The following is a 72,089-nucleotide window of genomic DNA, read 5'->3' as shown; positions in this document are numbered from 1 at the left end:
TAGCCATAGAACAATGTAACTTAAAAGTCAAAGTAACTGAGATTTGTCATCCTTTTGAAAATAGACATACCTAACCCCATTGCCAATGACTGACATAGTATAAAAATTAGATAGCAAAACATTTTCATTATTAAAATTATATATGATAGGCTTTTTATGTGGTTACCTTATTAATTTATTTCCAAATAAGGGATAATCACCAGAAAAATGTATTTATAGAAACAGAGTATATGGTTTATATATAAGAAGGATGACTTTTTAGGGAGCATATGGTATGTACCATTCATAAGTAAGAATATGGTTTCAGATGGGTTTGAGAATACCCAGACATTTTTCTATAAAGAAGAATAACATCATTCTTTTGAGAGTAGTAACTGTTAGAAATATACAAAACTATTTGGAATATACTATGGGGGAGTGAATGAGAGAAGGACTCTTCCTAAGTGATTATAGCGTGTAATTGCCTGTCATAAAGAAATCAGGAAAACCTGATGACAGGTGAAGTACTTCACAGTACCCAAGCTCAAATGGAGGCTAGAATTTCTAATTAGCTTCTGTATCAGGATAGTTGTAGTGAGAGGAGCGGTGGTCTACATTCCTGCTGCCCCAGCTCCCGGCTGTCTGGCTAGCTTATGCCCCGAAATAATTACATGGAAACTGTATTCTTTTAAACACTTCCTTGCCCATTAGTTCCAGCCTCTTGCTGGCTAACTCTCACATCTCGATTAACCCATTTTTAATAATCTGTGTAGCCCCGCAAGTTGTGGCTTACCAGAAAAGATCTTAACCTGCGTCTGTGTCGGATGGGAGGATCATGGCAACTGCCTGACTTGGCTTCTTTCTCCCAGCATTCCGCCTACCTAATTTTCTGTCCTATTAAAGGGCCAAGGCAGTTTCTTTATTAACCAATGAAATCAACACAAAACAGAAGACTCTCCCACATCAGATAGTAATGCAGATTGGAAAACAAATAAAATGATGTATGGCCAGGTCACAGCGTGTATCTCTGAAGTTCCCTAATTTCTGTGAACACTTGATTTTTAGAATTCTCTTATTCTTTCTACGTGATAACTAATGTTTCTCATTCCTCCTCTGCTCTGGCCTGTAGATGATCCAACATCCACATCCATTAAAGATGGATTATTGCTTCTTCCCTTTGTCCAGAATCTTCATTGTCTGTGGTGGTTTGAATGAGACATTCCATGTGACTCTCTGGGATTTGAATCCTTGGTATCCAGTTGGTAAACCTGTTTCAGGAAGCTTAGCAGGTGTGACCTTTCATAAGGATGTGTTCACAGAATAAGAGGTTTCAAAAGCCATGCGTGTTTCCAGTGAGCTTTGTCTGCCTCCATCTTGTGATTTGAGTCTTGAGCTCTCAGCTGTTTCTTCTATGATGTTTCCTCTCTGACGTCAGAAACACTAACTCTCTGGAACCATAGACCTGTTAAACTCTTTTATAAGTTGCCTTGGTCACTATCTTTTATTATAGTAATAGAAAAGTAACTGATAACAGTGCAAGACATTCTATTTACACTGAGGATGAGTTCTGAGTGCTTGTGAGAGTAGAAATTAAATTTAGATAATGGGTATTTAATAATTTTGTGGGAATGTACAGTTTTACTTTTTGTAACACACTGAGGAAAGCAGTTCTAATATTCTGATGAGGGGTGCTTATAACATTGTTGAAAGTGATAGTCTGTGCATAGTGAAGCAATGATGCTGGGGTGGTTATGGCAGATGGCAGGAGAATGGATAAAAGCTTTAGAAGAACATCTTTTCCTAAAATAGTAAGACCATAAAATTACCATATGGCCATGCTCTTCAGGAGAATGTGGAGACTGTTGCCAAGGCAATGATGGATAGGTTGAAGAGTTCAGTAGTAGCAACATCTGAAAATTCAAACTATCCTTTCTGTTAGAAAGGAGGTTATATGCCCCTGAGGTAGTATGACATTCAACCAGAGAACCCACAACTTAAGGATCCAGAGATTTCCAAACATAGATAATCAATATATCCATCCCAAGTGCTATATTTTTTACTTGTGCTTTGCATAATGAGTCTTGTAGTAGAAAAATCATAGAAATAGCTCATTCATCTGACTATCACACCTTAACATAATATAAAAAGAGAACAAAATACAGATTTAATTGCCATGCTAGATGAATTTTTAAGGATTTAAAAGGCTCAGTTGTCAGGATTCCCATTATATCTCTAGTCTAGTTAATATATGAACCATGTGTTATCTGTATAGTCCACTACCGAGAGACTCAAATCCATTAGTGGTGATTGTCCTTTCTGCTACATCTCAACACAAGCATGTGCATATGGTTTCAAACTACGCTTTCATTATTTTCCATCCAATCAGAAAGAGAACTTGGTAAATATATATTTTATTTACTACAGAACTTTATTTTCTTTATATAGTGATGTGTTGGTGGCCTGATGTTCTCAGTGAAAAATAGAAAACCAAAATTAGTAATTTCTTAAATAGCTAAATATTAAAAACTGTACATGAATTAAAATAAAGAATAAAATTGTGGGTGTAAATTCCAACATTCTTAATGCAAATCACTAAGGAATCTACTGTGGTCAGGAGGAAAAACAACAGAACTAAAAATGGGTCTTAGTGCTTGGATGTTCCCGCACTGTCTGACCAGCAAGATGGACATGATAGCCAATTTGACACCATTGCCAGCTTTGAGAAATCCTGAAGCAGCCATTAACACCTTGCACAGGTCACAGCATGCTGTTCTCACAGATCACCTGGCTGGAATTTCTCTTCTATTGTGGGCTCTCTGCAGCTACTAATTGAATTCCATGGATCAAGGACTTTAAACAAGGTGTGAACAGCATATTAAATGTATAGAAAGGGGACAGTTCATTTAAACACAAGGTCAAAATATCAGCAAAAAGTCCAATGATCCAGTTCCCTACATCAGACATAATCCTTAAGGACAGGTTTCTTTCCAGAGGCTTATTATGGTTTCATGTGGGGAGTACAGGGTTCCAGGGCAAAATGACACTTCAGAAGCAGCTCATGGAGCAGATTGATATCTGATCACCTGCTCAGTTTATCAGTCCATAGAAAGAATTTGTCTGGATGATTGACAGCTTGAATCATCATACTCATGCTTACTAAGCTACATCTGATAAAAGTTAGGCTGTCAGACCAAGATGGATCCCCCAATACAAAATGAGTATCTGTGCTAAGGGTGACAACATCAGTTATGATCATTGTGCTGGGCCTTAGGGTTGTGATCTTTGTCTGCATTCTATTAGCAATGCCTGGATACATGGTGGTGCCACCTGACACCACCACTGTGTGGACATACATGTTCTCCTAGATGTCTACATCAAACTTCAGGAGAAAGGGGAAGATAGCTTCATGGATGCCGTAGAACTTCATTTTCTGTAAGATGGGTTGGAAAAGTGTACATGAACTCTACCAATGGTAACCACCTGCACATCGGGAAGCTCCGAGCTCATTCTTATTGAATGAGGAGTAGTACGTCCGTATCAATCTGCAAGTGGCCTGCCTGGAGGATGCACTAGTTCAATGGTGGCACAGAGCTTCTGAGAGCAACCAACCAATAACTGATTTGAATTAATGCCCACGCCAGTAGATACAAAACATACCTGAAACTGCTTACTTAGTGACAAAGAATTTGAGATTAGATTGTCAAGATAAAACTAAATAATAATGTCTTTCTAAAAGAACGTAGCAAGAAAATGACTTCGAACAACATTCTGCTTTACTCATAGATCAGTGCATTGCTCAGCTGTCATCAAAGGAGTTCCTGCTACAGCAGATGGGAATAAAAAGAGAGAAGACAGGCAGACATTATTCACAGACTGAAGAGACCTTGGAACTCTCACCTAAACAGTACGTATAGAGCAAATCCCTCTCCTCACAGCTCCAGGTACCCTGTAAAAGTGGGGAGGAAGAAACATGTAAGAGCCAGAAGGCATGGAAAACAAGAAAATGAGGCCCTGTAAACCAATGTGATAGATGAACATATGTACTCCAGAGTCTGAGGCAATATGCACAGTACATACATGCATCTATGATACACATGGTTCTACATTTGAAAGGAGAGGGCATATGTGGCTATCCCCAACCCAAAAGCAATATCAAATTAGTAGCCACTTGGAAATGAAAATTAAGTTTTCTCCAAGGAAGTCTCACTGAGTAAACAAAATACTCTTAAGGCCTGACTGCTTTGGATGGCCAACAGAAAGAGAACTCAACAACATCTTCTCTCACAATGTTGTGTCATAATGGTGGATCTCCACTACTTGTCCTCTGGGTATATATTATGGCTTCTGGTTTTGTATTTATGAAATTAATGAGTGTGCAGGGGAGTAGGTTTCTACACCTGTATCTGTTTCCTGTGCCTCTTCTGGGGCTCCTTTCCTTCGAGTTGTTTGCTTTGCCCTATTCTGGTGTCTTTGGATTTTGTCTTATCTCCAATTATTTCATTATTATAGCATCGAAGATCTTTTGTTTTATAATGTGAGACAGAAATGAAGAGGATCCAGACAAGAGTCAAGGCAGGGACAAACTAGCACAAGAAGATGGAATGGACAACTTAATCAGGGTTTATTATATAAAAATGTATTTTCCATACAAGAAAAAATATGAACCACTGAGAAAACCCCACTTCTTCCAACTGGAAACAAATCAATACTATTTATGTAATATAGAGACATCAACATCAAATAATAAAAGTTCAATGAGTGCAAACCATTTGTTGTTGTTGGTTCGTGGTTTAGGAGTTAGGACCAAACTATTAGTTTCTTAGATCATGCTATAGAGTGACTAATTTTACAAGGTGTTTATTGTTTTATATAACTGTACTGTCTTCCAAATACACAGTTATTAATTCCATTTCAAAATTTTATAGTCATGGATAATTAACCTTGTATTCCTTAAGCTACTTCTTTTAAAAGATGAAAGCATACATTAGTATGGTAATTAGTCTCATATTTCCTTTTCAAAGCAATAAAATCAATTTCTTTCCATGAAACATGGTATCTTTATATACTCATTTGATTTTCTTTTTTCCCATCTGGCAACAAATGGCTTTTAATGATGTTTATATTCTCCAATGAAAGCCTATAGCTTACCCTTGATTCCTGTTGTGGTTTGTTCATTATTGATTGACCATTGCCAGCTTTCAGGGGTGTTTGGATTATATCATTGTTGATCTCAATAGAGGACAGTATGTTAAGATATTTTTAGCATTATCATTGTGTTAGTGTGACAGGTGCTGACATCATGAATCCCTTTGTACTTTTCTCATAGAAATGTCTTCAGATCACCCAAAGTTAATTTGGTAAAAGATGATTTAACTCTATTCCCAGAGAGCTATAGCGTTTCTATTTATTAGCCTCCTCTCTCCTTAGATTCTTCGGTTTGAAGCACGTGGAGATGGGGGCTCAAATTTATTTTCTGCTTGTGTACATCTCCAAAGAGCCTAAGTGAATGCGATGGCTTCATTGACAACAGTAGCAGAAACTCCCCCTGGATTTGAAAACACAAGAAGACTCGAGATCCTGAGTTCAGAGAAAGAAGCAATTGAACATACAGTGGTTGCACTTGTCACAGGTCATTTTTCACTGAACAGCGCAGTCCCCTGGGTGTGCAGGTGAAAAGCTTCTACAGAGACTGCTGCTCAATTCTTCCTCGTCAGAGAGTAGATAATTGGCACCCTCACTCATGTACTGTGATGCTATATTTACTGGAATGGATTACTCCCATCTTCATCCCGAATTTCCACTTGGTTTTGTTTTATTCTATTTAATTTGCTAATTAATCCTGTTTCTGCTTTCAGTTTCTGCAGGATATTTGTGAATTTATCATTCTGGGTAAAAAATTATATACATATGCAGTCAAAACACATTTGAATAAAGAACATTTATTTTTTATTCAACAAATATTCTTTATAAACATCCTGATCAAATACAGAGAAACTGGAGTAAAGCACTATTTCTGTTTTGAAGGAACTCTCTGTTCACAAATTGAAGAATTAAGCAGATATTTATAGTAGAGATAAAATTCTTGAGATATATAGCACAAAGAACATATCTGGGAAGATTTGGCAAAGCTCTAGGAAGAAGTTAATTGTAGAACAACTACAAGAATTGATAAGAATAAGAGCAAAGCTAAAGAGGAATCAGTTTCAGCAGGAGGTTAGAAGAAAGAGGTGAGAGAAATTTTGACATTGAAGAAACCGAGTATCATAGCTGAATCACAGCGTTAGTGATGGCTCATATGGAGAGAACTTCAGTTTAAGACATACTCAGGGCCAGGTGACCCTGGCATTTTGGCTTCTCTTTATGCTCTGGTTTTGAACAACATTGCCTCTCACAGAACATCTAGAAATAAACCTAACCACTCATTTTCCCTCTTATAAAAATATTGGCCAAAGAACAAGTGTTGGGGAAAGTTGTTAACTTTATTTTGAATTTTAGTTTTTTTAACTTGTCAAAGATTTGACTTTGTTTGCGGTGGGATACATACAAAGAGTAAAGTACTTTGCCAAGATGTTTCATTAAAGCAAGATCTCATTGCTTATGGTTTCTTTTTTTAGTGTTAAGGTAATTTTCGTTTTTAAAAAGCCCAAACTGTCAAGGTTTAGTTAGAGGCAGAAGCACAGCCAGGCGACAGTTAACTATAAGGAAGAAATCTGGGTGAGTTGAATTTTTCTGCTATGCTTCCCATGGTCTGCATATTAGGATGAATCATGACCAACACTGTTGCTACTTCTGACATCCCTACAGATGGTAGCAGTGACTCCATCAGCCTCACAATTTTTTTTTTTTTGGATAATGTAGGAGCTGCCAATCAAGCAACTGCTACTCTAGTACCACTGTATGAGAATTCAGGTTTTCCAAATGTCTAGTAGTCTCTAAAGAAGACATGGATATAGACATGGAGGCCTTGATGAGATTTTCCTCCAGTCTCACTATCATTATTTCTCTTGCAAAAGCCACGCCTCACCACAGGAGACTCCTTTTTATTCACAGTTATGTAAGATGCTTCATAAAGCCTTTGACAGATCTTACTTCAGCTGTATGTGATTTTGCTTAACACTCAGATAAATGCCTCAAAGCCATGTCAGTGGCCTTTACTTCCTCGCAGATACCATCAGACTGCTGGTCAGGATCATCCCCACCTTCACCAATGCGGGACAGAGGTGACTATCCCAGGCATCTCTGGCAGATTGACAGGGAACTTGCATGGTATGTCCTACTGTTTGTGCTTCAGTACAGACCACAATAATATAACCTCTTTAATATGGATGGATTATCACCAAGTAGGAATGGCCATCTTTTATGGAGATGGCTAAGCTGGTGGTGTTAAGGGTAAGTAATATCAATTGAAACTAACACTGAGCATAACCAGCAAGTAAAGAGTTAAAAGTGCCCCAAAGAATGGCCAGGAGCAGCAAGCAAACAACACAAAACCAAACAACAATTAAAGGAATCAAGAAAACACTGCTGTATATGGATAGCTACTGAGAGCTGCTAGAGTAGAGCTATTGGAAGCCACACGTACCAGCAAGTAGAAGAGATTCAGACAGGTGCCTGGAGATTCTTTTTACAGCAGCTACTATGTTGATAACAGTACCCAGGAGAACTGATAAGCGTAGAAGGTTTGAGCTACAACAACAGCTGAGAACTGCTGGAACTCACACCTGGTGCTGCTACTCAGAGTTTCAATTTATCTATTGGTCATTTCTGTTCAAAAATAAAATGAACTATTATCTAGTTGGTCAAATATGTATTTACCATCACACAGACAACACCAGGGACATAAGAGTAGACAGACTCATGGTCCATCTCCCACCAAAGTAAAGAAACAGCCAGTTGTTCATCCCTCACCATCCTGGTTATGAAGGACCTCCCAACGCACACAGCAGGAATCTGGAGTATCTTCAGGATCCCAAGAGGTTATAGAATTGAAGTACATATTCTGCTGTCAATTTAAATACCATATAAATGTGACCTGGAGCTCAAAACTGTGTATACATCAACACTTGAACTTATGAGATGCACATGAAAACAACCAGAAAATAATCTTATGCAAGGTCCTAATATAAAGTATAGAATAGGAAAAAAAGAGGATCTCCAACATTTCGAATAGATGAGCAATGTTCCTAATGCCTATATATTTACAATTAATGGGGAAAAATGAACTTCTGTGCATAAAAATATAAACTATACGTAGTAGAGACATATAGTATATGATCTATCTATATGTTATATGTTTCAGGGCATTAATTATTTACTAGTTACCCAGGAAATATTTGAAGAGAAATTAACCAGTATTTGGATTATTTCTGAACAGAGACTATCACAGAATCTTAGAGCTACATGAAAATTTCAATGTCATTAAGCACATCTATCTTTCCTACTTGATCCTGAGACATGCTTGCAGCAATAGGTTTTTTTTATAAGATATTATTTTGTAACTTTTATTTTAATGGAAAAGTGCTTGTTTTGAGCAATAGGGAGAGGAATGAGCAACATTAATTCTATTCTTACACAGGTTCCAACTCTGTTTGTTGATCTATGTCTCTTTTATTTTACCCTGTAGTTTGTGAGCAATTAACTTCCTGATGGAAAATATTATTTTAAAGTATGTGACTTTTATTTATGTTGCACTTGTTTAACTATGTGAAGCTGTGATTCCTTGCCAGTCTAAAACACCTGATGATGCCAATAAAGAATTGAATGGTCAGTAGCAAAGCAGAAAGCTGTGGATCTCTGCAACTGCTTCTATCAGTTACCAGATGAAGGCTCTCTACTGACAATTAGGATAGTCACCAATCTGGTTATAGAATGCCAGTTCAGGCACCTTCTCCACAATTGCTAGGAGTCTTAGCTTGGGTCATACTTGTTTGCTGGGAGTTTCCCTAGCTTCATGTTTCACCCTGACCCCAACATGGCTCCCTCTATTAAGATATCTCTTTTATTACTCTCCCTCTCTGTCTTTCCTCCAACTCAACCAACCAAATACCTCATGGTCCCCTCCTCCATCCTCTTCCCTCCCTGTCTGCCCTTTCCCGTTTACCCTGGAGATCTCATGTATTTCCCTTCCCAAGGAAATCCATGCATCTCTCTTAGGGTCCTTTTTGTTACCTTGCTTCTTTGTGGCTGTGTTTTGTAGTCTGGTTGTCCTTTGTGTTACATCTAATAATCACTCATGAGTGAGTACAAACCATGTTCATCTTTCTGAGTCTGGGTTACCTCACTCAGTATGCCCTTTTCTAATTCCATCCATTTGCCTGCAAATTTCATGACGTCATTATTTTTTACTATAGAATAATACTTTATTGGACATATGTACCCCATTTTCTTTATCCATTCTTCATTGAGGGAGAAATTGTATAGTAAGAGCTAATTTCTGTTTATATTCAAAGAAAATAATTCAAGATAAATTGCGATTAACTCTGGACCTGTAATGTTCATGCTCTCTAACATCATGTGTGCCCCATTCAGTTAATCAATTATTTGCAGAATAATAGTGTAAGGTGTTCAAACACATTATTTTATAGAACTTCAGTTTATATCATCAAGAGTCAAAGCAACAAAATTTGCCAAAACCAAAGTCAAAGGAGGCAAGCAAATGAAACCTTTCCTCTTATATCAAGAATGTTAGATTAGACTTAGCCAGTAGACTGACTAATTCTCTGGGGTATAAGATTTTTTTACTCTGCAAAAAAGAATAAACAGAATTATTACATACATGAGCTTAATATTTAAAACTATTCAGCAATCTTATTTTTTAAGTAGAAATGGGTCATTTTTCTTCTAGAAAGAAGGTCTAGAGGCATAGGGGGAAGAGGGAGAGGGGGCCATTGAACTCTTCAGAGAAATATGAAGTTGGGTTCTAACTCTGTTACCAATTACAGCCACCATGTTTTCTCTTTTAGTTTTTTCTTCAATCAACATGTGGAATGAGAACAAATATCCACAGAGAACTAGGTAAACATACAATGAGGAGCTGGAAAGCTCCCAGCCAAGTTACAAAGATAATTGTGTGGCTATAGATAGATCAAAAGTCAGTAAGAGAATTCAAGTCCTGCTGCATCCATATCCTGAACATCTGCTTCCCACTGGGCCTGAACTCTGAAGATAATAAGCTAATTAGCATTGGATTTCTGTCACCTGTAAAAACAAATAAAAAAGAACCTTAAAATAACTATGCATTACGACGAGATGAGTCTTTCTGAAAATAGTACTTAAAATGCAAATATATTCAATCTCTTTACTGACCAAGATGGCCTTAATGTCTCCCTTGGCTTGAGAAAATATTAGAGGGGATTCTTTCTAACCTCTATTCTTGAAACATTTACTTCAGGTAACTTATAATTGTAAATTCTTTTCATGCCTCTTTGAGATGTAAATTGCTATCACCCAAGGCTGGCTCTCTTTCTGAAGAATCTGGGAAGCATTCTTTTCAAAGAACATCCCTGTTCCCCAGTCTCCATGGGGGTAAAAGAGCCCAAGTTGCTATATGTCAATTAGTCACCAGAGATGACCTACTCACTTTGACCAAACTTCTACTTCAAGCCCACAAGTATTTTTCCACCAGCTCATTTACTTTCTTATCTGTGTCCCATATAAATGCATAATTAAAATGGTTCTAAATAAAAAGTGAAACAATCTCTTTCAACTTCATACCAACTGAGCTGAATTCAAAGTCTCTTCCATCCTATAACAGTCTTGAATAAGATCTTTTGGGGCATTTAGCTGGCGAGGCATGATTTTTCTTTTAGAACAGTACTTGACCTCCATGGCCAAAAGAGTTTGCTAAGGGAAAAGAATTTAGCCAGGAGACTTGGATTACAGCCCACACACTGAGAAACTTTTGCTGAAACAACTCAATTAGCTTTACTGTGCTTTCATTTTCTCATCCATAAAACAGGATCTGTGAAGTTCTTTGAGAAGATTATAACAGAATAAAATTGTAGGAGCTTTGCAAATATTAAAGAATGGCATCCACATACAAACACCAAAGAAAGATGCTGAAGAAAGGCTTGGTGTTTAAGAATGTTTAAGGATGCCTGCTGCTCTTACAGAGGACTTCAGTTTGGTTCACACAACTGGATCACCTATAACCCCAGTTCCAAGGAATCTAATACCATTTTCTGCTATACGCAGACACTTATTCTCCCATGCTCACTCCTGCTCCCAAACACCTATTTATAATTAAAAATAAATATGTAAAAAAGATATCAGGGAAAGACTTTCACATATGGATAGCAACAAAAATATTTATTTCAAAGGCTTTGTACTAATTTATTTTCTCTTGCTTTGGTAAAGATCTATGATGAGAAACAAAGTGAGGAAGAAAGAATTTACCTCAGTTTATGATTATACAGGGATAATCCTTAATGGAAAGAGAGGCTTGGAAAAAATTACACTTAACAGAAAACAGAGTTCATATCTTCAGCCACAAACAGGAAAAAGAGAGAGGGCTCTTTAGAGGGATATGAATATGAACTCTCAAGGCCAGCCCATACTGGCATATTCCTCCAGAAGTCTCCACCTCTTAAAAGTTCCACAACTTCCACACACAGTGCCACCAAAGGAGATCAAATGTTCAAACAGGTGATCCTCTGTGAAAATCTCTTCTAACCACCGCAGGCACTTTACAACAAAATGAGATTATTTATTCTAGTGTACCTAGTCAACTACTATAAATCAATGCAAGTTGATATGGAGATTGAAATGTATAGGTATAGAAATAGTAATAAGCAGTTCACAACTGAAAAGTTCTCTGCATCATAAGGAATCAAAAACTGTCCAGTAATATAAAAATAAATTAGTGACAGTCATGGAAATTTATGCAAATTTAACATTGATAAATTTATTACTTAGAATAAAAATGACCTACTTCTTCATGTTCATCTTACAGTGCTTTTCTAAAGATCTTGAGGTCAATATGAAAATATGTGGATAATATTCATCATAAAAAAAGGAAAGTGCTGTCCTTAAAACCAATAGTACCGTCTCCCCTGCCTACCTAAGTTCTGCCTTACTATAGGTCCAAAGCAATTCCTTTATTCATTAACCAATAAAAGCAACACATAGCCAGAAGGACCTCCCAAACCATTTTCTTTTTTATGTTTAAACAAAAAGGAAGGCTTTATCTTTAACATAGTAAAATTACATATAAAACAGGTATCAAACAAGAATTACAGTTACAATATTTAACTGTAAATATTTTTATCATAATTAAGGAAAACTATAACTATAACTATAAAGTCTTCAACTCCATCAAAGACTACAGAAGAATATAATATTACTTAAGTTAACAGGAAGTACATTGTAAGCAACGTCCAAAATTCCAGGATTGACAGAGACATCTTGCTGCCTTGACAGTCACCCAAAGTTCTTCTGTACGATTGGGGCTTCCATCTTCAGCCTACTGGCCCATACTATCCAGCAAACTTGATGAAGCAGGAAATTTCAAAGACAGTTCCACCTATACTGGCAGTTTGTTCGTCACATTTTTCTGTGTCTTGCAGAATGTCTAGCAGACTCTTTCATGAAGCAGGAACCCCGATGGACTGTCTTGCCTTTAAGCAAGTTCAGCAGTCATTTCTCTGTGGGTCCTGCATGTTTAGTTAAGCAGTCCAGGCAAGAGCAGGTTTTTTTTTGTCCAAATGGCTAGCAAACTCCATAAGGAGCCTCTTTGATGCCCATCTTCCTCTTGAAGTAGCTGGTAGTGCCACGGGCAGATGTGTCTCATTGTCATGAAAATTCCTAAGTTATTAAAAGATTTAAATGCCATATTCTGTAGTCTTTGAAAGGTTTGAAGAATACCTGGGAGGAAGAAGGCAGACTCTGAGAGACGCCATGGAGCCGCCAGAATCAGACATGCTAAATCTTTGTGGGTAAGCCACTGCCATGTGGCAATATACATATTAATAGAAATGGGTTAAATTAATATAAGGGTTAGCCAATAAGAAGCTAGAACTAATGGTCCAAGCAGTGTTTTAATTAAAAAAAAAAACAATAGTACCACCGACAAAAACAAAATTTTATAATGTGAATTTTGTGAAACAAAGTTTGTATTTTATTTTGAATGTTTTGTTTTCATTTTAAATGTTATCAAAACTTAATTAATGTCAAATAAAAATATGTCGTGTGTATCAGTCTCATATTTCCTTTAACCAGCCATTGACCAAGATTTTAGATAACTAGATAATTTATTTATTCTCAATTCTCAACTTCCTTCTCTAAGAAATATTGATAATAAAAACAACCTACAAAGACTTTCTCAGAATCTTTTATTTCATTGTTATAAGTACTTATGAGGCTGGCATTTGACCTGCATTTCACATTGGATGATAGAGATATTTGACATTGACTCTTTCTAGTAATACTTCTGTGGTATCTCCTTGATAATTTGTATTCTGTCAAATCCATGCTTTGATAATTTATTTTCTATGTTCATCTTTTTAAAATCATTTGTTAAATATATTTTCCAGTAATTATATATTGGGATGCTGTTGTACATGGAATTATTTCAGATAGTGCATGGCTAATGTAAAGAAATACAGTTGAAAAGTTTTGATATGGGACAATGGTCTGTACCCGGGCACTTGGATGGTCACTATCAAGTTGCCAAAACGTACTAGGTCTGGTAACTACTTTCACACTTTAAAGTCATGATTTAAAAGATGAAATCTAATTACAGTACTCGATTCACATATAAATTTCTCACAAAATAAATTTAGGAATAAAAATATGTATTATTTGAACACACACTGCCAATCCATGACAGTTGATCTAAAATTGAAAAGGTCACTAAGTGGGAAGGAATTGGATTCATGACATAGTTATGCTGAGAAAAAGTGGGAGGAAGATATTACTCATATGGTGAGTTCATACTACACAAAATCGTTCACTAGTTAAAGTTATGATTTTTTTCTAGAATGTTTTATTAAATATCCATGAGCTATAGAGTAATTTCTCATGAGAAAACAATGGGAATTAAAGACAATGTTAAAATAATCTACTTTCTAGTGCCACACAATTAAAGTGAAGACTTTTCAATAGAAGTAAAAATAAAATCACTGCTTCAGCACAGAGGACAGTTTCCTAAATGGGATGCTGATAGTGAAGGCATTAAGATCAACAATTAATAATGGGACCTCATGAAACTGAAAAAAAAATTCTGTAAGGAAAAGATACTGTCAATAGAATGAACTGGCAGCCTAGAGATTGGGAAAAGATTTTCACCAATCCCACATCTGATAGAGAACTAATATCCGAAGTATATAAGCAACTCAAGAAACTACATATCAAAAAACAAAATAATCAAGTTAAAAAAGGGAGTGCAGATCATTCTGAAAAGAAACTAATTGGCTGAGAAATGCTGAAAGAAATGTTCAACACCCTTAGTCATCAGGGAAATGCAAATCAGAACTACTTTTAGATTTCATATTATACCTGTCAAAATGAGTCAGGCAAAAAATACAAGTGATACCTCATGATTGTGAGGATGTGAAGAAAGAGTGGGTCACTTCTCCATTGTTGGGAGTGCAACATGTATAAACCTTTGGAAATAAACATGACTGTTTCTCAGAAAATCGGGACTTGATCTACCTCAAGACCCAGCTATACCACTCTTTGGCATATCCCCAAAAGATGTTCAATCCTTCCGCAAGGAAACTTGCTCAGCTATGTTCCTAGTAGTTTTATTCATAATAGCCAGAAACTGGAAACAACTTAGATGTCCTTCAACCAAATAATGGATAAAGAAAATGTGATATATTTTTAAATGGAGTATTACTAACCTATTAGGAAAAAAAAGATATCATGAAATTTTCAGGCAAATAGATGCAACTAGAAAAAACGTCATCTTGAGTGAGACAATGCAGACAGAGAAAGACAAGCATGATATGTACTCACAAGTGGATTATTAGCTGTAAAGTAAAAGATAATCACGCTATAACACACAGACTCAGAGAAGCCAAGTAACAAGGAAGGCTTTAGGTGGGATGCATTTATCTCCCTGGGAAAGGGAAGTAGAATGGGTTTGGAGGTAGATTATGGTCATGAGTCTATGGGAACAGGGGGGATCAGATGGGGCAGAAAAGGACTGAGGGAGAGAATACAGGAAGAGACTGCTGGACTAGAGAGCATTTGGGGAGGTATGTACAAACTTACTCCAGTGAAAACTTTCTGGAATCTATGAAAGTGATTCTAGCAAGGACTCCTAGTAATGGAGGATAGAGCCTGTGCCAGCCATCATCTGTAACCAGGTAAAGCTCCCAGTGGTGGGACTGGTACACCAACCCTTCCAACCCTTCCTTAGATCCCTGCCAAGTAGGATTACATGTCCAATAGTTCCTGGATGGATGACTCAGAGACCTAGGGTAGAGCCAAACATGACTGGCAAAATATATAGATGAGAGAGAGAGAGAGAGAGAGAGAGAGAGAGAGAGAGAGAGAGAGAGAGACCAATGAAACGATTCCTGATGATATTTTGCTATACCCATAAATTGGTGTCTAATCCACTTGTCATGAGAGAGGCTTCGTCCTGCCTCTGATGGAAGCAGATGCAGATTAGGCAGAACTCCAGGAACCCCATAAAAGATGGGGCTGAAGGATTATAGGAACCAGAGGGGGAAAGGACACCAGGAGAACCCGACCCATAGAATCAAGAAAGCAGGACTCATAGAAGCTCCCAGAGACTGACCCAGAAATCAGAGATCTTGCAATGACCTGAGATAGATCCTCTGAACACATGCTGTGGTTCTTTAATTTGTGGCTTTTGTGTGACTCCTAAGAGTGGGGCTGTCTCTGACTCTGTTGCCTGCACTTATGACCCTTGTCCTTCTATTGGATTGTCTCATCCAGCCTTGATATGAGGTTGGTGCCTAGTCTTACTGTAACTTGTTTTGCCTGTTCAGTTGATATTCCTGGGAGGCTTGCTCTTTTCTTAAAGAAAACGGAGCAGTGGATCTGGGGAGGAGCAGGAGTAGAAACACCAGGAGAATTGGAGGGTGGGAAGGCTGCTGTCATGATGTATTGTTGGAGAAAAGAATAAATAAAAAGAAAGAAAAACAAAATGTTTCAATTGCTGCATGCACCTTTCTGTTCTTTTTCTAATAAGTGATAAACTAATAAAAGATCAAATTTATATTAAAATACAGAATCACTTCATCTCTATCTGCTATAGATATGTTTAATCAACATGTAATATTATATTAAAAAGCTATATCTAATATGTTCATATAGTCTCATATCATAAAGCCAAAATATACAAACAACTTAACTATATCCACGAATGGTATAATGGTGAACAACACACAGCTACACACACACAATATACATAGATGCAAAGACACAAATATATTAAATTTACTACCATTCTATAATAAAAAGCAAGAAAACACCATTTCCAACATTATTAATGAACCTGGAAATCAATATACTATAAAAATGAAAAGAACATATACCCATAGAAGATTATATGACTATATTTACATGTGGAATCTGAAAATGCTCAATCCATATAAGGAAAGACTAGAAAAGTGGTGATTGTGGACTGGGAGAGTGGGAGACATTTAAAAACAGCTATAGACCTTAATTATATGATGAGCATGTAAGACACATCATGGGAGGTGACAGATGGGTGAATTTGATATTGACAGTCATCTACAATACACATATAATCAAATCATTGAATTGTAAACATTTACTTTATGGACTATTTTTTAATTCATAAAGAAAAGATAAATAGAAAAACAAAAATGTATCGCCTTCTAATAATAAATTAGAAATCACATATTGTGTTTCTTCATATAAAGCAGAACAATCATTCTTCCAATTTTCTCCATGACTTCACATTGGTATAGTCTGTGCTAGCTTTTTGACACATTTCCTTAATTTTAAATAAGTTTACAAGAAAGAATACTTTATCAAATCTACTCTAATTGTTTCCTAAAATAATTCAATGACCTCATTCTGCTTGAATTGTTAGAGAAGTTAATTAGACCTGCACAGTCACCAGTTAAATATATTGGTTTATGCAAACAGTAAATCCAATTTCCTCTACAAACATACCTCTGCAGAATGAGCACAAACAAAAAAATATAGGATGGTGAATGCAACATCAAAATATCAATTACACCTAATTACTTCACCTAATTTAAAAATGAAAGATACTTTTATTTAAATATACTGCTGCTTAAATTATAAAAACCTTATATGGTGTATATGTGATGTTGATAACAATATGTAACAATACTTATATGTAAATACATACATACATATTTCCATGTGCATATGCATGTACTTATAGGCATGCAGAATCATTTACTATTAATTTTGCTAAAGTCACAAGAAATGCATTTTACTCCAGCCTATGCCTCACAAACATTGACTTAAAATCTGGGTTAGTCTAAGGGAATCTTCATTTGATGTCTGCTGCTCCAACAGAGTACAGATGAAGTAACTTATAAACTCTAGGTATTTGCTTGACTCATTTTTCGAGAGGCAGCATGTACCACCACCAGGAGCTGCATGCAGTGTGGGTGGTCTTGCTGCATCATGGCTCAAGGTGTCTCATAATAGAAGGACACAAAAATGAATTGAGGAAAACCATTGCTTTCATAACAAGCCCCCTCTTAAAATGACTATGGAACAGAATTAACACATTCATGAAGGCAAATACTTAAATACCTAGTCACTGAAGGTATTTACAGCAGTGGTGGAGACTTTGTCTAACAAGAGTTCAAGTGTCATGTCAAGAAGAGAGAGAAAGGTGGGGGGATGCAGCTAAAAAGTAAAAATAATACGTCTGAACACTGTAGCTTTTGAGAGTAAGTGAATAGAATATTAACTTTGGGGGAGACACACTGCAACTCCAAACTGCAGTAAGTAGTAAGAAGAATATGTGGGTCGTTGCTTTCTGTTGGCTTAATTTTAATCTACATAGTTTTCCTATATGTGTACCAACCTGTATCTCTAATATAGAATGCACTATATTGTGATATCACTATCTCAGCATCTAACACATGTTAGTGGTGACGTGGAGTTATGATTCAGATTCTAGACCATCTGGCAACACTCCCACCTTGAAGGCTGTGTTCTCAGATGGGACTTTTGGAATGTGGTGGGAATATTAGGAGGGTGAATCTAGTGGAAGACAGTATGTCATTGTGGGTTTGTGATTGAAGGACAAATTAGCCCAGTTATTTCGCTGCTATTTTTCCTCTTTTGGTTGTGAACCTAGCCTTTAATGGGTGAGCCATCTCTACAGCCCTTTTCTTCTTTCAGGCACCATGAGCTGCACAACCTTTCTCCGGGATGCCTTTGCAGGATGCTATGATTTCTTAGAAACAAAAGATCTTCTTAAAGTCTGTTAACACCACTGTCCGCGTAAACCAGGCAGGATAGGTCTCTCAGCCTTTAAACTGGCTTACAGGCATGGGAAGCCAGGCTCATTGTACCAATCTTAGGCTTGGAAGGCCAGGATTAGAGTACCCTTATTTAAAAAATGGGAGGTCAGGTCAGGTCAGGCTCACAGTTCTATCTCAGGCACTGGAGAATAGGCTCATAGTACCGATAAGGAAAAGAACCTCAGTCTTTTGTGCCCTAACCATGGGTGACCACTCACTCATTTTAGATCTTGAAAGAATTATGACACATTATGTTTGTTGGAAGCAGGCAATTATGTTTAATTCATCTCTCATACTGTATTCTTTAAAGAAGAAGTTATTTTTGATCTGTGCAGCACCCACAGAAAAGAAATCATTTTGAAGTAAGGTTTAAATGCAATTAATACAATGAAACAAAAGAAATCATTATTTTTACTTTAGAGAAAAATCTATTTTCCAGCAGTCTAGAAACATTGTTTACACTTTAACAATGAATATGCAAATGACCAATCTTGAAGTGTTCACAAAGCAGGGTGCTTCCAGTAGGAGACAGGAGATGTTGCCATATAGTTTTGTTAGTAGCACTCCAGTTACTGGGCTTTTTAAATATGCTCCCCAAATTTGTGTTTTCTCCAATTAAAAGTGATTGTCAGTTTAATTATCCCAAAGTAGCGAAGTAGCATCTAATCATTTCACAGCCTGACTTGACAGGAGTCACCACTGGATAGCTGGGTTGAGGAAGAGATTTCTCTGCTTCCATCTCCCACCAAATGACTCTGAGAGTTCCAGAACTTCCTGATTCTCTAAGATGCAACTTTAAGAAGAAAATGGAGAGAGAAAATAATGGTGTTTTACTTCAATAATTTACAGTCACTTAAGGTTGGGGACATAGCTTCACCACTCGTACTATACAATCTTGTGTCTGGTCCACCTTGAGGGAATTGCCCATCATCTATTTAAGTGACTGCGTCTGCACAAAGAGTAAGCTTGAAGCCGAGTTTTAGGGTTACCTTCCTGAATCAAGAAAGAGGTACATAACTAGGGTGATGCCTAAGCTTGGTGGTCAGCTTGGCCTGACTTGGAATCAACTTGACCTCAAGTTGTTGGACACTCCCATAATGACTTCTCTTCCAGAGACAATTTGAAGCAGGCAGATGCACCCTAAGTTTGAGTGGCACATTCTGGTGGCAGCACAGATACAGGAAGGAGAAAACGCTTACTTTTACAGATTTGTCCTCACTTTGTTGGCAAGTTTGGTTGGTCTATTCATTTCTTATCCATCTATCAATACAATAACCAGCTTCTGTGGGCTTACAAGGTAAGACAGAAGACTGGGGTCCTCAGGCCTTCAGCACCAGATTGCACAGCTGAGATATCCAGCCTTGCAGACACCCAGACTCCCGGCTCTTCAGTGTGACATAGCCATAGCCGTTGTTGTGCTTCCTAGGGACCACATTCTGTAAGACAGTTTAATCGTGTGTGTATGGGTGTGTATGCTTGGGCGTGTGTGTGTGTGTGTGTGCATCTGCCTGTCTGTAAATGTTATATCAGTTCTGTCCCTTTAGAGAACGCTGCACAATACAACCTGTGACACACTCCTTTTTTTTTTTGTGGCAGAATGAGGCTAATGCAAGGAACATGCCACGATAAAGATTCTTGTAACCAAGCTCCAGCTACAAAACTACTCTCAAAGTCTACTGTTCTTTTGGACAATTCCATGTTGAGTAAATAAGCTCAGTTTTTATTTGTTATAGACATTATTTTTACCTAGAAACTATCCTGGCACATTTTAAAAAATTATTAATAATAAACTTATCAAAACATTTAGGTCTTGCTATCATTTATATAATCCCCCCCCCTTTTTTTCAAGACAGGGTTTTTCCGTAGCTTTTTGGTTCCGGTCCTGGAACTAGCTCTTTTAGACCAGGCGGGCCTCGAACTCACAGAGATCCACCTGCCTCTGCCTCCTGAGTGCTGGGATTAAAGGCATGCGCCACCACCGCCCGGAGCTAATCCCCTTTAATATCGGTGTGAATAAAAAAAAAATGAATCTCACAGTGACTAGATGTAATCCAAAGGCTCTCCCCTACCTCTCTCTCTCTTCTTTCTTTCCTCCCTCCCTTTCTTTCTGTACGTGTGTGTGTGTGTGTGTGTTCGGTACAGTATAGACTCCAGTCCCTGGTCAAAGCTAAGTGCTCAGTATTAGGAAGGAACAGAACAGAAATTGGAATCTTCACTGTCATTTAAAATTGACGTCTGTTTTCACCATGTCACATCCTGTGTTTTACCCACATAAAGTTTCCTCGAATGTTAACAAAAAAAAAATCTTTTGGTGATGGCCCCAATCAAAGTTCATGCAGAATCTCACAGGAAGATGAGAAGTTCCTTGTCTTTGATCTTGACATTTGAACCATCTGACTACAAAATATTTAGATGGATTTCTGGCTCATTACTCCCCTCCCACTTTTATTTTTACATTTCCATTGGGTTTGAATACAAAATAATGTTACCAGGGAAAATGCTAATTTGTATGTCCAAATTGTATTATGAAATAAATGAAGCTGTAATGCAGGCACTCATGGCAGGGAAAGCTGGGCTGCAGGAGGCAGGCCATCTTCTATTCCTCTCATAGAGGACGCTGTGCCTTGACCAGCTTGAAGTCTCTGAGTGACAAATACTATGACTGAGATTCTCAGTATGTTGTCCCCAGTTTCTCCAAAAGCAAGAACTGATTTATCCATACTACCCAGAATCTGGACAGTTAAGGATGCTTGACACTGATATATCATGCTCTTTGCAACAGATCTTTAGAGAAGGATGTGGGTTAAGTTATTCACTAAGAGAAGGAATGATTTAACTGTCAGATACCTCCACTGCCCAGTTTCCCATAAGGGTTGAGAATAGTTGTGGGCCTTTTGCTTTAATGGGCTGTGGATTAATGGATTCATAATATTTTAAACATTATCATGATACCCCACAGCACAGTGTTCACAATGTGAAAAATTAACTCTCAAGTTCTCTAAAAAAGGGGATAACTAAGTCAGGGCTCACTTAGTTTCATCAGGACCAGAGATTATATTCCTGGAAGCCAAATAAAAGGATGATGAACTGCAGGAGAGATTAAAATAGGGAATCGCAGAACAGGCATGGTCGCATGACTAACTGAGTTAAGGTGGAGATCCAACCTCAATATATAACGTAGAAAGAATTAAGAACAGCATTCCATATCAAATTTGGACTTCTGTGGGAACACAGAAGTGACACACATACTAATCCCATACATGTGAGCGTGCATATACACATTCACACCTTCCATACCTACATATATATATACATATGTATATATATATATAATCACAAACCCAGATTAGCAAGAAAAACCCAGTGCCTACATACTCAAATAGTTTCTTTTTACGTTTTCCTCTTCTCTCCTCCCTTCTTGTTTTTCTCAGACTCGTCATCAAAATGTACACACACACACACACACACACACGCACGCACGCACATACAAGTGCGGTGTGTGTGTGTGTGTTCCTATGCATGCAGCACATCCCCACTTTCACATAGAGGTAAAGGTGACATTAGCTGCTTCCTATTTAGAGGCTGTCATCTTCTAGTAATGACTTCTTATTTGACTCCTTAGTATCATCGAGACTTGAAGGTTCCTTCTTCTAGGTACTGAGAGCTTAATGAAAAAAAAAAAAAACCCAGTGTTGCGAAATCAGCCTTTGGAGGGCCGTTGGAAATTACTTTGTTCTGATTTGATATCTTGAATCTGAGAGGATTTGTCACTCTTTTATCTTCTCAAACTGTGTGCTGTGATCAGTCTCTGGCTCAGCCGAGACCCAAGATTCTTCACAGGTTGTCTAATCAACGGCTTCTTTTCATTTTATTGAGATTTACTGCAAGCAGATTTTGCTAAAATCTGCTTAATGTTTTAGGTAAAACATCTGTGGACCTGTGCAAGATTTATACTCTTGTTGAAAGTGGTTCTCTTCCGCTTTGACCTAGCTTGGTGTAAAACTAATGTGATGACTAGGGAAGGTAGTCTCACAGAAGTCCCTCAAGACTTTCCTAGTGCCAATAGTTCAGATTAGTTATTAATATCCCTAGTGTTTGCCTCTTTTCTCTCTGTGTTCTCTGTTCTTGGTGACGAGACCTAGGACAGCATCAACAAACAGCAAAGCTGGGGTAAATGAGTCTGTGTAGTTGCTGGGACATCCTCTTATGCACTAATCAAATAAGTCCTCTGGGTAAATGCTTTTACCTTCAAAATATTATATTGGAATATAGATTTTGAAAAATGAGACTGCTATAAAAATATGAGCAGTGAAATGAATTTTATATAATACAGGAAAATTAGAGGAGCGAGCAAACATCCCAGGGACGGGGGAGCCTATATTGGTAACTGTCAAGTGGCAGTGATATCCATTTTAGTATATTATGCAGAAGTGTAAACACTGGAACATTCTGGAAGGCAGGGAAGCAGAATTACAACTCAGGGCTCTTGCCTGCACGTATACTACACTAATAAGATAAAGGAAGAACCGTTTAAGGATAAACTCAAGAGCAATTTTCTATGATTAATTTTTTTCAGAGATTGGTAAAATTTCACTTGTAACATGACAATACTAAAATTATAATATATTTTGCATATGGGAAGTCCAGTGAGAAAGTTTGAGACTAGATACATGATTGATCTAAGCCTACGGAAGTGTAACGATATGAAATCTTTCTGCCTGTCCCTCGGCATCTTATTCCTACAGAGGAAATGAGGTGGCCCAGGGTCAGACGGCTGAAGCTTTAGGAGGTTCCCAGAGACCGATGATTGTAGTTTCCTCTCCTGCAGTCTTACACTCTAGAATATAGTTAGAACGACATGTCAGCAACAGTTCCAGATGAGAATAGAGACAGATGAGACACATTGTTCAGAAAAAGAGTGTTGACAGTACCAGTGAGAAAAACCTGGTGATGAGGGCCATGTTCTCGTTCCCTCGAAATGGGACAGTTCATTTAACCAAATCTCTGTGGCTCTCTGCACTTTTTTACTGTTAGGACTAAACTGAAGAAATTTGCTTTTGTTCTTTACATAAGAAAAAAGAAAATCTTTGTACAAACCAAGTTATTGTGACAGAGAAATTGTAGACTTACATGAGGAAGCTGATTAAATCTAACGGTGATAATGTTGGAGACTAGCCATCCTTAGGTGTATAAGAGAAGAAAGGGGGTTGCATCTGAGTGTATACATTTCTGGAGCTGCTAAAAATGCTTCCAGAATTTGTTTACTAATATCACCTAAGTGATACCACTCATTTTCTGTTTCTTTTCCTTTGGTAAATTCAAACCATCTTCAAAGAGTTTGATTAAAGGAGAAACAATCAAGTTAATCTTTAAACTGGGCATCTCCAATCTCCAAGGTATTTTTAAATTAATATCTTGAGTCACATTTGTGGGAGGGAAGAACATTTAATAAATAGACAGTTTAAGGACCAAAAATACTGGCCTGAAATGTGGGATTCCCTTCACATCTTTTGTGAGCTCCTTAAAAGAAATTTCAGATTAACCATGGAGAAATAGCCTAAACAAATTCCAAATAACAGTAAAGTGCGTGAATTTAAAAGGAAACAATATTTTACATTACTTAGTGGCACTAATAACTTCAATTACAGAAGACTCCCTCCCTGGAAAAAGTCTAAAACCATCTCTGGGTTTGACTTATAGGAGCTTGATAGTAAATGGGCTCTTTATCTATTTGCTCAAATATGAGGATGATATATGTTACTTTGTCAGTGTTATGTGCATTTAAGATACATGTTAGACCACTGTGTAAGCAGTTACCACCTCTGATCAGAGTTCTGCTTTTTCCACTTCTTTATTTCTGTCATGAACTATTTTTTGTTCAGTAGAGAGCTGTGCAGTTTCCATGAGTTTGTAAGTTTTCTGTTGTTGATATCCAACTTAAATTTGTGATAGTCTGAATAGATGCAGGTAGTTGCTTCAATTTTCTTGTCTCTATTGAGACATGCTTTATATCCCAGTATGTGGTCAATTTTGGAGAAAATTCCCTGAGGTTCTGTGAATAAGGTATATTCTTTTGTGTTTGGGTGAAATGTTCTGTAAATATCTGTTAGTTCCATTTGGTACATAATGTTTGTTAGCTGCAATATTTCTGTTATTTATTGTCTATTGTGTAGAGTGGGGTATTGAAGACTCTCACTCTCAGTGTGTGAGGATCAATATGTGATTTACATTGTAGTAGTATTTTTTTACACACATGTGTGTCCTTGTGTTTAAGGCATATATGCTAAGAATAGAAATGTCATCTTGGTGGATTTTTCTTTGATGAGTATGAAGTGTGCTTCCCTATCTCCTTTGAATAATTGTGATTTGAAGTCTATTTTGTTAGATACTAGAATGGTTAGATACTAGAATAGCTTGTGTTATTTCCATTTCTAAGTGTTAATTGTGTTTTTAAAAAAAATAAAAGAGGTTATTCATAAAAAAATTAGGGAGAACACATGAATCTCCCTATGAAGGGGAAATAGAAAAGATTTTATGGGTGGACTGAGGACAGATAGGAGAGTATAGGAACTAGAGGATCACATGGTGACCAGGGAGTTGGGGTTGAGGGAAGGAATAAGGGGAAAGACAGCTAGCACTGAAGAGGATTTGGGGGAAAATTAGTGCAGTGGAAAATTCTTATAATTCCTCCAGATAATAAGAAAGATGGAACCCAAAATGGTCATCTTTTGTCACCAAAGATATCTTTTAGTACCAGGACTGGGTTTCATCCAATTGAGTTATTGGCAGTAAGGGTCCCTTAAAAGTTCCCAAAAAACCGACAGGGTGGTCAGGACCATAGGTTGCACTCAACATACTGACAACAAGACCCCATTACATAGACAATACCCATAAAACTCATGGAATGTGGTAAGGTTGATCTGGTGTCTATGTAGAAACTATACTCCCATGACCTAGTGTCTTTGGAATGGGAGAGTACTCTGCAAGGTACCAAAAGAGAAATGTGAGCACTAGCCTAACCACGAAACCTTTAATTTGCAATGTGTATTGCCTGTAACATATGCTAGGGAAATGGTGGCACAAAGCTTGTGGGAGTAATCAACCAGTGTCTTATTTGACTTAAGGCTCACACTATGACGTGGGAACCATGCATAATTCAGCTAGGGTAACCAAGAACTAGAGACTAGATAGCCCAGAGACTTAGGGTAAAATCAAATAAGGTGGTATATGCCTTTAATCCCAGCACTTGGGAGACAGAGGCAGGTGGATCTCTGTGTTTTCAAGACCAGCCTGGTCTACAGAGTGAGATCCAGGAATCCAAAGGTACACAAAGAAACCCTGTCTCAAAAGCAAAAAAACAAACAAAAAAAAACAGAGTAGAAAAAAAATGAAAACCCTGTAAAGATGGAAAATACACAGAGAATCTGGATACTATATGATATTGTGTTGTCTCTGAATTGTTTGACTGCTGAGGAAGGAGCAACAACTACTAAACATATTAGGTTAAAAATGCTTCTGAATCAACCTATATATTTTGCAAATTCCTTGACTTCAAAATTTAAGTCAAAAGATATGTTACTTGGAGAAGAGATTTTACTTTTGTTTCCATAGGAAATGAGATGCTGTGGATTCATTCTGGGTTAAGAAAAATAAGGACTGGTGGAGGAAGTGCCTCTGAAAAATCTCTGGGGAAAAAGTCTGTATTACCAGTAGGCAAAACCTTACTGACATATTTAATAATAATGAAACACAAGCCCCAAGCTGGGTAAAACAAAAATGCATTTTGTATGACATAGATGTATGTGCAACAAACACATTTATGTCAGTTTGTTGGATTTTTGTGTTCTGGAGAAGTTTCAAGGCTGTAGAAAGCAAAAGAAGATCTGTACATGATCTTGGGGGGTTTAAAATCTCCACCCTAAGATTCTGATAGATATAGAATTTTATCCAAATTATTCATGTCTGTCATGAGTATACTTATTCCTGTGTAAATATAAAACAACATCAAAACAACCCAGTTCACTTTTACATAGTCTATTTCTTCCACCTTTGCACACAGTACAGATACAGACTCATTGTTATTAAGATTTTCCTATTTGCCAAGTAGTCGAGCTTTCCTTAAGAAAAACACAATAATTTGAATACTTAACATTCGAATATATATGGTAATTTTTAACAAGCTATTAAAGTCTTCTATCTTGGAAATGAGTAAAACAAAGCTTGTCATAAAGTAGGTTTCTTAGGTCAGAGATTATAGTTGCAAAAGCACATTATTGGTTTTTGGCCTGAAATAATGCAATTTAAAAGCAGTTTAAAGTATGCTGAAATACTGATTTTATTTTTTGTTTTTTTGTTTGTTTGTTTGCTTGCTTGTTTTTGGTTTTGTGAGATAGGGTATCTTTGTGTAACAGTCCTAGCTGCCCTGGAACTAGGTCTTATAGACCAGGCTGACCTCAAAGTCACAGAGATACACCTACATCTACCATTGAGTTCTGGGATTAAAGGTGTGCACCAAAACCACCAGGCTTGAAATATTGATTTTTGTACACATTTCTGAAGAGTTTATATAAATTATATTACTTGAACCTCTTTTGAATAAATAGTAAGCGAGAGATAAAAATGTTCTTCAATATTTTCTCTTAGTTAATTTCAGTCACAAATGAAATATGAATGATGTTTAAAATGTTATTTCCATTTAATAAAGCATTAGGTCCTTTGGGAAAGCAATTCAATTCGTTGTGATATCCATAGAAATAGAATAACACATATACCTAAAAAATCCTTCCAAATAGATCATCAACTGTACAGAGATAGCTATGTCCACAAATTGATGTGGGAGTGATTTCTTATTAATAAAGAAACTGCCTAGACCCATTTGATAGGCCAACCCTTAGGTAGGCGGAGTAAACAGAATGGAATGCTGGGAGAAAGAAGCTGAGTGAAGGAGTCGCCATGGTTCTCCTACTCCAGACAGACGCAGGTTAAGATCATTCCTGGTAAGCCAGCCCGTGGGCTACACAGATTAATAGAAATGGGTTAGATCAATATGTAAAAGCTAGCCAATAAGAAACTAAAACTAATGGGTCAGGCAGTGTTTAAAAGAATACAGTTTCCGTGTAATTATTTCGGGTAAAGCTAGCCGTTCAGGCGGCCGGGTGCGGGGACTCAGCCCGCCGCTCCTACTACTACAACAAATCAGAAAGATCACTGAATCAAGCCAATTTACATGATCTTTAAAATCATACCCTCATGAGAAGAAGTATGTGTCTAGAGTATGTATACCTTAAGAACAGGATCACAGTGCATACTTTCATTGACTCATGATCGAATTCATCTGAAATGGGGAAGCATGAGATGCTTTCCTCGATGTAATGTTAGGGGAGATTTGGATTCACATTTTTCTCTTACTGCTTTCCTGTATCTTTTATGAAGCCCAACTTGGAATTTTCTCGTCTCCACTCTATCTTCTACCTAGGCTCTTGTGCTCAAATTTATAACAATCAAATTGAATTAACATGCAAGTGCTTCTTCACACACAGACCAGTATAATGTTAGCTGTTGTCAGCCTTGTACGCAAACTTAAGTCTTTCCTGAATATTGCTGCTATAAGAAGAATTAGGAGTTAGCAGGGAACCTAAAGCTAAGCAAGAGTTATTGGCCTTTAGAACATAAAATGCCGTAATCCTCATGCACTTATTCTTTTTAGTTTTTTTATGTTTAATTTCAACAAATCTCAACATGAGATAATTTTGATTTGTGCTGTGCATTTGTAATTAGAATTTTGTGACAGCAATATGTGAAGAAGCTACGTTTGTGATATTTGTGTCTCTGTGGTGCTAGAAGATGTAAAAGGAATATTTATTCTAAGAAATATTTACTAAATAAAGCTGATGGAATAAAAACAAAAAACCTAGAAAAGTGATTTATGTTAATCCAGGCCTAACTTGCCATTATCATATTTATTGAACTAGCATTAAGAAAATCTCTATGGAATTTTGGTAGAATTATTACATATAATTAGAGAAATAGTGCTGTTCTGTCCTTGATTTAAAATAACTTTGGTATTGATTTAGGTCTCCAATCAAAAGGGAGATTTGTAACATTAAATATGAGAGAAGTTAAAATTATGAAAAAATAAAGTTTGGATTTACTTTAAGATTTGGACGTAAAGGATGATAAATGGCTCAGATATTCCCTATGTTCTCTCACACAACCTCCATCTAGAATTTAATATATTCCCACAAATATGAAAGAGGATAAGTACAGAGTACTCAACTTCATATCCCCAGAAATAAGATAGCAGAATATGACAAGCAGCTAAATCTAGTATGTAATTGGGTATAAAATTGCTCTCAATTATTTTCCGAAAGCATGTGAAGTATGAAAGCAGTGTGCTTCGAAAATTGGGTCTTTACCCAGCGTCTTAGGGTTTTATTGCCGTGAAAAGACACCATGTCCACAGTAACTCTTGTAAATGAAACACATTTATTTAGGCCTGGCTTACAGTTTCAGAGGTTTAGTCCATTATCATTATGGGTGAAGCATGGTGGGTGCATGCAGACATGGTACTGGAGAAGGTGCTGAGAGTTCTACATCCGAAATTGCAGGCAACAGAAAGAGACTGTAAGACACACTGGAAAGGCTTGAGCATCTGAGACATCAAAAACCCACCCCCAGTGACACACTTCCTCCAACAAGCCCCACCTACTCCCACAAGTCCCCTCCTCTACTCATGCCACTCACTATGGGCCTATGGGAGCCACTTTTGTTCAAACCACCATGCCCAGAATGATTAAGTTATATACCACTGTGACGCAGAAATATTTTCTAGTTTAATACGATTATTAAATAAAAATTATTTGTAGATATTAAATAATAATCTCTTCCTATGTTACAGGTAGGAGTATACATAAAAATGAGGTGAGCAGGGGAAAGCTGTTAGCAAACTGAACCTTATCAGCACCCAGAGTCTTTCTCAATTGTGTTAGTTTCCATAATGTTAGCTTTATAACATCAGTGTTGTTCCCTGTCTTGCTATTCCAAATTCTTCCACAGGTAACCCTGGCCATATCCACTATGCCTCTTTTTTTTCTGCTTTTGACTCCTCTAGATGTCTCTCAATGTTCTCTCTTATCCACAATAAAAATCCTCCTAACCACGGCTGCCATTTAAGTGGTTTCTTTACCGCTGCATTGCACACACCTGGTGCTGAGAACCTGCGAGGGGCACAAATGGGTCCTCTTTCTCAGTGGCCTAGACTCTCTGAACCTAACCATGCTGATGATTTGATCCTTCTAAAGTATGGATCAGGTGTTTCTGATTGCTTCTGCTACCAAGGATATTGGACTCCAAATTTATGAGTCTGCCCTTCCGGACACTTCTCCTGCCCTCCAATCACTTCTCCCCTTCCAGGCACTTCTCCCCTTCCAGTTACTTCTCCCCCTCCAGCCACTTCTCACACCCCACCTCCTACATCCCCACTTCCCACACCCCTGACCTCCCTACTCCCACCCCAACCCTACCTACCACTCAAACCAGCAGAAATTCTGAAGTCTAGCTTGAGCTAAGAAAAGAGGGTCCCTTCCAGACATCTAAACTTCCTGAGACCTAACACTGTTGACTTAACAGACCACTGGTGACTGGAATAATATAATATACAATGTCATATAAATAAATTTGTGGGGTTACATTTATTTTTGATGCTTTGAGTAGCTATTGGAGGTATTTGCTCACAATATTTGAAAAATCTGCGTTATGTGAAGAATGACGGAAGACTGTAGGCTTCATAGAGCCATACACTATGGTGAGTTGTTACAATAGGATGGAGGACATGAGAGATGCTGCAGTGGTATTTCACTTGTATTTCAATAATAAAGTTTGCCTGAGGATCAGAAAAGCAAAGTAGCAAGCCACTGGCTCTTACCTTTACCTCAGTCCAAAATGGAGATCTAGCCTCCGGGACTCAGAATGAGACTGAGACTGTGAACTGTTTCCTCCCATTTTATACTCCTTTTTAGGGCTGGGATCAAAGACTTGCACTACTGGGATTAAAGGCATAAACCGCCCACTTTCTATGGCAACTAGTGTGGCTACTGGGATTAAAGGCGTGTGTTGCCACTGCCTTGTCTGTAAGGATGACCAGTGGGCCTGTTTTACTCTCTGATCTTAGGCAATCTTTATTTACTAAAATACAAATGAAGTGCCACTACAAGATGATCAAAATTACTTACTAAGTGATTAAAAGATGAACGAATGTGACACCTTTAATATGGAGAAATGTGACCTCAAACAACAGATACATTTGTCAAATGTAAAAATTTTGTTCTATAGCATATCATTTAAGTTTGAGGTGTGAACACCTATGATATAAAACAAGAAAAGTATAAGAAACTATAAGCAGTTAACACCAAAATAAGGATGGGTATTTTAGTATTGTTGCTTAGTATTATTACTTTTTAGCTTCTTAGTCCTTTAAGTTGTGGAACAATAGCAGACATAAACAACTGAAAAACTTCTTTCTATGGGGACTAAAAAAATGAGTCATTATTTCCTGAATAATAATACAAAGTCTTTAGTAATTTTCATATGATTGCAAATCTTCAAAGAACACATTATATTTGATATATTTTTCTCAATGCAATAACACATCTTTGTATGGATATAAAGTTTTTTATCTACTGAAATCTATAAGGAATTCTGATATGAATCTCCTGGTTTTCATGAGTAATTTTTTTCCTACAATAAGAATAGGAAACTAGGGATTTATAAAATCCAAGTGATTCTGTATTCATTTAGTTTTCAAAATCAGCTTCATCTTGACTTGCCCCATTACTACTTGAATCTGCAATTTTTCACTGTCTGTAGTAAGATAGAAACACAAATTAATGAGATGTTTCTTTTCAATTATACACTTTATAAACTCTTTAGGTAGCACATTGGAAGGTCCATTACATTAACCAATAAAGTTTGAGTTAATATGGATCCAGGCAGTTGTTAACTTTATGCATCCTCAAATCTTCTGGGAAGAATATCACAATGAGAAACTGTTCGGATAAGGTTGGCCTATGCACATGTTTGTAGGGTGTTGTTTTAGCTACATTCACTGAAGTGGAAAGACTTGCTCATTGACACGGCACTATTCCCTGGAACTGTTCAGTCCTGGACTGCCTAAGCTTGGAAATGGGGTTGAGCACGGGTGGGTATGCAGACATGTGTTCTCCCCCTGCTCTTGACTATAGATCAAAGTACTTTAAATTCCTCCTTTGAATTTCCTGTAATGATGGACTGTAATCTGGAACTGTAAGCAAAATAAAACTTTTCTCCCATAAATTGATTTTAGTCAGAATATTTTATCATAGCAACAGAAATTAAACCAGAGTAGTCAATAAGGATAGCTTCTGAGTGTTATCAAAATATAAAATGTTTTTCTAATGCATATGGGAGGTACTTATAAAACATTTCAGTAGACTCAGCTATAAGGAAAGTGATGTCATCTTTACTGCTCATTGGGACCCCAAACAACTTCTTCTTTGGGGACATCCCACTATGCAAGGAGAATTTTCTTTTTTATAAAAGAACCCATAGAAGAATCTCACTGTTTGGAAACCATTTTCAACAAAGTTCTTTATAGCAAGCAGCCCACATCATGGTAGGAGCTCTTCTGAGTCAGAAATTGCTAGTACTGTTTAATCTCTCTGCAAAGCCAACACGGGCCTATCCACTTCATTCATTTAGAAATGACATATTTTCGTTTGTATCTATTTTTTACAACATTTATTGAACACGGATTTTTCTCTCATACAATATATCCTGCCAACAATTTCCTTTCCCTACAATCCTTTCAAGTCACCCCCACCACCTCTGCTCTCTTCCAGATCCACCTGACCTGCATCTCCTCTTCACAAAGGAATGCGCTTTCAAGAGACTACAATCAAACAAACAGGAAAAACCGGACCCAATAAGACAAGGCAAAAATGTTCATACCGAGGCTGGACAGGCAACCCAATAAGAAAAAAAGGGGTCCCAAGAGCAGACCAAAAAGTCAGAGACAGACCTGTGCTCCCGGTGTTAGAAGTCTCACAAAATTGCCAAGCTAACACCATAACATAGATGACCAGGTGCAGACCCATGCAGGCCCAGTGCTTGTTACCCAAGTCTCTGGAAGCACATATGTACCCTGCATAGTGACTAGGTAGGCCTTGTTCTGGTATCCTTCATGCCCTCTGACTCCTTCAGTCTTTCCTCCTCCTCTGGGCTGATGAGCTGAGCTACCATCAGTGGATAGACTCATTATAATTGTTTTTGTCTTTTTATGTCCTATAGTACAGAAAAACATAAATAATATATAAGTAATTTGATAAGTATTGAAATGTATACACTTGCATAGGAATCATATTCCACAAAATGAGCATTTCCATCACTTCACAGAATTTGATTGTACTACTTAATGTTAACTTCCATGTATCCAGAGGCAAGCATTGTTTGGACATCAATCACCTTGTGCTAGTATTGTCTGTTCTGAAAATACATTTACAAGCAAATGAAGGATTATACTAAGAACACTTTGAGTCTGGCTTTTTCTATTTAAGACAGTGATTTGAAATTCATAAAGCACAAAATGTGATTATTTATATGTTTATTTTTGAGGCCTTTGGATATTCAAGTATGGGATAATTTTTGTTTAAATTAAAAACTACCATACACTTTTTTCACACACCACAAAATACCATTTATCTTTACTAAATTCATGAAAGTCACAAATAGTGCTAATAATTAAAATATGAAAAATGCTGAACAATATTCCTAAAGATGTTTTACTATTTTGTATACGTTCATATTATTATCAAAGCCTCATTTGCTCTACATACTCATTTTAATATATGCTTTTGTGAAGTTAATTCCCTCATGTGAGATCATTTTCCCTTGAATTTAGGGAATAAAGAGTTTGGTGTTTTATTTTCCTTTTATAAGCATTTAAAAATCTCTGAGCATAGACTCCTTATCAGGTACAAGTATTATAAGGTTTTTTAATAATGCATCTTATTTTTCATTTACCAATATGTTTTTCCTTTTGATTATTCAAGGCAGGATTTCTCTGTGTAACAGCCCTCGCTGTCTTGGAACTCACTTTGTGGACCAGGCTGGCCTTGAACTCATAGAGATCTGCCTGCCTCAGCCTCCCAAATGTTGGGGTTAAAGGCATACAATATTATTGTCCAACACATTGGCTAATATTTCTAAAAAATTTTTAAATTTTATTTTGTGAATATTTTGCCTACTTGTATTTAAGTGCGCTGCATGCAGATGCCGAAAGGGGCCAGAAGAGGGTCCCCAATCATTAGGGCCTGTGTTATAGGTGATGCAAAGCCACCAGCTGGATGCTGGGAACCAAACTCAGATCTGCTCCCTGAGCAACACTGTCCAATCTCTCTAGACTCTAAAGCTAATATCTTAGTAATCAGAATTTTTAATATGAAGTCAAAGTATTGTTTTAATATGAGGTCAAATTATTGTTTCCTAGTTTTACGCTTGTATGGATTCCTCAGTATGTGAACAAGTGGGTCTTTGATGTTTTCTTATCTTGGGCTCTTTTCTTTCTCTTGGCTTATCTTGTTACACTTCAATGTGATAGTTTCTGTTTTATACTATTGTATTTTATTTTGTTACTTTTTAAATGAATGAATAAATAAATTCATGAATGAATTAAAACCAAACCACTAGGGTAAAGGTTAATCACTGAACTGTGATTTATACCTGCTGGGAAGAGAAAATTCAGTTTCCTCCAATAGAAAACACTGGATGTATCAACCACTGCAGGGAAGATCTCATGATTAGAAATAGTGGACCAGCATATAATGGACTGCAGAGTTTTTGTGTGCTTTCATTTGGTTACAGTTTGGTGGGATTTTGTTTTGTTTTGTTTCGCTTGGTTTAGGGTTGTGATTTTATTTCATTTTTTTGTTTGTTTCAGCAGGGATTGTTGTAGAATTGAATTTTAGTGTGTTTCTTGAGAATGAGCTTAAAATTTGGGTAAGAATGGGGAGAAGATCTGGAAGGATTCAGGAGAGACAAAGGTATGATCAAATATATTTAAATTCAAAAATAGTTTTAAAATAAAAATATCAGAAAATGAAATCAAATTATTTTTTTCTCTAATTTATTTATAATTTCGCCGGGCTCTCTGGGTGGCGGGCTGCTGGCACCGGGCTCCCGCCGGAGGAGAGGACAAGCAGCGCCGCCGCCGCCACCGCTTCGGCCCGGGCCCGGGCGTCGGCCCCGCCCCGGGCCCCGGCCCCGGCCCCGGCCCCGTGTCCAGCCGGCCATGAAGTGTCACTACGAGGCGCTGGGGGTGCGGCGCGACGCCAGCGAGGAGGAGCTCAAGAAGGCCTATCGGAAGCTGGCCCTGAGGTGGCACCCGGATAAAAATCTGGATAATGCCGCAGAAGCAGCCGAGCAGTTTAAATTAATTCAAGCTGCATACGATGTGTTGAGCGACCCCCAGGAAAGAGCATGGTATGATAATCATAGAGAGGCCTTACTTAAAGGAGGGCTTGATGGAGAATACCAAGATGACAGTTTAGATTTGCTTCGTTACTTCACTGTTACCTGTTACTCCGGCTATGGAGATGATGAGAAGGGTTTCTATGCAGTGTATCGTGATGTCTTTGAGCTAATTGCAAAAGAAGAACTAGAATGTGTGTCAGACGGAGATATTGAGGATTTTCCAAACTTCGGGGACTCCCAGAGTGACTATGACACGGTGGTCCATCCTTTCTACGCTTACTGGCAGAGTTTCTGCACACAAAAGAATTTTGCTTGGAAGGAAGAATATGATACCCGGCAAGCATCAAATCGCTGGGAAAAACGGGCGATGGAAAAAGAAAACAAAAAAATTCGAGACAAAGCAAGGAAAGAGAAAAATGAACTGGTGCGCCAGCTTGTAGCCTTCATTCGAAAACGAGACAAAAGGGTGCAGGCTCATCGGAAGCTTGTAGAGGAGCAGAACGCAGAGAAGGCGAGGAAGGCGGAGGAGATGCGGAGGCAGCAAAAGCTGAAGCAAGCCAAACTGGCAGAGCAGTACAGGGAGCAGAGCTGGATGACTATGGCCAACTTGGAGAAGGAGCTCCAGGAGATGGAAGCGAGGTACGAGAAGGAGTTTGGAGATGGATCGGATGAAAATGAAGTGGAGGAACAGGAGCCCAGACACGGATTGGATGGGAAAGACAGCGATGAGGCTGAGGAGGTTGAACTCTATGATGACCTTTACTGCCCAGCTTGTGACAAGTCCTTCAAGACAGAAAAGGCCATGAAGAACCACGAGAAGTCAAAGAAGCATCGAGAAATGGTCGCCTTGTTAAAGCAGCAGTTGGAGGAAGAGGAAGAACATTTTTCAGGAGCGCAAATGGATGAAAATTTATTGGATGCCAATTCTGAGGAAGAAATAGAAGATACACCAAAGCAAAAGCTTTCTAAAAAACAGAAGAAAAAGAAACAGAAATCAGCCCAGAATTATGATAGCAATTTCAATGAAAATGGAACTGAAGAAGGAGTAAAGGCTGACCCAGAAGATGGTAACGTAAATGAAGATATTGCCAAAGAATTAGAAAATAGGCCCCAAGAAAATGTCTGTGTCACAGAGACCACAGAAGTCTGTGAGGCTCCACAGAGTGAAGCTAAAAGTGTTCCTAAATCCAAAGGAAAGAAAACCAAATATGTGAAAAAATCTGTCAAAATACCTGCTGAACCACAAACAGTGAGTGAAGTCCTTATCAACTGTGCAACCTGCCATAGGGAATTTCCATCTCGGAATAAACTTTTTGATCATCTAAAGGCTACTGGTCATGCAAGAGCAACCTCAGCATCATCATCTTTAAACAGTGTAACAAGTAGTCGAAACAAGAAAGAGAAGCGTAAAAACAGATAGGAATTCTGCCAAGTCTTTCTTTTCTTTTTCTTTTTTAATTCTGTCTCTAGATTTTGAAAACAAAAACTGAACTGAAATAATCTAGAGTTAAAGTTTCAGTGATCTGCAATTTATTGCATTGTGGAAGATTATTTTTATCTTATAAAGACATTTTTGTTTAATATATCTATATTTTTAAACATTTCACTAGTGATTGAATTCTACCTATGCCATCTGAAATTCACTTGAATGTTTCATGACAGGTAAATATTATAAATGTGTATCTTGATTTCTCATGTGAACAGAAATGTACAGGGAAAATTAAATTATTTTGACACATAAAAAAATAAAATTTTCTATATATTATTCTAGCATGCTGTTTTAAAATATGTATACATTGAACGGACACATTTAAAATATGTATGAATTAAGCTAAAGATCATTTTCATTAAATTAGATGCCTATTTTTCTCTTGTCAATGGCCTGGAAGTTTACTTTTAGAAATTATTGAACATGTAAGATAGATCAGTAATAAAGTGATTGGCCCTTTCATTGTAACTGCAAAATGCAGCCTGCCAGTAAGACAGTCGACTGAGAAGCGTGGTAGGAAGGGGGAACACAACAGGATGTTAGGGATGACAGTTGGGTATTGGATTTGAAAGGGAAGAGGTGTGGGTGAGGATCTGCAGTTAGCCTATCTGCTTCCCTGGCTAAAGTGGTCTGAGTCTAGCTACAGTTTTAAGGTGATCTGCACATTGAAAATTATGAACAAGTATGTAGCTTTTCTTTCAATGATAAGTTTGTTCTCTTATATATCCATATCTATTTATCTATCTACCTACCTACCTTAACTTGCTTCTCTATTTATCCATCTACCCATCCACCCACCCACCCACCCGCCCATCATCTGTCTGTCTATCTTTGTATGTATGTATGTATGTATGTATGTATGTATGTATGTATCTATCTATCTATCTATCTATCTATCTATCTATCTATCTATCTATCATCTTCTTTCTATCAGGATAGTTTCAGTATGTACACCTGGGTGATGTGGAACACACTCTGTAGACCAGGTTGGCCTGGAACACATCAAGATCTACCTGTTCTGTCTCTTAAGTGTTGGAATTAATGACATTTACCACACTCCTACTCCACCAAGAATTTCAATTTCCTTTGGATTCTATTTTGGTTTTGTGATATTTTAATGTAGAATAGCATTAAATTAATACAATTTAATTTAATTAAAATTTTTTTTAAATTAGATTTTGTTGTGTTGTTTAAAAGTTAGTTCTGGGTGGTGATATCTACTCTAGGATCCAGTGATTGAACAATTGCAATTGTTTTAGTCCCTGAGCCAAGTGGGTACTCCATTCTTCATGGTCATTGCCAAGCACAGCGCCCCTGTGTCTGCGCTCTGTGCACTAGAACCCAGTTCATAAGCTACGGGCAAGGGGCTGGAGGTTGAGAATACACACGCAAAGACAGACCAACACGCAGACCTTTTAACACTAATACCAAAGCCCCTCTTTATTAACACCATGTAGACTTAAATACATTGCAGTCAATGGCAACAGGTAATAATCCCATCCTCTGAGCCTCTAACTAGGCACAGCTTCTAGTAACTTCACTTAGAAGGTTCTAGCAGCTTAGAGCAGCTGAAGGCCAGGACTTAATTTGTCCCAACAGGTCATCTCTCCCATTGTTACATCAGTAAAATTTCTCCAAGAGCTGCATAACTCTGATGGAATGGATGAAGTTTCAGTCTCTATCAAAATATCTGCTGCAAATCACACTTTCAACAGCAGGCGGTAGATCTTCAGTTATCCAACAGAGTATATAGAAACTGAGAATTGATTTATACTTCCATATTCATTTTTATAATATCAATACTTAATGACTCTTAGATAAACATTTATTTTTCATAAGTCATATAGAAACAATGTATGCTGACTTTTAGCTGAGACAGAGCCCACACTGCCAAGTATGGAAATGCCTGGACAGAGATATTTTTTATTAAGTAAATGTTTTATCATTTTACTAAAATTTTGTACATATTCTTGTGCCACATTTTAAAACATACCCTAAACAGTGGAGAATAAAACAATTTGCTATTGCTTTGTCAATACATTCATTAGCACCAGCTAATGTTTTTAATTCGCTTGAAATCATGAAACTATAAAAAGAAAACATAAAATGCTCCTACCTTGTATTTGTCTAGATTTTAAATCTTTCTTTAAACTGTTTCTTAATTTATCTGTCTGTATTTTGAATAATCAAAATGTAGCATAATTCTACAAATTAATTTTGTGATATTTATGACATAAGTCATATCTATATTTTGTATTTAATTTGGATCTTAAATAAGCCATTTCTAGAAGGGCGCATGTTCATGATAAGCCCTATTAGAGCACATGAATAAAGATTGGCAGCAATCATTAGAATAAAACCCAGGATTCGTGCATGTGACGGATACATAAGCAAGCTGTGGAAATAGAAGTTATGTCTTCAGATATGCGACACACAGTCAAAGACTATTAAAGGACAGCTTGGTAGATTTTGCTATTTGTTTTTACCATTTATTAACTTCGCAGCTTGGGCAGGTAGTAACCCCAAGACCCATTTCTACTAAGGTAATTATGCAAATTATTAAGAAATTTCAAACATTAAGAAATAATAGAACACTAACAAATTATCTGAGCAATATTTCTAACTTAAAGTGAAACATCACATATTATTTTCCCCACTGATTGTTTTTGGAATATTCATGAAATTCTTTAGGAGATGCCCTGGAGCAGGCATCATAGATAAAGTTAATGTTGATCCCAAATGGTAGGTAGCACTCTCAGAATGACCTAAGTATCAACAACACGAGGAGTAGGATTTTACATAATTTCCCTCCAACTTTACTGTTGGATGATTACTAAAATATTTATTTAAGTTTAAAATAAGTCCTTGAAATATGGAAAATAATGATTGATAGTTTTTCTTAAGTACCATATGTTGTCTCAATGCAAGATAATTGTAAATAGTCAAAGGGGATTTTTTTTGTACAATTTTGCTTAATTATTTTTAAAGACTATTGTCTACTTCATCATTTATTTCTGAATAATGCTAGAATAGAGATTTTATCTGGGATGTAGTTCTCTGGTATTTTCCCACTCTTTGTGAATTGCCACAAGATAGCAGATTTGGTCATTGTTCCCACTCTTATGAGATGTACCATTTTAATGAATGTATGTCAAGTGTTCAGTAAAACTGAATCTCAGTAGCATAGGCAAGATACAAAATTAAAACTGGTAATGAAGACAAAAAACTCATCATAGACATCAGACTTACTAGTATGGGCTGTAGCTTGTAGTCCTGTATTAGGAGTCTTGTCATGGTGAAATATTTGTTAGTGAGGAAATCACATTTTAAAAAATGCCTCCTGACCCAATATATGAACATCAGCTACAACAGTGGAGGCAACAAGGAGCAAAAGACTCACTTTGTTTATCATTTATAAGTGGAATTCACATATAGACATTTCAAAGTCACTGACTAACTCTAAACATTGATAAGTAGTTTTAAGGTTCAAGTAGATAAGTAATTGAGGGACATTTTCGCAAGAAATAATAAAAATGTAAACAAACAGCAAACAAAGACCTGCACTCTGTGTGTGGTCGATGGAAACCTAAGCCGAGCCAACAGTGTGCAGCTGAAGGTCCACCTGTAAGACAGAGCTGTGGGCAACAAGACCCCGTCACAACACAATGTAGCATTTGTTTTTATTAGTTTTAGAAGATAAACCCCTCTCAGATAGTCTGCTAATAATAGAGACACTTTTAGAATTCTGTTTCCCAGTAATGTGTGTATTACAAATTATAATTATACACATATACACATATATATGTATGTAACAACAGTTAATGAAAAAAGATAGGAATAAGGGGTATATAAAAAGTTTCAGAGAGAGAAATGCAAAGGGGAAATGATGTAATTTTTATAATCTCAATAAATAAAAGGAATAATAAAAATCACCTTCCCTTATATAAATGCATAAGAATATATTATCACTTACATTGCAAAGTATGCCTGAAATTATTACTGTCATGAGTTCTGGAAGGTTACTCAGTTCCAAGCTCTGGCATTATTTGTAAAATCTTAAAGTCAGCTCTCAGGGAAAGAGAAATGGTTTTCATTCTTAGCAAAACTTCAGCTATATATCAAACAGGCTTTCCTCCCCAATGGTAGGTTGCTGTGCTATTTCAAATCCATCTCTTGGGCCATTGGGATGGATCAGCAGGTAAAAGGGCAAGCTGCCACCCTGGAAGACCTGATTTTCATGCCATTGACTCATATGGTGGGAGTAGAGAACTGAATCCTTAACATTCCCTCTGAACTGCACATGAGCCAAGGCAAACTCACATATGCGTCAAACTCACACCCTTAGCTATACACATCTAAAGTGAATAAACAGAAGTAAATGAATAAAACATAGCCCTCTGTAATTCACCTTCATAACTCCCATAGTTGATTACCAGCTGGTATTTCCATTGCTAGTGGATCTTCCTCTATTCTTTCTCTTTATCTCCTTCCTCCTTCTCATTCTAAATTCAACAGCTATTTCTCTCTTGTAACTTTCAATACCCGTTCTTGCTCTGTTCATTTAGTGATGTAGGGAGCTAATTGTTCTTGTTTCATAAAATAACAGAAAACAGTCTGTGAACATTCTGGTTATTATAACATTGGTAGTACGTGAAATCTCTTCTAAGGTAACAAACAGTGTCAGTGCCTAGGAATACAATATTATTTTAACTTGTAATTCACCTAAAGACTTGTGTGTATTTTGTTCAACTGGTGAACAAACAAATAAAAGTCAGGTTGAAAAGGTTTAAATGAAAGGAGGTAGGATTTATACACAACTGGGCTATGCAACATCTCTTTGAGAAGGAACTACCTTGAAGAGAAATCTTAGATTTCAGCCGTATTGATGAACTTACTAGTCCACAAATGAAATCCCTTAATTAAAAGTTCATTGTCACAAAACCCAGTGCAGATTATCTTTCCATTTCCCTTCTTGACATCTAACCTTTTCACTTGTTGTAAGCACTTATAAAACTCTGTTTATATTTTTAAATGCTCAGGAGTCCTCTATTACTAAATTTTATAAATTATGAAAACACTCAGTGTACACAATTTATATTCTCCTGCTCCATTTCTTGACAAATATTTCAAAGTATTTTCAGAAACATTTTTAACTTTTTAGTGTTTCTTTTGACACAGGACATTTAATTTTAAATTTCAATAGTTTCCATTGCAATCTTAATAAAATTGGAAGTGAATATGGTTTATGAATATTATGTGCAAAGAATTTCAATGTGTTTTAAACACTAGCTCATCTTCCTATTTACAGCTAACCTCTAGCCATGGTTCTCAATCCATGGCTCCTGGCCATTTTGGCAAACTTCTATCTCTCTGAAAATATTTTCATTATGATTCCTAAGAGTTACAAAATTACAACTATGAAGTAGCAATGAGAAGAATGTTATGGTTGGGGGTTTCCATAACATGAGGAACTGTATTAAGGGGTCACAGCATTAGGAATATTGATAACCATCATCTACAGCTAAGAAGTGTCTTCTTTTCCTTCTTTTGTTGCAGATATTTTAACTTGGTTGGTTTTATTTTCCTGTTTTTTTTAAATAAATTGTCCAAATGTATTTCCCTTATTTCCACATTTAGTTGTTTTTAATGTGCTCTTTATTTAGTTTCTTTAGATCAAATCTTAGAACATTGATCTGGGATCTTTTTCACTAGTTTTTCATTGAGAACTAATCAAGTTTCCTCCTGTAAATTTCTATTAGTGATATTCTCCCTGTGTTTTAGGTTCCTTTAGTTATTGATCTTTAGTTTGCTGACTCAATGATCCTGATGGAATATCTGATTTCAGACCAGAATAAATACACTTATTTTATTTTTTCATATAATGTCTTCTTCATAAACTTTGATCTATACTCAACAGTAGTCTGTTATGAGAAAGGTGGTTGATGATGTTCCTTGAATCTATACATTGATTTTCTTTCTGTTCACTATTTCTAAAAAATGAGATAGGATTGTTGGAATATATGTTTTCATCGATTTATTTATCTGTTTTACTTTGTAGTTCCATTTGTTATGTAATTATCTGATTCATATACTATTTGAAATTCATTTGTTTTTATGATTCATTTATTATTTCATAATTTGGAAATACATTTGTTACATCTGGTCCTGTCCCTTGTATCCCTTTCTTTTGTCTGACTTCATTATACTCACATGAACTATTTCATCCTTTCTTTTGCATGTTGCACTTCTTTACTTTGTCATTTTAACTTCAATATATTTGCCCTAAATTAAATTTACATTCTAAAACTCTATTTACCCATTCATTCCTCAAATCTAAAGTGAGTTTTTCTGGTCTATGGGATATAGTTAGGTCATATAAATTTTATCCAACCAGGAGTCTCTTAAAATTGAATAGGATTACTGTACCAAGTATATACCTAACATTGTGTTGTGTTTTTACACGTCTCATTCCGACCTTGTTTTCGCTCCATTCTTTATTTTGCCCTTTTTAAAATTTCCAACAACTAGTTCTAGTATAAAATTTTAATTAATCAACTGACTTAATAGCAGCAACAATGTTGCATTAAATTTAGTTATTATTTTAGAAATTTTAAGACTTAAAATCTGTACCAAGATTTATTACAAGCAACATCAAGTTGATGCTACTTTATTGATTTTTATATATAAAATTTCTCTGCCTGATTACCTCCATTATTTCTATACTTTTTATACTTATTTATATATTCACATAATAAATTTGCACATGCATGATAAACCTCACAATGCACTATTATAATTCTTATTAAATGGTAATGTATTTTTCAAATAAAAGACTTCAATAGAAAAAAAATAAATATATGTACCACATGCATTTATTTGAAAATTTTTTATTTTAGGATTCTCTGTGAATCTGGAATACCATCTATTCTATTCCTTTAGCATTTCTTATGGCACACATTTAGCTCTAAATCCCATTAGATTTATCTGAAGTATATGTATTCTGCTTTTTATTAAGAATCATAATTAAATATATAATTATCAATTAAGATTTTATTAAAATGTTAATCTCTCAATATTTTTTCAGTATCTACAACTATAACTTGTTTCACTGTAAATGAATGCTTTGATTTGTATTCTCCATTGAGCCTCATGAAACTATAATTTAATAACAATTTTCACAAATACTAGGAATGTCAAATCATTATTCTTCAAAGTATGTTTCTGTCAAGTATACAGTGGTCTTTCTTTTGACCTTTATTTTGCAAACATTGTACAAGTTGACATTTTTTCTTTCTATCTTTGAAGCCCCTTCCATTTTTATACATGCCTGTTTTCTTCCCATTTTTTTGTATCATGTGGATTTTATATTCTCCACATTTACTGATTCTTTTCCCATCTCCAATGCATTTTTAAAATTGTGTTATTTTGTTATTAATATATTACAATTAGTACAGTATCTCTTCCATTGGCACATTGTTGTATTTCTTTGCTGAGAGATCTGGAGAATATTCATTGAAGGAGGTTTTAAGTTTAGATATCTGTCATACAAAATAAAAAGCAAAACTGCTAAGGCTACACAGCCAAAGAAACACTGAGAACCCCTGACAAACCCTTCTTCCCACTCAGAGAAATTTTAACTCACTGTTAAGTGCATTGGAAAGTCTAACAGAGTGTAACCACATAATTGTGGGGCAGTGCATCCACGTAATAAAGACCATTTTGCTTATAACTGATTCTTAAGAGATTTATCTTTTTTTTCTAGAAGGCATATATCTCAAACTGAATCATTAGGCACACATAAACCATCCCTTGAAAATGATTTAGTTTCTAGATTGTGATAAACTATTTTGAAAATGGAAAGAATATTTCTTTATAAGAGCCACATATAAAAATTCGAAAATATGGCTACTACTCACAAATGAAATGCCCATGAAGAAGCAATTGTCTTTTAGATTATTATTTTATGGTACAGGCATTTTTTTCTGGCATACAAGTCAATGTAGTGAGTTCATACATGGTGAATACAGAGATTTGAAGAAAGAATCCCTAAAACAGGAATTACAAACAGTTGTAAGACCTGTGTGAGTGCTGGGAACTGAACCCAAGTCCACCAAAGGACCAACCAGTGCTTTTCATCACTTCCCATTTCTTCATCCCCAACGAGAGGTATTTTTATCCCTTCCTCTGTCCTAAAAAGCGAAAACAGAAGTCTATTGTAGCATACATTATAATTATTCTGAGTTATTATGCATTTAAAATATTCTACAAGGAGCCCTCACTTTGCTGGTAAGGAAAAAAATGTTTCTAACTGGTGCTCAGTGTGTAATTTCCATGAGTAATGGCAGCTATGGCAGGTGGGCGGAGAGATGCCACTTTCTCTAAACTAATGAGCTGTTGCTGACAGTGTGCAGTTTCTTCTCTGTACACTAATTATTTGAATCTTACTATGCAAAGACATGTAATGATAAAATGAAGAAAAGTTTAGCAAAGTGCTTTTATTCAGACATAGATTGTAATTACAGAATTTCATGTTGCACTCTAGAGCTGCTTCATCTTTTGATTACTGGAATTATAAAGTTTGTATTGATGGGAAAACAGACTTATACACTGACTAAACTCAGTCCACGATACCCGGATCAAATGAGCACTGTTCTCATCATTCATCACAGTTCCTGTGTTACATAGCACTCCCATAGTCTCAAATTATATTCCAGTTGTGGGATTATTTCCTATCTGTTTCTCCAATTAGACTTCCAAGCTTCCTTAAGCACACCCTATGCACTTGTAATTCCTGTATTTATTAGCAGTATCCTGTGGTATTTGCCTCATAAGGAGCATTTTCTATAATAAGTAGGCAAAAGTACCCTGACATTGAGCAATCAAATAGAAATTGCAGAATCATTTTTTGTGGTAGCAGACACATTTCATATTTGCCTACAGTCATGGAGTTTACACAGTGACTAAATGCATCCTTGTAATAACATTTAAAATGATGTGACTATTGAATTTATTTCTAAGATGAACACATGAAACATAAAACTAAAGGAAGTCAAGTTATTTATTACCAAGGATATGACTTGAACTAAAATAGGTATTTTCTTGCTTCTTTTACAATCTTCCATTCTCCTATGAAAGTTCAGTTGAGTCAGGCAGGTATGAGCGTGAATGTCTGTAATATCATTTTATTAAAGATAAAAATACTGATGGACATTAGACTTTTTGTTACAGTCATAAGTAAAAACTTATATTTTACAAATGGTAGTCATTTTCTACAATATGATGGAAAAACTTTTCTAAATGTTTTTCTGACTAATGCTTTCTGAGTTCCTAAGTTGATTTATTCGAAAGGGCAGTCCTAATCAGTTCTTAATTGTGCAAATTCTCTCTCATTTTAGGAATATTCAGAGAATCCTTTGATGAGACATGTATTGCTATCTATGTTTTATATGTAGCTGTTTGTAATAAAAAAGAAGGAAATCATAATGCCCAAAGAAAATTACTTTAGTCATGAAGTTAGGTTCCTGTAAGTTTCTGCAAGTTGGTGTGCCTGCTATAGGCATCAGAGTACTTCTGCTTGTAAATTTTTTTGATGGGCATGGTCGACCGGTAGTTAGACTTAACCAGATCAGCTCAAAAACAATGCATATAATTTAATAATTGGAAACGGAGAAACTCACACGACCGGGGTCCAGCGAGCACCACACACAGCCGAGAGAGAGAGAGAGAGAGAGAGAGAGACAGAGAGAGAGAGAGACAGAGAGAGAGAGAGACAGAGAGAGAGACAGAGAGAGACAGAGAGAGAGAGAGACAGAGAGAGACAGAGAGAGAGAGAGACAGAGAGAGACAGAGAGAGACAGAGAGAGAGAGACAGACAGAGACAGAGACAGAGACAGAGACAGAGAGAGAGCAAGCACACCTGGTTCCCCAGGTCTTTTTTCCCTGACCCCAGGCAGCCACACCCTAGCCAAATGTGACTGGCTGAGCTTCCCCATCATTTTTATTAAACACCATAATAAGGAAACAAATTATATTTTCAACCATGCAAAACTGATTTCTTTCAGCATGCTTTATGATCCCATTCTGTACATAATGAAGAAAGAAGGGTTTCAAAAGAATGATACACGCTATCATCAGGAAAGTAAAGGCATTTCTAGAAACATAGATTTGACATCAAATTATAAATGTTTGGTTGTAACAATGTCCTATGGCTGTTTTAATACACACAGACACATAGACACACACACGTGTGTGCAGGCATGTGCGTATGTGCACAATATATATCATAGTTCTGAAGATTAGCTTTTACTAACCCAATAAAATGAATCTCCTATTAAGAGGAAAATACGGATTCTGGATTCTGGATAAATAATACATATTACCTAGCTGAATTTGTCTGTTATACTTAATATGAACTTCCTGCTAATGGACTCTGTTAAGAAAAATATTCATCAAGCAATACACATTAATTTATCTCTTCTCCCAACAAATACGAATGGGTCTATGGAACAGGGGACGTGCAGAGTAGAGTAAGATGTGACATCATGGGGCTAAGTGGAGGAAAACAAATGGTTGATTAGCAATGAAAAGGGGGCTATGAGAGAGGCAATGGTGTTAATAGGAGGCACAGAAGAAGGTCGACAATAGGGAAGAACCTGGCACTCTAGGAGGGTAAGAGGGTCACTCTAAACATCATACCCATGAAATTTATACAAGAAAATTAAAGAGCCACAGGTGATCTGAGAAAATTCGTTCATGGAGTAATTGTGAGCAAACTGCTTCTTGTTTCTAAGCCTCATCTTTCCTCATTTGTAAAATGTTAATCAATTAACACTGCAATGGGGAACAGACGCTTCAGAGAAATAATGCCGATGGACAATGTGTGGCATGTAATGACAGATGATAGGCTATTCTGTCAATGTTGTTTGACTGAATTGCTGAATGCAGATCACAGTTGCTATTATCCCTATTCGATGAGGGTGGAAATTGAATTCAAAGGATATTATAACCAGTGTGTTGTGAAGATAGGCTTCTGATCGTAATCATCTCAATGCAAACATGACAAGCCCGATGCCTTTCCCTGACAGGAAGAAATATGCAACAAATTACACTAAGTGTTATTTTCTTGTCATGATCTACATACTCTATGGTTCTTTCTATAGATTTATAGGCATCTATTAAAAGAAGCTATATATTGAAAATTTTCAGAAAAAAAGAAGGAACATAATACAATAAGAAGAAAGCAAAATAGAGTTTCTCAAATAAAAAGTATCTGAACTGGAGACTAGGTAGATGGCTCAGTAAATAATGTGAGAGCTGCAAAGCCATGAGGAGCTGATTTAAAATTCCAGGAACCCATATAAAATCATTCTGATACCTGCTTGGAAGGCACTGACTGGCTGACATAAATAGAGCAGACGAATGAGACTCAAGGGCTTGCCAACCTAAGTCTTGATAGTTAACAGGCCTTGGAGAAGAAGCTACTATTATTCTGTCAAAGGAAGATAGCAATATAATGATCTTTATTCCATATTACTCTACCTATAGATTAATATACCACTTAGCCCTCATAAGAGAAGCTCCTTGCTGTATAAGATAATTAACACAGATATCCACAATTGGACAAGGTGCAAAGATTGAGAGACTTTGCAATAATCAGCCCTGTCTATATGAAAAGTTTTTTACCAATCCCTTTGTTCAAGGTTCGGGAATATATGTGGAAGATAAAGCAGAGAGATTGTTAAAGTCGAAGGTGAGGAATGAAACAGCATCTGCAAGACACGTCAAGACATGATATGGCTGATGCATATGGAAACTCAGAGACTATGCCTGCATACACAAGTTGAAACCAGACAAAATCCCAGCACTGAAAGGAGTAATTAGACACAAGGTCCCACTCATAGTCAGGGTGATATTCACAATTGATACTTGCTGGGAAAACAAACATTGGTTTTCTTAAATGGAGTGTCACTGGGTGGATAAAACACAACCTAGGCCAGTCTTCATTCCAAGGAATACATGGTCAACACAAAACATACTCTTTGGTTTTTCTTTCCTTGCTTGTTCTTGGTGACCTTTTTGTTCAGTTGTGTTTAGTAATTTTATCTTACTGGTTTTATTTCTATTTAGCTAGTTCTTCTTTTGTTCTTTTGTTTTTTGAAAGAGGACAGGCAGACACACATACAGAGAGAGAGAGAGAGAGAGAGAGAGAGAGAGAGAGGGACAGAGAGAAAATTAAGTTTTAAAAGTATAAAGAGTTTAATAAAATGTAAATGATATTTTTATGAGCACATTCAAAATCTACAGCATAAATTTTGCTTACATTAGCTGCTAGCTACAGAATGCAATACTGTACAGGTCTAAACTGGATTCTGTAGTAACTGTGCTTCTCTGCTCAATTCTTTGTTCCAGGACGCAAGAATCTCAAACACTTCCAAAGGTGCAGACTAAAACTTGGTATTGACAAGTTTCAGTGCAGGGAGATAAAGAAAAACCCTAGGTGCCTTTGATATGTTTGTTAATGTAGACTGCATATTATTTAAAAACCATTCTAAGAATATAGTGATAAAGCTGCCATACCGTATTTTGTAGTAAAGAGCTGGAGTGTTTTGGAAGCAATCTCATTTGCGAATCAGTGAGTAAGGAGAGAGACTGAAGAGGTGCATTTACATTAAAACACAGAAGAGCAACAACTAAATCTTCAGATGCTGTACAGACTTGCTTCCATTTACTTGCTTGATTACTTTGACCTGGGAAGCTCTTTTTAAGAACACAGTCTCCTTGCAGCCACTGACCTGGTGAATTGTGTGTGGATGACAGAAATTGTGGTGTAGGAAGAGAAAAATGACAGGGAAGGTCTTAGTGTAACTGGTGCGCAGATTTGCTTGGGTTCTCAGAGGAGGTGATGTGGAACTAGCAACTGTCTTTAGGCAGAAGTTAATAGTTCATCTACGGGTTAGAATCCCATTGCCTCCTTTGCTCTATTCCAGCCCTCCTTTTCTCTAGCCACTACTTCTGGAATCTTCACCTCCTCACTTAAAGCCTTCTCTAACTTTACTTGCCTTTCCCAAGTGCCCTCAATCTTCTGTAATTTTCCAAATAGGTACCTCTTTTTATTCCTGTTCTGAGACAGTCCTGTTCTCCCCATCACAGCATGTCTTTGAACATCGGAGAACTGCACCCGTAGTGAGCTTTTTTATGGTTCTTCAAATGGAAACAGGCAGCTCCCTCCCATGCAACTTCTGTCTCTGGTTAACCTGCGTATATTCGGATGTGACACCTATTCAGTGTAGAGCCCAGTACTACTGTGAAACAGTGATTATTTCCTCAAGTATAGCACAGGCAGTAGTACTATTTTGGTAAACCTCGTTAACTTACTTGTATGTTTATGCCTTTATAAATGTCCATCTGTTCTATTTAGATAAATTGGAAATTTCCCAACATAACATCCACGAGAGACCTTTTCTGAAATAACAAATGAGTCTCCATGATGTTTTACAATTATATATGTGCCTTGATAAATATCTTCTGAGACACGAATGTACCGAAGGAGACAATGACAGTAATAATCACCTTTTTTACTGGGCTCTGTCTAGACTTTCCAGTTAGCATTTTTTAGTCAAATGCAGGAATGATGTAATATGGAATTTTTCCAGTGTTCATGGTTGAATAACTAGAAATAGGTATAAACTGTGTTTACCAATAGTTTCACTACTTACCAGAGTAATAAAAAATAGAATAAAGTTCTCCTGTCTTGAACATGTGTTAGTCTGCTAGAATCATACAAACTAGCCACAGCATGAGAGAACACAACATAAATAATCTAACCTAGTAAGTAAATCCATAAAGTACAACCAAATTGTTACGGTGTAGATGTAAAGGTGGCAATTAATTATCCTCATGAGGGTGAACTGAAGCTTTAGCAGGTAGATCCCATTTTTGGAAAACTGCAGGATGAGTTGGCATTTGCTGGATGAACAAACAGCAACAGACATTGCATATCAAAGGAAGAGTAAGTTCAGAAAGACAGGGAGTCATAAAAAGGTAATATTACATGCTCTGAGAAAGGTGAAAATTACAGCTTGCCTACAGCCCAGAGGCCTGTGGGAAATTACAATATAAGAAAATGAAGCTAGAGAAGCAGTTTGGGGCCAAGTGATAAAAAGATTTATGCCTCAAATAAAGGCTATGATCTTGTACAAGTCTGTTTGTGTTATCAGGGGAGCCACATAACCAATTTTTTAAGGTAATAGAAGTAGAGTTGCCAGTCATTGAGCACTTCCTAAATCCCCTGTCCTTTCTTTGTAGGAGCATCACTGTTGTAATCTCATAAAATTAATTCTCCAGAACTGCACTATGAAGTAGATAACATGAATCTCATTTTACAAGTGACCAATCTAAGCCTGAGAGAAGATAGCAACGTTACTCCTGTTCACAGGTCTCATAGGCACTGAGGTATTCTCTGGATGAGACTTCTAAATTTTCATCAGTGGATGAAAACATGTCTTCAGAAGCAGTGTAGCTGGGGCAAAAAATTTAAGCACTCATTGTCAATGTCTTCCAAGTGTGGATTCGACACTCACATCATTCTAGTAATCCTAAGTCTCTCTACTCCCTCTTATGAGCCAGTCACAAAGTTGACCCAGAATGTATTTATTTTTAAAAGTCTTACCAGATAATGTTTTTCTATCTCTAGATCTAGCAATTTTCATTTTTTGACTTGGAGATTTTTATATACCTACAAAGTTGCTGTCAGTTTTCTACCATTTTATTTTATTTATTTTATGATTCTCTTATTTTAGTGAGTTTTGTCTACCTTAAAATTCATGCCCAAATTTGATCACTCTAGTGAAGTCTTCAGAAAGTGAAAGCTTTATGTTTTTCCTAAAAGGAGTCTTTGTGGCGTAACTGATATTAGATTAGGTAATTTGAAGCCAGCAGATATGAGTACTGATGGTTTTAAGAGAGAAATACCAGAAGATACATGCATGCTCTCTTGTTGTGAGTCTTTCTTTGTTCTGCTAGCCAGCTCCCACACAATGACGAGAAGACCTATGGTTAATTACAAAAGCTCAGCCTTGGTTTAGGTTTTTTCCCAAATAGCTCTTAAAACTTAAATTAACCCATTTTTATTAATCTACATCTACCACATGGTGTTACCTCATCTTGGTACCGCCTATTGTGCTTTCTCTGCATGTGGTGATTCCACCTTCTTAGTGTCTTCTCTCTCCCCAGAAATCTGTTCATACTCTCCTGCCTAGATATTGGCTGCTCAGCTCTTTTTTAAACTAACCAGAATAAAAGAGACAAAACTTTATACAGTATACAAATATCTTGCAATATTTCTTATCTTCTGCCCCATGATGCTCTTCCCTGAGTCAGGACTCTGCTGTCTACAGACCAATCACCAGATGAAGTACCTTATCTTTAAACCAGAATTAGAGTCAAAATCTGACTCTGTTATTTAGGACTCTCATGTCTGTGACAATGTATTCTTAGCAATGGAAACGAGCTAGTAAATGGGATTTCATAGAAAAGAAAACTGTGTTATGCTGAGTGACTCCACACATTAATTAGAGAAGCAATAGATATTGCATCTGGAGGAGTTTTGGAAGTTGAGAGTTTTTCAAATTAGTATACAGTCTCAGGCTTCTTAGAAATGCTGGGGATAAAAACAAATTATATTTGTAGAAAACTATTCAAATATAAGAAATATTTGTTGAGTGTAGTTGCATAATCTTAGATGGGAAACACTCTTTTGTACAAAGTCACAAAGTAAAATATAAGCTCTCAAAAAAGCCCTGGTTAAGTCAAAAGAATCCTCATTTTCTTTACATCAAGGCACCTCCACAGGGATGTAAAACCTTTCATTTCTCCTTCCTTGGATTCCACATTTTCCATGCTAATTTAGTAATTAGATATTTTCTTTTTTTTCAGTTTAATTTAGGACCATAGCTGAAGGGTGGAAGTCATCACAGAGGATATGAACTAGTTTGGGAAAGCTGAAATGGTATGTGCTCCAAGGCACTTGTTTATGTCAAAGGGATAAACTAGCATGATAATAAAAAGTTAGTGAAGAGTGTTCATTAATTTGAAGTAGAGATGCTGTGGGATAATGCTCTGTACACCGTAAAGATTTGTCACTCATATAAATTTAATAAAACACTGACTGACCAGTAGCAAGACAGGCAGTATAGGCAGGGTGACCAGACTGAGAGAATTCTGGAAAGAGGAAAGACTCGGTCTGCAGTTGTCCCCCAGAAGCACAGCACAGGAAGCAAGATGAAGACGCCTTACTGAGAAGAGATAGCAAGCCACATGGCTAAACATACACACAGAGCTATGGGTTAATTTAAGTTGTAAGAGCTTGTTAACAACAAGCATGAACTAATGAGCCAAGCAGTTTATAATTAACATAAGACTCATTGTGTTTCCTTGGGACTGAACAACGCGGAACTGGGCAGAATTCCACCTACAGAGAGCAGAGTGGGTATGGGAGGACTTAGATGGAGAGAATGATGTCATTATACTAAAGATTTCAGGGAAAAGGAGTATCAACAATTTCTGAATAAATACACTCCAAACAAGCTGCCAGCTCAAGAGTGCTGGCTGTTGCATATGTGTGGGATTTAAGAATATTCTCTGCCCTCATCAGAGGAACGGACTGAGTTCCCAAGTTCCAGTTGGAAGGCAGAAGGAGGGAGAAGACGAGCAAAGAAGTGAGGACCACAAGGAGTTAGTCCACCAACTGAGGCAGTGTGCCTGTTCTAATGAGAGCTCACCAAATCCAGCTGGACCGGATCTGAATGAGAGTCAAACCGGACTCGCTGATTGTGGCTGACAATGGGGGCTGACTGAGAAGGCACTGGAACTTGTTTTTACGGCATGTTATGGCTTTTGGGACACTAGTCTATATAGATGCACAGCTCCCTAGGCCTGGATGTAGTGGGGAGGGCCTTGGACTTCCCACAGGGCAGGCTTCCCTGCCCTCTCTCTAGCAGGGTGGGAGAGGGAGGAAGGGGTGTGGGGGAGTGGGAAGGGATTGGGAGGAGGGAAGGAAGTGTAAATAATTGAACTGAAAAATAAAAAAAAGAATATTATCTGTAATGGGCTAGAGAAGGAAAGGAAGGGAGACAGTCGAGTAATTTTCTTTCAATAAAAAATAAAAATATTTGTAAATCAAAATAAGAGTCTGACTTTTCACAATCACAAATAACTTTATGAGCAGTAGAATAAGATTCTATGAAGAACATTATCAGATAACTTTGCTATCTGCTGGCCAATACATAGGGGAGCCAGGAAAATACACAGCTATTTATCTGTCAAAGACAGTTCCCTCTTTATGGCTCTTTATATGAAGTTTCAAAGTGCTATCTCCCATGCTCCTTACTGAAATTAACCAAAATATCATTGACACACAATAATAAAAATAGAGTTAACTTGTTTAGTTGATATCCCCCAATGACTGTGTACTACTGGATTTATAAAAAATATTTTTTAAAAAAAAAATCATTCTAGTTTTCTTAATAGAACTAATAAAGCATACAACTTTTGGAAGCAGGGTTACTTTAATCTGAACGAGGACCCTGAAAAATATTGATGGATTTAGGCATTCACAAGAATAACTATTATGCGCATGGGTAAAATGAGAAGAGGACAGGAGAGATGGTCTAGTGGATGAAGTACTTGTCACACAAACATGAGGACTTGAGTTGGACCTTACAGAACCCACAGAAAGCTAAGCACTGTAGAGTACTTAGCAACCTTCATGTGCCAACCAAGATAGAACGTCAGACAAGAGAATCCTCTTGAAGTCTGTGTGGCAACTTGTTTGTTTGTTCCCAACCACCCAGACCTTAAATAATCCCACAGAAAATATATTAATTAAAACAATTCTTGGCCGATTAGGTTAGGATTCATATTAACTAACTTTTACATCTTAAATTAACCTATTTCTCTTATTCTGAGCATCTCCACAAGACAGTGACTTACCCGGTAAAATTCCAGTAACTGTCTCTTTCGGCAGCTACAAGGCATCTCTCTGACTATGCCTTCTTTCTCCCAACATTCAGTTTAGTTTTCCTGTCTAGCTCTATTCTGCCCTCCCACAGGCCAAAGCACCTTCTTTATTAATCAATGATAATAAAACATATCTACAGCATACAGAGAGGAATACCACATCAGCAGCTAATCTGGTACACACACAGGGAGACAGCAAGAGAACCAGAAGAAGCCACATGCAAACTTCCTGGTGCCCATTCATATAATTGTGAGAAAACTACTTTCTTGTTTAGTAAGATGATTGACAGCTGGGTAAACTATGCCAGAACACTGTATTTCAGCTGATCCTTGCCATCAAGAGTTTTCAATGAAAGTTCCCTTAGGTAAGTATGCATTACTACTACCTTTCCAGCATTGATACACATAGGAAAGTTTGTACACACTGAATAATTAATTTTAAAATCAATTGCCTTGTGGAATGCCTCAAGACCACAAGCACACATTCACAGCAGACAGGGCAATCATTGTACTCAGAGTTCAGTTATGAGGAGAGACGCAAGGGCATCCTTGAGAACAAGTCTTTCTGTGTAATGGACAGACTTTGAGACAATAATATGCAGAAGCAAGCTTGTTCTTAATATTCTTAATACTATTGACCTAGAATCTCTGAGAGCCATATGTCACTATGTTTCTTTGTGTCTGTATGAGAGGAAAGAAAATTAGAATGACAGTCCTTCTGTGTGCCTCTCAGTCCATTTTCCCCAAGCTCTTCCCCTTTCCATCAATACTTTCACAATTCTGTACCTAGCTTTCACTAATTATTTATTAAGCCTGCTTGGTTCTAAGAGTCAGATTTGTTAGCACAAATAACTATTAGAAAAAACATTGTTATCAAGAGTTTTAGCCTTTCTGCTTTACAGGGCAGAAAAGAAAGTAAATAATTTGTAGTCAGATTTCCAATAACACACTTTTTTTTAAGTTTGGAGGTAGAGATGGACTGTAAACCAAGATAGGGACCAACTTTGTAACCCAATCATAGAGTTTGCCTGTTCATCGTTGATAGCCTATACCTACAGTGCCATCATCGAAAACAACTTCATTTGCTTATTACCCCATCTTGTTGTACATTAAAAAATAAATTTGTTTTTCATTACTATAGAGTCTTGTGAAGTATGCACAAATTCTGCCTCTGCCTCTCTCTCTCTCTCTCTCTCTCTCTCTCTCTCTCTCTCTCTCTCTCTCTCTCGCTGTGTGTGTGTGTGTAAAATCTTTACACTATCTTTTTGTTGTTGGCTGAAAGGCAGCATCAAATATATCTTGTGAATCATGTCAAGAAACCTCTTTGGTGAAATAGAGATTTGGTTTTAAAATAAAATTTAAAACATTTCTAAAAAGAATGAATACACTATGCATAGGAACAGAGGTAAAAATATGTTTCATGCAGTCAAATGAAAAAAAGAAGAGTAATGTTTAGCGTGTGGAAGACAGACACCATCAGGAAGCAAGACCGGACTAGGATGTTAATCACGGGATTTGGAGGAATTGTGACTGAGACTTGGTGCTGTATTGATGTCCTTACTATTTGAAGGCTAGGAAAGTTTGACTCTTTTTCACCCTTGGAAGGAACACATTAAATTATTTTCTTCTGAAACAGCTCAGATTTCAGCAGTCAAGTAAGATGGCCAAATTTTATTCATGAATTATATTTCACCCTTCCTAAGAAAATTTCAAAGAGGGTTGTTGCAAAAGAAGAATATAAAAAAGATTAAATCAGAATGTTCCTAGGAGAAGGTCAGGTATGTACTTGTAAATCTTTCTGAGCTTTCCACATGAAAAATTATTTCAAGCAATCTTCCTTTAAGTTCAATTGTTCAAGGCAATATTGTTCTTTGTGAAGGATAGGTCTATGGGGGTGCAAAAGTTGGTTTTGTAATATCTAGTTTTCAAGCCATGTGCAAAACTGTCAGTGACTTTATCAATGCTTACTCTTTCTGTGTGCCAAGATTCACAAGAAAGGGAAAGGTTTTATGTGGTTAATTTACGATTGTCTACTAATCCCTTCCACCTACCTCCCCAGGAAAATACTTTGGGTATTTCAGCACGTGGAAGTGGAGATTTTTCTTCCTAAAATTTTCTGCAAAGAAACCCTGATATTCTTTGGGAAACCCAGAGCACTTCTGTTGTTTCTGCCACTTAAAAAAAAACCTTTGTACTCAAACCATCTTTTGTAATGACTTTCACTTTTTTATGATTCCATAATTTTACATTAGGATTTTTAAACTTTAGAGTGAACAAGTTCTTGAACCTAGCAGGCCTTTTGATGATGTCCCTTTGTAGAAATAAAGGAAAACTCAACTTTTGTTTACTCTTACAGCCATATTCACACAGATCAGGTGTTTCAACCCTAGCAAATACCCTTTCCCTGGCTATACGCATGAGCCCTGGGGGTTAATGCAGTCTTTAATCTGGATGGGTGTTCTATTAAGGAAATCATTAAAATTGCTTTGTCCATTTCTTTAAAAAGTTTTAAAAAATGTATTCTCCAGAGTTTCAGACAAAGTCATTTTAAACCCCGGTGAAAAGTGACCCTTGAAAGAAAGCAAAAGGCTTTACTTTGTTGGTGGTGAGTGGATGAAGCTGTCAAAACATTGCTTACCTAATCCTGAGAGAAAAGATGAGCTATAATCCTGTCAGTACTACAGGAACGTTTCTCTCCAGCAATGATCTGCACTCATTCTGCTCTGTCTCCAATCTCCAGATGTCCTACAATCTCCAGACATCCTACAATCTCCAGATGTCCTACAATCTCCAGACATCCTACAATCTCCAGATGTCCTACAATCTCCAGATGTCCTACAATCTCCAGATGTCCTACAATCTCCAGATGTCCTACAGTCTCCAGATGTCCTACAGTCTCCAGATGTCCTACAGTCTCCAGATGTCCTACAATCTCCAGACGTCCTACAATCTCCAGACGTCCTACAATCTCCAGATGTCCTACAATCTCCAGATGTCCTACAGTCTCCAGATGTCCTACAATCATCTCCAGTGCATTTCCAGGGCTTTGAAATATCTTCCAGGGAAAGGGTGAGAGCAATAAAATGTTGAGTATTTGCAATGAATGAGTCATTATGACAACTAGTGTACATGTGTTAACTAATTACATTGTATAGCAAATGTATAACATAGACATTCTACTATTTTTGTATTTAATAAATATTATATATCCATAAATATATTAGCTTTTCAAGGTTCATAGGGATTAATTTTCCTAGGATCATCCATATATTTGAAGTTATATATTTGAATCCATATATTTGAAAAATTTCTAACAGCACCTAAGCTTTCACACACTCATGGTGTGAGTGTGCTAAAAAAAAATTGAGAAGTATTTGAGACATTTAGAGGGATGTATGTGAACCGAAGTCCCTGAATTTGATCATGTGGCTCTGAGTCAGCTCTGTAACTTATCTGAATAGGGACCTCTAGTGTTTTGAGAATGAGTAGTGCATACAAATACATGTCTTAAAAATCTGGAGATAACCAAAGCAGTAAATGCTGCTTACAGAATACATTGGATCATTTGGCATTGATGGAAAGGGTTTTGTGGAGAGCTTCAATCCCTTCCAATTAACTGTGTGATCTTGCTCACTGCTGGTGGGAGAGTTGACTTGTGGCAATTGGGGTGTGCAGTGAAACTTGAACATTGAGCATAGTAATCAAAAATCTACCATGGAAAGTGTATAGAGGGCTGGACTAAAAATACCAGAATTCATAACTGTGATACAGGTGTATGCATAACCTATTATAATATGTGTTTTCTTTCTTTTCCTATATTAGTAATTTATTTTCAAGATACAGTAATAAAAGAATATGGGATCCTACAACATTTACTTTGACTCCTGTTGTATCTTATGAAGAGGCCCACCTCAAGACTAATCCTTTATTTATTCCCAATGCTGGTCTTTCTCTTCATTATTACATTTGTAGGTACTATGAGTTCCCCCTCTGAATTATGAGAGAATAAGTTGTATATGTCCATATCATTTCCCTCACACTACAAATACTTCAGAACACAAGATACTAAAAAACTGTGAGAGTCTAGCAACCACCGCTCTATTTTAATCGTGGATTCATAATGCCAAAGACCTAGCTGTGGACCAGTTATTTTATTCATTGGGAATTATTATAAATTCAAGCTGCTGCAGCTAAAGACTTGAAAGCTTCTCTGGTTTCAAGGTTAAACATTGAGGTTAATTAAATTTGGATAAAAGTGGCTATAGGGCATATCTAGAGGCACCAGCTGACACCACTACCAGCATCAATATCCAATATATTTAGAGTCACTCATATTTACCACATACTATACTCTGTGTTAGGTGGTGCTAATAATTATTAAAAATTATGATTATGAAAATGTTATACAAATTAAATATGTTGCTTAAGGCATGAATCTGATACATGACCTAGACAATAGACAAACTTTATTTAAACTCATTGTCACATCCTCTCACACTTTATAGCGTAGCTTTGTGGTATCTGTAATTAATCATCTAATTTTGAAATTCAGTCTCCATAGAATTTAAGTAATGAGAGATAAGAAACTGACTCAGTAGCTAAAGGTAAATTCCTTGCCACATAAGCAGAAAATCTGAGCCTCAAATGCCAGAGTCCAACTAAACACCATAGACAGTGAGTGGCATACATAATACCACCCAGAAGAAATACTGGAGGGAGGCTGCTTATTTAGTTCCTGGCCAATTAGCCCTAAAATAATCACACAGAAACCATTTCATTTAAATAACTGATTGGCCCATTATCTCTAACTTCTTATTGACTAACTCTTACATCTTAATTTAGCCCATTTCCATTAACCTTTGTATCACCACGTGGCAGTGGTAAAAATCCCATCATCTGTCTCTGCTGGTGGCTCCATGGCATCTCTCTAACTCTGCCTCCTTTCTCCCAGCATTCAGTTTAGTTTTCCTCACCTAGCTCTGTTCCCCTATAGATTTTCTATAGGCCTAAAGCAGTTCCTTTATTAACCAATGATATTCACAGCATACAGAGGGAACTCCCACATCACCTCCCAATTTCTGTTTAAATAAAAAGGAAGGTTTTTAAGTTTAACATAATAAAATTTCATACAAAATGGATATCAAACAAGAATTATAGTTACAATATTTATATCTACTTTATCTTTTATCGTTACTAAGGAAAACTATAACTATATTTGTCTTCTCCATCAAAGACTTCAGAATGATATATTCCCTAAGTAAATAGGAAGTACACTATAAACAACTTCCAAAACTCTAGAAATGACAGAGACATCTTGCTGCCTGTACAGTCACCCAAAATTCTTCTGTACTGTTAGGGCATCCATCTTCAGTCTACAGGCCCATTGTATCTGGCAGACTTTTCCATGAAGCAGGAAATTTGGAAGATGGTTCCACCATATTGGCAGTTTGTCAGTAACTTTCTTCTGTTCTCTGTAGAATGTCTTGCAAACTCTTTCATGAAACAGGAACCCTGAAGGATGGTCTCACCTTTAGGAAAATTTATCAGTCATTTCTCTGCAAGTTCTGCATGTCTAGTTAATCAAGCAGTCCAGGCAAGAACAGCTTCTTGCCCAAATGGCTAACCAACTCCATGTAGAGCCTCTTTGGTGCCCATCATTTTCTTGAAGTAATTGGTGCTGCCAGGCGCAGATGTATCTCGTTGTCATGAAAAGTCCAAAGTCCTTAAACATTTTAAATGCCATATTCTGAAGGTCCCTGAAATATTTGAAAAATATCTATCTAAATGAAATATATCTCTACGTGTATTGAGAAAACCTAACTAACATGACTACAAACTTGACTATTATATATTATTATCTATTAACCTGTATATCTTAATTATACATTACATTCTTAAATGAGCTGCACAAACACAGTACCTTAATCAAGATCAGAAATACATATACACAGTATAACAAAATTGACCTTAAATTTGTATCAATAAACCAAGATCCATACCAATGAAAATCCCCCTTTAAATGTAAATAATATTTGGGGAATTTGGGTGTACTTCTTTCCATATTGCTTTCTGCTGTTTATTAGTTGAAATAATTTTTTGAGTGGTGTTCAAGGTGACTTTTCAGGGGGTCTTGGTCCATCACACCAAATTAATCTGGAATTAATCCACAGGTTCTCATCTTCTGTGGAAACAACAACAGAACCTCTTTAAAAAGCAGCATATCCTTAGGTCCATGTTTTTAATCAAGATACCTTTAAAGTATATATGTGGTTTAGTTTAGCAGCCCACACAATGAAATGTCTTTCTGTATTCAGCTCCTTCTCAGTCAAAAAATTCAAAGAAAACACAATAATATACATAATCCAGATTATCTATGAATTTTCCATTTTTTCTGTGGCTTATTCTTTTTTGCTTCTTTTAATCTATGATTGTATGTACTCTGTCTCTTTAAAGACTTTGTTTTATTTGTTTCTTGCCACTTAGCACTAAAATAATCACATAGAAACCATATTATTTAAATCACTGCTTGGTCAGTTAGCTCTAACTTCTTATTGGCTAACTCTTACATATTAATTCAACCCATTTCCATTAATCTTTGTATCACCATGTGGCAGTGGCTTACCAGGTAATGTTACCAGCATCTGTCTCTGGTGGCAGCTCCATAGCTTCTCCCTGACTTTGCCTCCTTTCTCCCAGAATTCATTTAGTTTTACCTATATCTCTGCTATAGGCCTAAATCAGTTCCTTCATTAACCAATGATATTCACAGCATACAGAGGGGAATTCCACATCATCAAAGTCAAAATTAGAAGTTAGAAATAACTTAAATAAACCCATTATAAATAATCAGGTTGAAGATGCAATCAAAAGTCATCCCATAAACAAAATCTCAGGACCAGATAGATTCACAGGTGAAATCTATTAAGCTTTCAAGGAAGATCCAGGTCATCTTAATTTGTTCCACAATAGAGAAAGGGAAGGAACACTACCAAATTCATTCTAAGAAGCCAACATTATCCCGATACATAAATGAGATTAACACTCAAAATATGAAAGGCAAGGACAGAACAGTTTCTTGCTTAACATAGATGCAAACCTTCTCCACAAAATGCTTACAAAGTGAATTCAGGAACACATTAAGAAAACCATACATTATTATCAAATGGGCTTCAACAGGGATGTACGAGTTTGGACTAACATACAGAAATCAATACATTTAAAATAGCACAACCCAGACTAATAGTAGAAATCACATTATCTCCCCAACAGAAACAGAAAAAACACCTGACAAATTTCAACATGAGCTCATGATAAAAGTCCTGCAAACATTAGGAATAGATAGAGCATACCTCAAAATAACATAAGTTGTTTATAACAAACCTATAGAGAGATGGCACCATACTAAACACAAGTAAACATAATTTCCTTATAATCATGAATGAGATAGTTGCTGTTTGTACCCTTTCTTATTCAGTACAATCCTCATGTCTTAGCTCTAACAATTAGACAGGAGAAAGACATAATGTGACAATGATAGAAAGGAATAAATCGAACAATAATTTCTACAATTAAATGATAATATGATTCTATACTTAGAAGATCCTTATACAACCACTAGTAAATGCTGAGATCTAATAAAGACCTTCAGTCAAGTTTCAGAAGAAAAAAATCAATTAAAAAACTAGGATCTTTATTATAGTGAATCCTCTAAGCATATTTTACAAGAATTATTTTTCTCTTATTTGCCCCACCACCACTACCAGAATCAAGAAAAAAATTTTCTTTGGATCATGATCATCATCATAGGATTCTATTATGTATTGAATGTGTCATCAAAGTTCTTGTGTTTTAGATGTGTTACAGATGAGTTGAGGGTTTTTTAAGTCATGAAAGTTCCATGCTCATGAATGGATCAATGAGCTCATTGGAGTGGGTTCTTATTGCCAAATGAGTTTCTCTGAAAGGAAGGTTAGCCCCTAGTTACTCATAGTTCCTCTTCTGACATCATATGACACCCATTAGCACGAATGGCCACAGTAGATGTGGACTTTCAATCTCCAGGGTGGTGGATTGAACACATTTATGTTCACTTCAAATTTCTCATGCTTAAAAATTTAGTTATAGTGCAGCAACTAGAATAAAACAGACTTATATACCTAAAAACCACAGATATAGGGGCTGTTCTAACTGTGCAAACACCCATGAAAATCTCATTTACCATCAAGTCTTTACTCACCCTATAGATTTCACTGGTCATAAGCAAATGGACAACACATGTTCATGGCTTCACTGGACTATTTCCCAGCAAAATAAAAGAATGCTTGGTCCATACTTCATGGGTATACCTGAATTTAAAAGTAGATTATTGTTTTTCCTGTAAGTTTATTTTCTGATGGATCCAAAAAACCAAAACCAAAACAAAACAAAACAAACCAACCCTGCATTCTGTAAACAAAATTAACTATTGTTTAAATTACTGGGTTTTGGAATATTATCATGCAAATTTGTTAACACATTATCTGCAGTTGTTTCACAGTACGGCATCAGAATTCAGTGATCAAAACAGAGATTATATGGCTTGCAAAGCATGAAATATTTAATATGTCAAAATTATTGGAAGATTTTAACATGATTTTTATTCTGCCATGAACAATATAGCAGACAACATCTCTAAGGATGTTTCCATTTTTTTACACTTGTCTGATTATATTTCTGACAAACTGTTAGAACTGAAGTTTCTAGTTCAGAAAACATGCAAATGTTTTTCTACAGAATTCTTGAAACTGTTTACACTGCAAAGGAAGAGGTAATTAAACATTATTTTGCTTCAAGTTTTTAAAACATTAAGACAAAATATGACAGAATTTTTGACATCAGTTGTGGAGAAATGCTGATATTCCTGGTAAGAATTTTTTTTTTTTGCATATACCTGCCATGTTGAATGTGTCTTTGTTATCAAGGCATGATTCTGGTCAAAGACACTATAGCTACTGTCATGACTGACTGAAGGCAAATTTGGTTTGAGGGAAGTGGTAGCAAGGGCCAGAGGCTAGTTCTACCATGTGGGAGAATACAGCAGTGTCAGGACCAGTACCACCTGGAAGGCATGCATAGTGCCCAAGGTAGGAGAACCCTCCAACCACTAATATTTGGAGGAGGCAGCAAACCTCCTTATCCAAGTCAGGAATACTAAGTATAGTCACTTACCACTTTACATTGCTCAATTCATTCAGATACACCCTAGGGAGAACTCACACACATAAGGGAAGTTCTTGCCACAAACCAAGTGCATCTTCCAAGGCAGAATGAACTACTGGGAAAGCATTCCATGAGAGCAGAAGTCTACAGTTTACCTACATTCTGTTAACCAAACCCTATAAGATGTGTGTTAATTACTAAAAATATCAGTGCTGTGTCTGGCAGCAGATCAACAGTTGACCCCGCATTGCACATTGTGACAATTCCCTACAATAAAGATACCCTAAGAATGAGACTTGTTGAAAGAAGGCTGCTTATTGGTTCCTGGCAGCTTTGTCCCAAGATAATCACACAGAAACTGTATTAATTAAATCACTGCTTGGCCCATTAGTTTTAGCTTCTTATTGACTAACACTTACATATTAATTTAACCCATTCCTATTAATCTGTTTATAGCCACTTGGCTGTGGCTTCCTAGCTAAAGTTCTGGTGTCTGCCTCTAGCAGAGCTACATAGCTTCTCTCTTAACTCTGCCTCCTTTCTCCCAGCATTCAGTTTAGTTTTCCCCGCCTAGGTAAATTCTGCCCTGCTATAGGTCCAAAGCAATTTCTTTACTCATTAATGATAATCACAGCATATATAAAGAAATACCACATCAGAGACTTAGCAAGTCTACTGAGGAAAGAGTTTCAAAATTGAGGCGATTAAAATTTGATTGAAGATCATTTAACTATAGTTATTCACTAGGAACACTATGCAGTATTCATTGGTCAGTGTCTGTTCATCTTAGAGAAAGTCATATAGTCCATAAGTCTTTATTTTGATAGTCAATTTTGAGGTACAGTGTGTGCAATGAGTCTGTGTTTATAATAAATATTTATTTTCTTTTATAGCGAAATATAAAGGAAATCATCACTGTATTTAGAAAATTAATTTTTTTAAAAAAAATGAATTTTAAAATTGACAGAGCATGTTCTAAAAATTGGTAAAGATAATCTTGTATATAGCAAGGCATATATTGCCTTTCATTTAATAATCTGTTGATGGAAATACCAGTGTTTTATCCTCCATTTCTGCAGGTCCAAAAGCACAGTAGGCCTAGCCTAAACACCATCAGTATTTTAGTTGTCTTCAAACCTGTTTTTAAAAATGACTGATCTGGTAAGACTGTGTTGAACATGTTTTTAAATTTTATTCCTTTACTAATCACTACTTTCCAATAATTAACATCGGTGTCATCCTTAAGGTGACAATATGGGGACCAAGATTAATTAACCTTCCCCAAGGATATCTTATGATAAAACAGAACGTTGTTTTGTTTATTCCTTGAGTTCCTTTTTAGAATATTTATTTTCTAAGACCTTAAAGAAGATGTTACAAAAATTAATGGGATTTTAGGAGCCTACAGCACTCTAAAATTATCCTAAATTGAATTTTATAAGACGCTAAGATTTTGTTTTCACTGTTCCAAAAATAAGAAGAAATCATAAAGAAAGAGGTTCTTTAGAAAGGTACAGAATCTGTCTTATTTCTGTGGTGACTTCTCAGGAATTTTAATGAAATAGAATCACAATTCTTCTTTGAACAATAAAAGACTAGATCATAGAAAATAAGATTACATCTGATTCTAGCATAAAGCAGGTTTGATCCTGATGAGATAACATACTGTGAGAAAATATCCAGGCCAGACACAATAATTGTACACCAGAGTTTAGATAAGTTCTTCACCTGGAGAATTTGAATAACAATATAATAATTCTCATATAGACCAAAGAAAGCTGAAAACCTTATAACCAATAAGAAAAGGAGGAACCACATTACCTGTTTAGAATTAAATCTTCAAGATTTTGAGGTTGTGTTGAAAATTTTCTGGCAAAAAGTAATCAAAAACCTTCACTCAGGGCATGATTTTGTGCATAAATAGAGTCAAGATTGAAACCATTGAGTTTTTCTTCTCATTTATTTTACTCACATGAGTAGGAAATGGGAATGGGTTTCTTAACCTATATTCTGACTTTTAACCAATAATTGTTAAAGCACCTTTTCCGTGGAGCCAAAGAGAATTTTTGTTGCAGAACTAATTCTTCTTGAAATGGTACTCAATCACCAAGCATCATTTAGACATCAACTTATTGCATTTGTTAGATCAATGAATTACTAAAACTTTAATCACATTATTCCCTCTTTGTCTACTACTTTGAGTTGTCATTATAGACCTGATGGCAAAATTTCTTTCAATTGGAAAAGGAGTCACAACAAAACAAACAAACAAACAAACAAACAAAACAAAACATACTACAATTAACTCCTATACTTTCATAGTGCATTATTATCTTGACTAACTACTATAATCTTCCTGATGACATTTGTTTTTTTTAATTCCTACAAGGGTATTTCTAACTATCTAATACTCTTATAAGCCCATGTAACAGATACTTAGACACTTCTTTTGCTAAAAATAATGATTGCTTAAGTGGATCTGCAAGGTGACTTAATTGGGTGTGAAAGATTGGTATATCTGCTTCATTTTGTATCTGTTTTCTTTACTTTTGGTCAGATTTCTGCAAGATTCTACATAGGAATATTCATTTACTTACAAACCAGCTATCTCTCTGATTGAGTTCATCACTGCTAAAGGAAAGAGTATAGAGTTAGATCATTGCCTAAAATCTAAGATTAGCATGTATTCCATGAACAACAAAAGACTCTCAGGATAGAGCACACCCTGCCTAAGAAGAATTATCAGTGAGGAAAAAAAAATAAAGGAAGGCCTCACCTCAAAGGGGATAAGAAATAGTTTATTCTGGAATTAAATATGAGTGAACATGGCTTTGGAACATAAATTCAGTTTTTCAAAAATCTCCTGTTCTGATGTGGCAATAGTTTCATAAAATTTCAATAATAGGAACTGAAGAAAAGTACCAAAGAAATGTGTTTTCCAAATACATTCTAATAAATATCCAGCTGGGTTTTTAAAATTTAAAAAATGCATGGGTTTTTTTTAGATGCTAAGTGATGAAATCCTTAATTCAACATGGTATTCTTTTTTTCTTCCTGGGAACTTCAGTTCACATGACTATTCTATATGTTTAATACAGAAGTGAACATTTAAGATCACTATTAAGGAAGAAAGATGTGGGATACACTTTTCAAAAAAATCTGTTTCCTTAATTTTTGCACACTCAGTTCAAAGTTATGAAGCTCATGAGAAAGAGTTGAGAGTATAGGGTGGGATGCTTCTGGGAAATCTCAGAGTAATCTGAAAAGATGATGCTGAAACAAGAGCAAAACAGACACTCCCACAGCACCTTAGGGAGTAGTGTGTCCATTGTTTTGCCCGTTTTCGTTAGCTGTTAAAGGTTTACTAATCTTTCCTATGACTATGAATGACATAAGCAACAGCATAGTTTTTGTTCAGTTTCTCTAGCCAAGATGCTCTTCAAAAATCCCAAATGACCACTCAGCATTTAAGACATGAGCATAGCTAATTCTTAGTATGATGTAATTGTCAGGGTTCCCTGCCCTGTGGAAAGTCCAAGGTCCTCCCCCACTCCGTCCATATCTAGGAAGGTGAATATCCAAACTGGCTAGGCTCCCACAAAGCCAGCACATTAAGTAGGATCAAAACCCCGTGCCATTGTCCTTGGCTTCTCATCAGCCCTCATTGTTTGCCATGTTCAGAGAGTCCGGTTTTATCCCATGCTTTTTCAGTCATAGTCCAGCTGGCCTTGGTGAGCTCCCAGTAGATCAGCCCCACTGTCTCAGTGGGTGGGTGCACCCCTCGTGGTCCTGACTTCCTTGCTCATGTTCTCCCTCCTTCTGCTCCTCATTGGGACCTTGGAAGCTCAGTCCAGTGCTCCAGTGTGGGTCTCTGTCTCTATCTCCATCCATCACCAGATGAAAGTTCTATGGTGATATGCAAGATATTCGTCAGTATTGCTATAGGATAGGGTCATTTCAGGTTCCCTATCCTCAGCTGCCCAAGGAACTAACTGGGGACATTGCCTTGGGCTCCTGGGAGCCACTCTAGGTTCAAGTCTCTTGCCAACCCTAAGGTGGCTCCCTTAACTAAGAATTGTGCTTCCGTGCTCCCCTATCCAACCTTCCTTTATCCCAATCATCCTTTTTCCCCCAGTTTCCCCCATCCTCCCCTTCTCCCTTTTCTCTCCCCATCTCTCCTTACCCCCATCCCACCCCACCACCAAGATCCCAATTTTCTCCCCGGCAATTTTGTCTACTTCCCATAGCCAAGAGGATAACTATATGTTTTTCCTTGGGTTCACCTTCTTACTTAGCTTCTTTAGGTTCACCAATTGTAGACTCCGTGACCCTTATTTATGGGTAGAAACCAATTATGAGTGAGTACACACCATGTTCATCTCTTTGGGTCTGGGTTACCTCACACTGAACTGAACAGAGAATTCTCAACAGAAGAAGTTCAAATGGCCAAAAGACACTTAAGGTCATGCTCAACCTCCTTAGCAATCAGGGAAATGCAAATCAAAACAACTTTGAGATATCATCTTACACCAGTCAGAATGGCTAAAATCAAAAACTCCAATGATAGCCTTTGCTGGAGAGGCTATGGAGGAAGGGGTACCCTCATCCATTGCTGGTGGGAATGCAATCTTGTGCAACCACTTTGGAAATCAGTGTTTCGGTTTCTCAGGAAATTGGGATCAACCTACTCCTGGATCCAGCAATACCACTCCTGGGAATATACCCAAGAGATGCCCTATCATATGACAAGAGCATTTGTTCAACTATGTTCATAGCAGTATTATTTGTAATAGCCAGAACCTGGAAACAACCCAGATGCCCTTCAATGGAAGAATGGATGAAGAAAGTGTGGAATATATACACATTAGAGTACTACGCTGTGGTAAAAAACAATGACTTCTCGAATTTTGCACTGATTTCTTAAGAGACAATGCACCAAAGTGTTCAGTACACTGCTTGTTTAATAAATGGTATTATTAACAAATTAATTTTTGTCTTGAGTTTAATCTGAACTTAGGAAATTTACACTGATCTAACACTGGGAATAATGTCAGAGAAGGCCATTACTAAGTGGCAGGGTATCCTATCTGTGAAAAAATGCACTTACTGGGTTTCTACAAAGAGTTGGGGAGGTAGGTATTTTAATTAATCCTTACAAAGGATTCCTACTGAGAAATTATGCAGGTTGGGGCTTTAAAGGGTTTTTTTTCTAATGAAATTTATTTGGTGGATTTAATTGTAACTTTGTAATTCTTATGTTAAGATGTTAATTAATGTCACATCAAGTTATTCACAGCATTATTCAGCATAAAAATCATCAAATTATGAGAATACATAACTCTAGGCTTGCCTACTGCAGCTGTCACCTCTCAGTAATTACTTTCCATTTTAATACATGTATCGTGCATTTTAATGTCTCAGATGTTCTAAGTTAGCATAAGCCAATTACAAGTGTTTTGGAGCCTGAGTTTCAGGACATATGGCCCTCTGTTCCTCAAGAGGTAATCAATAATTCCTTCTTTACAACTCTTCTATATTGTTGAGTTTGTTACAAGGTGATATATAAGTGGAGACTGTTCTTTTGCATTCTGCCCACCCAGGGCTGAATAATCACACATAAAATACATTAATTATGATAGTGTTTGGCTAGTGTTTCAGGCGTATAACTAGCTAAGAAACTAGCTCTTACACCTTAAGTTAACCCATTTTTATTATTTTGTATTTTACCACAATGTTTGTGGTTTATTACTTCTTGCTTTTTGGTGGCTACCTGGTATCTCCTTATTCTGCCTTCTTTCTTTCTGCATTCAATTTAATTTTCCCATCTACCTATATTCTGCCCTGCCATAGGCCAAAGTAACTTCTTTATTAATCAATGATAATAAAACATATTCATAGCATACAGAGGAGAATACAACATCATCTTCTTTTTTTATCTGAATAAAACAGGTTTTAACTTTAACATAGTAAAATTACATGTAACAAAATAGGTATCAAGAAAGAATCACAGTTACAATACTTCTTTGTGAATCTAAACTTTTGTATCTAATTTATCTTTTATCATAACTAAGCTAAACATTGTAACTGTCTGTATTTAATTTTATCAGACACCCAAGAAGGATATAATATTACCTAAGTAAACAGGAAGTGCATTGTAAGCAACTTCCCAAACTCTAGAATTGACAGATACATCTTGCTGTTTGGACAGTCACCCAGAGTTCTTCCGTAACATTGGATATCTTCATCTTTAGCCTACAAGCCAATAGTATCTGGCAAACTTTTCCACTAAAGTGTTAATTTTAAACACTGCTTCATCTATACTGTTAGTTTGCCAGCCACTTCCTTCTGTGACCCACAGAATGACTGGCAGTCGCTTTCAGGAAGCAGAAACCCTAAAGGGCTGTATCACCTTCCTTTGGCAAGTTCAACAGTCATTTTTCTGTAGATCCTGCATGTCCAGTTCATACACCATAACATCAAGCAGTCTTGCGAGAGCAGTTTCTTGCCCAAATGCCTTGTTACATTGAAGGCAAATTGCTTGAAGAGTTTCTTCAATGCCCATCAACCTCTCTGAAATAATTAGTGCTTGCAGAAGCAGACATTTCTCACTGTAGAGAAAAGTCTAAGTTCTTAAAAATCTTTTAAATGCCATATTCTGTATGTGTTTGAAGTATTGTAGCTCATCTATCTAGCAGAAAATATATCTTTGATTATCTAAAAAACCCTAACTAATGTAATTGGGTTTGATTATTACAGATAATTATCTATTACTCTTTATTTCTTAACTATACGTTACATTTTTAAATGAGATGCATAAACACAATACCTTAAAGAAGAGCATATATACATATACACAGTATAAAAAAGGACCTTAAATTTGTAATATACCAAGATCCATATCAATACAAAGTACTCATGTCTATATCACATACCCCTCCAATGCAAAATACTCATCTATAGTAGATATCACTATTATTTTATTTTATTTTTAGAAAATGACAGTAAGGAGGTGGGAGGTCCTTGGACTTCCCACAGGGCAGGGAACCCTGACTCCTCTTCGGGCTGATGAGGGAGGGGGAGTTGTTTGGAGGAGGGGGAGGGAAATGGGAGGTGGTGGCGGGGAGGAGGCAGAAATCTTTAATAAATAAACTAATTAATTAATTTTTAAAAAAAGAAAATGACAGTAACCATTAACCACTTACAATCAAACCCCCTTTAAATGAAAACAAACATTTATAAACAATCATTTTGAGAATTTGGGCATAGTTTTCTCCAAACAACTTCCTGCTGTTTGTTGGGTGAAGCATTTTTAACGTTCATAAAAACCTTTGGGGAGGTCTTTTCTATCAAACCTCATTAGCTTAAAAGGAATCCACAGGTCCCTATCCTCTGTGGAAACCAATGCAGAACCTCTTTTCCAAAGTAACATATCTTTAGACTGAAAATTTTAAAGACAAGATACTTTTATGTTGGTTTACCTTAGCAGTTCCCACAATCAAATGTCTCTCTGCAGTCAGAATGTCTCTCTGCAGTCAGCTCATTAACATTAAAATCCAAAGAAGACACAATAATACTCATAATCCAGGCTCTCTGTGTGTATTCCAACTTTATGTGGCTTATTTTTTACTCTATTAGTTTTTGATGTTTGTTTTTATTATCTTACTCCTTTAACCCATGACTACACTCTTTAATAGTACTTTTACTCTCTCTTTAAAGACCTTGTGTTATTTTTTTTAAAAAACTATTTTTTTCTATAATTGCAAATACCCATTTTTTTATTAAGCCTATGTACATATTTTAAACACACTATGACCCATTTAGGGGTTTATTTATGTCTGAATATATCATTATGTGTATCTATAGTCCTTTTTGATCACTGCTTTAGACTGTTAGCGTGCATGACTAGGACCAGAGTGGCTGCTTTGACTATTGCTATTACCATGCTCAGCTTTCCAACATGACAGAGGTCTGTTGACTGTCAGCTCTGGGAACCATGTTAACCCCCCTCCCCCAACTCTGGGAAGGACTTGGTCCATGCCACCACCAAGTAACTTGCAGCACATTGCCTACAAACCCGGTTCAAATACTCCCTACCAGGACTTTCCAAAAGAACCAGAGCCATTCACACCACCATCATAAACAGGCAGCTATCTCTTAGAGAGCTACTCAGTTTTTGTTGCTAATGCTGAGTCAGGAAGACTTTTCTTAAAGGAGCCAGCCCTCTGCTTGCTGCCATCAGTCAGAGTCTATCTGAAAATATGCAGCTATCAAGAAACTCCAACTAACTCCCATTTTTATGGGTCTAATAACCCCCCTTCATAAAAACTTTCTTAGGCTCTATATGGATATTCTTGTCCCACACTGGGTGTCATTGTTAAGTGTAGACTGTTTCATTTTCTAGCCATCCAGTCACGAAAAATTAGACAGAGCCTATATTAATTACAACACAATTT

The 72,089-nt window shown here is 36.6% G+C and overlaps 1 pseudogene; it reads left to right on the top strand.

Annotated features, from left to right (window-relative positions):
* Nucleotides 1-34,606: 34,606 nt before the first annotated feature.
* Nucleotides 34,607-36,673, top strand: LOC142850580 (dnaJ homolog subfamily C member 21 pseudogene; annotated as a pseudogene).
* Nucleotides 36,674-72,089: the final 35,416 nt, after the last annotated feature.

This window comes from Microtus pennsylvanicus, chromosome 5 (genome assembly GCF_037038515.1).
Source record: "Microtus pennsylvanicus isolate mMicPen1 chromosome 5, mMicPen1.hap1, whole genome shotgun sequence".
In the NCBI taxonomy this organism is placed as follows: Eukaryota; Metazoa; Chordata; class Mammalia; order Rodentia; family Cricetidae; genus Microtus; species Microtus pennsylvanicus.
The sequence above is the reverse complement of the archived record's forward strand: the minus strand, read 5'-3'. Positions and strand labels throughout refer to the sequence as shown.